At 37.1% G+C, this 72,089-nt stretch overlaps 1 protein-coding gene across 1 annotated transcript; it reads right to left on the reverse strand.

Moving 5' to 3' along the window:
* Positions 1–1,433: 1,433 nt before the first annotated feature.
* Positions 1,434–57,517, reverse strand: MTPN (myotrophin). Its single transcript, XM_072777350.1, has 4 exons — positions 57,153–57,517; positions 23,518–23,631; positions 22,654–22,737; positions 1,434–4,673 (listed from the first exon to the last, which is right to left on the reverse strand). Exons 1-4 carry the CDS (start codon positions 57,222–57,224, stop codon positions 4,587–4,589), a joined length of 357 nt encoding a protein of 118 aa, XP_072633451.1. The 5' UTR covers positions 57,225–57,517; the 3' UTR covers positions 1,434–4,586.
* Between the last annotated feature and the right edge of the window lie 14,572 nt (positions 57,518–72,089).

A 72,089-nucleotide genomic window follows, 5' to 3' on the forward strand; every position in this document is an offset into this window, starting at 1 on the left:
TCTCACGTTAAAGGCTTTCATTTACTTCATCTCCAGGAAGCCGCCCTGGGTGACCTCCCATTTACAGGGTTTTAGACTCCCTATGGTCGTTCACAGAGGGCCTCAAACTCCAGTGTGCGTCAGAATCACCTAGGAGGGTTGTTGCAACATGGACAGATGGGCTCGGCACCACGTTGGGATTGTCAGCCTGGACTGGGCACTTCGAGTCCTCAGGCAGCGGTGATGTAGTTAGGCCAGGGACATTTTGATAATCACTGGTTTTGTAGAAGGAAAAAAATCTTAACCTGATCTCCTGTGTTGCATTAGGGTGCTAGGATAGTTGGTATCTAATCGCAAAAGATTTTCACAGTAACTCTAAGCTCTTTTTGTCCAAAAGTGCCTTCTGTTGACTAATATTGGTCTGTTCTTCAAGGATTATAGAAGTTGCTTGGATCCCTTTAACATATATTTAACTAGATTTAAACACGTTGATGGACTTCACATCTTTAAGATTTACTTTAGAGAGAGTGTGTGTGAGCTGTGGCAAAGGGCAAAGGGAGAGACTCTCAAGCCGACTCCCCATGGGAGTATGGAGCTGGATGTGGGCTCCATCCCAGGACCCTGAGACGCTGACCTGAGCGGAAGTCAAGAGTCAAATGCTTACTGACTGAGCCACTGCCCCGGATAGACCCCAATTCTTAAAATGAAAGTTTCATCGATCAAAAAATCTCCTGTCAACACTCACACCTACACCCACATGCTACCCCACACTTAAACCTCAGTAAGCAACACAAAGGTTCCGAATGATAGCTTTTGCTATATTCTATTGAGCATCTGCATGTAGTTTTTTATTCATAGACCATTTCAAAAGAAAAATACACAAAAGTCCTAGGTTGTTGACAAGACTACAATAGAATCAAACTGCATATAATCTTGTTCAGATTTTGAGGTTCAAAGTGATTTAATTTTAAATCAGAATATTCGTTCTGAAAAGTACACTCTAAAAAAGCACACATGATCAAGTTAAGTTTAGCAAATGTGAACCTCACGGATGTGCAGCAACTTCAGTGAGCACATGCGAGGTCTGAGCGGCTGACCGTGACCCTGTTTTCCTTAACACCTACTCCAATCCGAATGCTCCAGCATATGCTGGTTAGCTAGCCCTTGTGTTTAGAAGACCAGGATCACTAAACATTTCTAAGTGAAAACAATCTGTAATGGGGGACTAATACAAAAACAAACCTTCCAGACGAATAGAGGTACAGTTTATTTCAATTAAATCTTTCCTATGTCTTATTTTCTTTTCATTTATTTTTTTCTAGAAGTAGGGTGGGAGGGGAAATTTGGCTGAATCCAAAGTTGGAGTCAATCACAGGATGGGTACAGCTGTAGAGAAGAGGGTTTGGAAAGGAAGGCCGCAAGAGCCGAGGGAGGAAAAGCTGCTGACACATTCCTTGTAGCACAATTCAAGTTTATTCCATTTGTTCTTGCAACACAAAACTTAAACACAGTATTATTTAGCATTCGGATGTACATGAACTAGGATAATATGAGAAACTCAATTGTGTCAAAAGTATTACATTATGGAAAAAATGAAACTCAAATATATCAAAATGCACAAAGCACTAGTCTTCCTCCATTACTGCTTAGAAAGATATGATTGTTTTTCTCCATTTACAAAATAGAATCAGGACGATTTAAATTCTTAAAATTTTGCATGCAAAACACTGCAATTGCTTATGTAGGAGGGCACTCTCACCAGCTTCTTCTATACACAATCGAGTATACAATATTGCATGGAAGTAAAGAGCAGCTCAGTTGAAGTTTTCAGAGAAAAAAAGTCGGTACATACAGATTAAAGATCCATTAATTGGGGGAAAGAAATCAATGAATAAAGGGCCTTACTTGCAGCTTGTACACCCTGTACCCACCTACTCTCCTCTGTGCCCCACTGGGTGGAGAAGGTGAACTATGCATAGAAGAGCTACTTGGGTATCCTCAGGTGCTGTGTTTGAACTCTAAGTCTAGAGATACCAGTCTGAAGCTGCAAGGGGGAGGGGGGGAGACTTTGTTAGTATACTAACGTAAACAGGTAAACCACCTGTTTTTACTTGATATAGTGCATACAAAATGACTGACTTAATACAAAACTACAGAACATGCAAGATTTTTTCTGAGATGTTAAATATTCAGTGGAGAACAAAACTTATTTACCTTTCACTAAACGCATGTAGTACCAAAAGCAGACATGTTTTTAGCTTCTTTTACTCAAAAAATGAACATTAAGTGTTGTGAAATTTCTCTGCCAAGTGGTTCAGAAATACATTATAAATAACCTAGTTTAAAAAAAAAAAGGAACTTGTAAACCATCTTGGCCAGTCTATTCTATGTTTATGTTATTTTCTCAAGCAATCGCTCCATAATTATGGGGCTTACAAAATGGCTGAGAAAGAAGAGGGAAGGCGAAGTAGCCTCTACTGCATTACAAGAACAGCAGGATGAACTGTACAAAGAATCACGAGGTTTTTACACCAGGTGACTGTAGAAAGCAGACCAGGTTTAGGAATGATAAGACCGTGCACTTTCTGCAATAGCCAAATACAACACAACAGTTTGAAAGTAAAGGTAAAAACCATAGAGGGTAAAATCCAAGCCTTTTCAAAAGCATTATGCCAAGAGGTGAAAACAAACGTATCAAAACACCTTGTTGCTACCAACGTACAGACTGATAAAGTGCCCTCCGTCTTCAATGAGGATAGCTCTGTTTCTGTTCAGTGATGTAATAAAGTACTGTTTACTGACTTCTAATCCAACTCTAATAAGCTGCATTAAGACAGCAGAATTAGCCATATATATCAAAGTATTTAAATCATTTTGTTTGTGATTGTTTTCTTGGATGCAGGAAAATTACAGGGTTAGGCTAGTTGTAAGCAAAAAGCCACATGATTAAAAAAAAAAAAGGTTCATGGGGGGAACCACACACACACACACACACACACACACACACCCTGGCACGCACGCATAAACCCACACCCTAATAAACCAATCGGCAACTGATTAAGATTTGTTATTAGCTGGCTATTATTTTTGATACTAGTTTAACCCTGCTTTAATGCTACATTGCCTTAAAAAATCATCAATTCTTTGTTATCCATGATCTGAATACAAGCCCCTAACCCAACCCCCCTCCCCTTTAAAAATTTGAGGTACATTCAATTATTGCGTGATTTGGCTAAGGAAAAACCCTATTTTTAGCAAGCTTTTATGGATGGCAAATCAAAGGAATCGATATTTTAAATGCAAAATAGCAAATTTAAGGGTATCTGTTTTCTCGTACTGCTCATGAAATAAACATTTGAACGTGTATCTAAATATTTCCTGCAGGTCATAACACCCATTTTAGGGCACTATATTTTAAGAACACAGAATACATTTTGAAAGTGTCACACTCAATGTGATGCATGGTTTAGAAAAGAAACAAAAATATATTATGCAGGTGGGCTGGCGTATGTTCAGCAGAAGCCTATCCAATAACATGGGGAAACCTGGTAATGAGCATATTTTTGAAGGGCCAGGGCTCAATTTGTCCAGATTGTAAATCTCACCCCAGTGATAGCTTTGGTGCAGTAAATAATTAGCATCCTAGGTGGGTCTGAGGGAGGATTTCCAAAGAATGTTCCTTGATTCTCCAAACATAACCGAGATCAATCCATTCAAAGAGCAAATGAAGAAAATCCATAGGTACTAAGACAACTGTTCTCTATGGGATACTAACAGGCTATGGCTATGAGTCTATGTTTAAATCCCCTTTTACTACCAGCAGAAGTTTGAAAGTGTTTCAATGTTATATAAACATCTGAATCCGGAGGAGAAAAAAATATGCACACTGGAATGATTTCTCCTTTAGGCTTCCAAAATTTCAGATTTTATAAATAAAACTCGTCAGTTTTATCTAAAGATACATGAAATCCATGTGAAAGGGGAGAGGAAATCCAAAGTTGAGTCATCCAGCAATTTAGGAGTGTGCCCCCCTCACCTTAACTGAGCTCTTCCGTAAAGCTGAAAGTTGCTGAGGGAAGATTTGGTCGCCGACCACGGGCAGCGCTCTTAACTACGCCAGGAGGCCCCCAGTAGAGTGCATCTTAAGGCAGAAGGCTAGAGCTGATTGCTTATCTCAGCACCCGGAGTTAGGTCCCAGCAGCCAATGCTGCTTGCACAGTTAGGGCTACCCCACACGGAGAGTTGGTCTTGGTAGAATCAGACCCTCGACACGATCTAATGAATAAACTAGCTAGGGAGCTGAAAGGGTCAAATGGTACTGGTAGGTTTTGTCTTTGCTCTCCCTTGGGCATAAGCTGTAGATTTTGTTGGAAATGGAAAAGAGGCTGACTTGATCAGGAATCCGAGTAAAAGCCTGATCACCCTGTTTTCCTCTCTTCCCAAACATTGTTTTTTCTGGTAGTCTGATTTGTTATGAATTTCTCTCTCCCCTCACCCCTCTTAAAGTATTTAGCTGAAGAAGCTGGCAGATAGAGTGACAGACAGACAGGCAGCAGTGTGAGGCCACAGGAGAGCCCTTCTTCCAGAGCTGTCAGCCCATCCGTCCATCACTGAAGAAGAGCTTTGATTGCCTGGTTGTCAGTGGCTTCAAAGGCAGTTAGTCCATCTGGACCTTTCACGGTCTTATCAGCACCCTGGGAAGAGAGGAAACAGCCGTTAATACTGAATGAGTCCACCATGAACGTGGAGACTCCATCACCTGCCCAGGCCAATGTGTATGTCAAGAATCAATCATCCCTATACTAATGGAATCCCTTCTAATGAAAACAAAAACAGAACCCCAAGCATTTGGCAAGGTTGTAGACTAAGTTGTAAAAATGTCAGATTATTTTTCAGGTACTAGAAACTGTAAGCTACAAATACAACTTGCCAATAATGTGGGCAATGATTGCCTTTCATTTATACTATCACGCATTCATTAAGCTTTAGAAAAGATTATCCCAATGTGTAAATATAAAACGGAGAAAATTACTTTTGCCAAAGAAGAAAGCATTACTGTGACAATTATTCCTTTGCAATACCCTGTGGAGAGTGCATAAATACTATCTATACACATATTTCTAAAATTCAGAGCTTACAAACCATTTAAGACAAATTCCTTAAGAATACTGTATAATACTGGTCATTCTATGTACAAAAACTGAGCAGTAAATGTTTGCTATGTGGGCTATAACAGGAGGTTCCCTTCTGTATTCTTTGGAAGTCCTCTCCAGCCTATATTCCAAAGCTTTACCTGGACAGTGCGATTCTGGAATATTTTACCTGCAACATGGTGTTTCAGTTTTGAGAAAGTGTATATACACCTTTGCGTCCGTTGGTTTTATTTGTGTTTACTAGAACAAAGCTCCAGGGGAGCATCTCCTCTGTATTACTTTGCTACTGTGTTCCCAGCACCTAAAAAGTGCCTAGAACCTGGGAGGTGAATTTGCTCCCAAACCAGGTCTGGACCTTTTTAAAACTCCCAGAGACTCCAATATTCCAACACCTGAGGGTTCTCCTGGCTAGTTCCAGTCCCAACTGATGTTTAGCCACCAAACAGCCTCTAGTGTCCCGCCCTCCTCCCCTTGCCAAACTCCACGGTTCTTCTAAGGCCTACAGAACTCTCTAAACTTAATGGAGATGGTCCTTTAAAGACCAGCTGTAGTCAAACTTAGCAGTCTCTTCTTTCATTAACCTCTCTCTGCTCTGATCCTGTGGAACTTCTCACCATTCTCAAATACCATGTGTCATGCCTTTACACATGCTGGACTTACACCTGTGCTCTGGCAGATTCATTCATTCAACAAGTCTTTAGTGAATGTGTAGACACTGTGTAAGGAGTTGGAGAATCTAAGAACAAGACAGCCTGCCAGTCTGGCTAGTGTGGGAGACAGACAAAGGAACCATTATGACAGCGGTGGATGAGAATAATGTGTTCTGCATGTGGATGAGACGTCTGTTAGGATGTGATAGGAGGATTGTAAGGGAGAAAGGCTTCTCAAATTAGACGGTGCTTGTGCTGAGTCTTGATGAATAAATACAAGTTGATTAAGTAAACCAAGAGGATGACATCCTAGGAAGTGTTAAATGATTACAAAGTCCTCTTCAATAGGATTATAAAAAAATCTCTATTTCCTCATTTTCTAATTGAATTTGACTGCTTCATGGAACCCATGGAACTCACAGTCAAGTGGGAGAGAAGTCTATGAGGGAGAACTTCAGTGTGGGAAGTCCTCTACAGGTTGTGGGACAATAACTGGGATCACTGTATTTAAAACCATTTCTTACCTGATAGCTGCTTTTATGACTAGCATTAAAACAATAATTCTGCACTAACAAGAAGTTAAATATTTTAGTGAACATCTACCTCTTGCTTGTTAGCTGCCAGAATTTGTTTTCTTTCTTTTGGTAACAGCATTCTTCCTAATTTGATTTTGGGTGAATGTTTTGTCCCTACTGTCTGGAGTCCTGGGCCTATATATAACCTATATAACTTGGTGGATTTTCTTCACCAAGTGTCAAACATTTATTTGACCCAGACTCAACTTTCACTTCTGGATTCTGAATCTTGATGGGAGAGATCGAGAGAGGGAGAATAAAAAATTCAGAGTTCATGTATTTCTGTGGCATGACCCAGATAAGACAGTTGAGGAGTTTCTGCTACCTGGAGTCCTGAAGGTGCCACAGCTCCTGTTCCTTCTGAGCCTGATTCTCTAGCTGTCCTGTTGGTTCTATGACTAGTCCAATACCTTCAAAAATTCCCTTTTCTACCTGTTAGAGTCAATTTCTGCCATTTGCAAGAACAACAAAAATCTGGCTGATTTATAGAAGTCACTTTTTAATCTAATTTTAATCACAGAACTCAAAATACACACAAAAAAATCCATAAAACTCATAATTCTATAGAGCAAGTACTTTTGTTAACATTTTAGTGTTTGTCTACTCTTTTGTTTTAAATCTTTTAAAAATAAATGACTAACCCTAGAACTAGAGAGACTATATATCGACAGAAACTTAAAAAAAAAAACCAGTATTACTACAAAGAGGTGCATTTCATAAGATCCAAAAGGTTCAATATTCATGGTTCAAAAATGAAATGGAGAAAACAATTCCATTTAAAATAGCACCAAAAAGAATAAAATACTTAAGAATAAATCCAAACAAAGTCAAACCATTTCTGAAAAAGAGGAACCAGTTTTGTCAATGTGGATAAGAATATTAAAATGATTTTTTGGTATTTGATGCAGTTCCTAACAAACTTACAGTAAGTATATTTCACTTCACCCTTTCCTTGAGGAAACCATTTTTAATCACTTGTTTTTAATTCTGGTGATTATTTTCATAGCTTATAATATATTCACGTTAGTATTTGCAATATTAATTTTAGATGTTATCTTCTTACTTCCTGCTACAAGGATGAGGCTTTAACTCACCACCAGACTATCTCATTTCTTCATATATTTAAAATACCAGTTTGTTTCTTTATACATTTAAAGTACAGTTAATTAAGCCTATTATTTCTTGTTCCATCAGTTCGGACAGTATTTCATGTCTCTACTGTATACTTTCTCTTAAAACTTGCCAGCTTTTCTATTTTGTCAAGATGAGCTTTTATTGTGTTCTGTGAGAACTGTTTTGATTCTTTTTTATGCCTTTTAAGTCACCACAGTGTATATTACATCCCCAGGACTTTTTTTTTTTATCTTTCAACTGTTAAGTCTGTACCTTCACTTATTTTGCCCATTCCCCAACACCCCCCACTTTTGGCAACCAGCAACCTGTTCACTTTACATATGTGTGTGTATAAAGATTCCACATATAAGTGACATTATATAGTATTGGTCTCTGACTTATTTCATTTAATATAATGCCCTGAAGGTCCATCTATGTTGTTGCAAATGTCAGCAAATTTGCAAATGCGAATTTCTTTTTTTTTAATGGCTGAATAATATTCCTGTGCGCACACACACATGAATGTGTATTATACACATTTTCTTTATCCATTTAATTGTCGATAGACACTCAGGTTTGTTAGCATGTCCTGGCTATTGTCAATAATGCGGTAAGGAACATGGGGATTGCAGATATCTTTTCAAGATGGTGATCTCATTTCATTCACTTTTTTAAAATTTATTTTTTATTGGTGTTCAATTTGCCAACATATAGAATAACACCCAGTGCTCATCCCATCAAGTGACCGCCGCAGTGCCCGTCACCCAGTCACCCCCACCCCCCGCCCACCTCCCCTTTCACTTTCCCTTGTTCCTTTCCCAGAGTTAGGAGTCTCTCATGTTCTATCTCCCTTTCTGATATTTCCCACTCATTTTTCTCCTTTCCCCTTTATTCTCTTTCACTATTTTTTATATTCCCCAAATGAATGAGACCATATGTTTATCCTTCTCTGATTGACTTATTTGAGTCAGCATAATACCCTCCAGTTCCATCCACGTTGAAGCAAATGGTGGGTATTTGTCGTTTCTAATGGCTGAGTAATATTCCATTGTATACATAAACCACATCTTCTTTATCCATCATCTTTCAATGGACACCGAGGCTCCTTCCACAGTTTGGCTATTGTGGACATTGCCGCTATAATCATCGGGGTGCAGATGTCCCAGCGTTTCACAGCATCTGTAACTTTGGGGTAAATCCCCAGCAGTGCAACTGCTGGGTCGTAGGGCAGGTCTATTTTTAACTCTTTGAGGAACCTCCACACTCATTTCCTTCAGATAAATATCCAGAAGTAGAACTGCTGGATCAAATGGAAGGTCTGTTTTTTAATTTTTTTGAGGAGACTCTATAGTGTTTTCCATAGTGGTTACACCAATTTAAATCCTAATAGTATGCGAAGATTTCCTTTTCTTTATATCCTCACCAACATTAGTTATGTCTTGTCTTTTTGATGATAGCCATTGTAACAAGTGAGAAGTGATCTTTCATTGTGGTTTTGATTTGCATTTCCCTGGCAATCAGTGAAGCACCTTTACATGTACCTGTTGGCCATCTGTATGTCGTCTTTGGAAAAATGTTCGGGTCCTCTACCTATATTTTAATCAGATGGGTTTTTTCTTCTATTGAGTTGCAGTTCTTTATATATTTTGGATATTAACCTCTTATATACATTAATTTGCATATATTTTCTTATTCCATTGACTGTCTTTTCATTTTGTTAATCTTCTTTGCTGTACTGTTTGATATAGTCCCACCTATTTATTTTTTGCTTTTCTGTCTTTGCTTCTGATGTCAAATCCAAAAAAACCCACTGCTGACATAGATGTTAAGGAGCTTAACCTCTATGTTCTTTTTCTAGGAACGTTATGATTTTCAGGTCTTATGTTCAGGTCCTTAATCCATTTTTAGATTTTTGTGTAGGGTTAAGATAGTTGTCCAGTTTCATTCTTTTACATGTGGTTGTCCAATTTCCCCAACAGCATTTATTGAAGAGACTATATTCTTGGCTCCTGTGTTGTAAATTAGTTGTCCATATATGGTGGGTTTATTTTTGGGCACTCTATTCTGTTCTATTGATCTGTGTGTCTGTTTTTATGCTAACACATTACTGTCTTAATTACTGTAAGTTTTGTAATAGGTTTTGAAATTATGAAGCACAATGCCTCCAGCTTTGTTTTTCTTTCTCAAGACCGCTTTGGCTATTTGGAGTCTTTTGTGGTTCTACATACGAAGTTGGAAATTGTTTCTTTTGTATCTGTGAAAATGCCACTGGAATTTTGATAGAGATTACACTGACTTAGTAGATTATTTTGGGTATTATGTACATTTTAATTATTCTCTCAAATAGTCTAGTGCTAAGTAAGAGTATTAAGGTTAAATTACCTTGTAAGGTCATTTAAGGATGTAGATCCCTTTTCCCATGTTACTGACCTCATTGTCTGCCTCAGGCTGGCTCACCTTTACATTTGTTTCCACCATAATCTTTCCTACAAACTTGCTCCTTTTTCAGCATTTTCTATCATGGTAAAGAATACTAACATCTTCCAAGAAATGTGCAGACACCATGCAGTTTTTCTTGTTTACTTCCCGCATAATCAGTTACCAGGTTTTTAGACCAGACTATTCTTAACATTTTTTCAGCTGTCCTTACTACCACTACTCTCTTAGCTCGGGATTTTTACATAGAGATCCTAATTCAATAATCTCTTATCTTTTTTCACTTCTTACACCATTTCAATTCAGATTCCATACATCAATTTGGGTGATGTTTGTTAAAATCCAAGTCTGATCATACTAGCCAACTACCAAAAAACCTTACTGGCATCCTCACAGAAGAGAACAAAGATAAATAGTATCACAAACAAGGCATAATCTCACTATTTACCTATTTAGTCCTATTTCTTCCTAGTGTATTTTGTAGCTCTATTGTTTTTTTTTTTTTTAAACCTTACCTTAATGCATCATGGTCTCTCTTTGTCCCTGTGACTTTTCTAACATTATTGCTTCTGTTTAGAATGATACCTTAATTCTCTATTAGATTCCTGGACACAAGTTTCAAAGATTCAGCTCAAGTGTCAATTGCTTTATGAATTATATTACAACTGCTTTATGAATTGTGCCTGAGGTTGTAATGGCATCCTTACTTATAACATTATCTCCTTGACCCACCAGGGCCATACCTGACCTTTTCCTTCAAATTCCTACTGTGTGCCACAGCCATCATAACACTTTAATGTGCTTGTTTTATGTATTTGTCTCCCTCCGTTAGACTAGAGTTTGCTTTCCTCTACTACAGAGGTTGAAAAGAAATTGAATCTGCAGACTGCCATAGAGCTACAGCTGGCCATCTGACACAAATTTAGCGTTTCCCATGGAGGGCTTTCCTTTTTCAGTAAAGTCCCAGGAGGACACAGTCCTTAGCTCTTTGCTCTTGTTCCTACCCCAAAACACAGACACAATGCCTGGTGGTTCAGCAGTCATTGTAACAATGAGCCCTGGGGAAGATAGAGAAGGGAGTGTGGGATGTTGATGACACAGCACATCCAGCTGCCCAGCCTTGGGTTGCACACCTCAGACCTCTGCTGAATCACTTTTTTGTTTAAATCACTATAGTAGGAATTTATGTTATAGCTGAACTCCAGTTCTCTTAATGCACTTACCATAGTCTGAATTGATGTTAAAAGACCTCTCCTCCAAATTAGGCTGGGTTCCCTGAGGGCAGGGGTCTTACTATATTCATCTCTGTACTTTTAACACCTAGGATGATGCCTGGTATATAGCAGATGCTCAACAAAAATTTACATGTGGGTCACAATGCAAATGAGTATTAGTAACATCAATCCTACCCTTAGTTTTTCCTTTTAATGTAGGGCCTATCTTTTCTACCATTTTGTGTATACACATACCAAAGCACTATGTTTTTTTTTTTTTTTAAAGATTTTATTTATTCATGAGAGGTATATATATATATATATAGAGAGAGAGAGAGAGAGGCAGAGACACAGGCAGAGGGAGAAGCAGGCTCCATGCAGGGAGCCCGATGTGGGACTCGATCCCGGGTCTCCAGGATCACTCCTGGGGCAGAAGGCAAACGCTCAATCACTGAGCCACCCAGGCGTACCCCAAATCACTGTTTTAAAGAATACTGCAGGGGCGCCTGGGTGGCTCAGTAGATTAAGTATCTGCCTTCGGCTCAGGTCATGATCCTAGGGTCCTGGGATGGAGTCCCATGTCGGGCTCCCTGTTCAGTGGGGAGTCTGCTTCTCCCTCTCTCTCTGCCTCTCCCCTGGCTTGTGCTCTCTCTCACTCCCAAATAAGTAAAATCTTAAAAAAAATACCATAAAATATTTATTTTGAATCAATTCATACATATTCTAGAACAATCCTGAGAAACTGCTCATTAAGTACTCTATTATCTCATGATTTGGGGTCATTTGTTTATAGTTCTATGGCAGTAGGATAAAATGCTCAGAACCTGGGAATTTTCAATTGTTTGAATATACATTTGAATATTGCTATTAGCATAGAACTTACACAATTCCATTTTGGAGTCTACTAAAAACAGTAACACTAGAAAAGTAATTCAAATACCTACATTTACACATGTTGTATAATGTTATTTACTATTACAGGATTTAACAGCGCATTTAACTTACATACTGATACAGAAGACACAATAAAGAATATTTCTGGGTACCCAATAGAATCTAATGCAATACTCAACACAGTAAATGTTAGGTTTCTTAAATTTTATAGCAGTTTTGAGTGTTTAACCCAATACTACAGATATGTCCTCTCGTTTTATCATCATAGCAGCCCTGTAAAGTAGGCACTGTTATCTCTTTTTAACAGAGATTTAACTTAAGCTCAGAGAGGGTAAGAAACTTGCCCAAAATCAGTCAGCAGGTTAAAGAAACTAGAGCCTTCTCACTCTACATCTTGTGTTCCATGATTTTTGTTAAAAATGACCTATGGACTTCCCCCTAAAAACATTAGGATGAGACTCAGATTCTAGAATTTATTAACCTTAGGTATTTTCAACATTTTTGTGTCTCCTCCAGGAAAATGAAGAACCTTATACGATTTTGTATATAACGTGTCATCTGTTGGAATACATTCAAGCTAAAAACATTTTCAAAGATAACCACTTCCCTAAGTCTCTTCAATGTTTGTAAAGTTTCTATTAAGTGTCAGACGTAGTTTTGATAAAGTTTTACTAGAACACAGTCCTCTCTCTCTCTCTTTTTTTTTTTTGGGGGGGACCATATTGTTTATGGCTGCTTTTGTGCTATAAATCAAGTATAGGCATACCTCATTTTGATGTGGTTCGCTTTACCGGTGCTTCATGGATACTGGTTTGTTTGTTGTTGTTGTTATTGTAAACATATTGAAGGTTTGTGGGAACCCTGGATCAAACAAGTCTATCAGTGCCATTTTTCCAATAGCATTTGCTTATTTCATGTCTCTGTGTCACATTTGGGTAATTCTTACAGTATTTCATACTTCTATATTTTGGTGATTTGTGATCATTTATCTTTGTTCTTACTGTAATTGTTCTGGGCGCCCATGAGTTGTGCCCACATAAGATGGTGAACTTAATCGATACATGATCTATGTATTCTGGTTGTTCCACTGGCTATTTCCCTCTCTCTCTCCCTCTTATCCAAGTCTCCCTATTCCGAGACACAATAGGAAATTAGGCCAATTAATAACCCTACAGTGGCCTCTAAGTGTTCAGGTGAAAGGAAGAGTTAGCTGTAAAATGTGGTGATGTGAGATGATAAAATGCCTATGCGATGAGATGCAGTGAGGTGAATGACGTAGGCATGGCCATGCAGCATCAGGCTACTGCTGACCTTCTGAGGATAGTCAGGAGGAGGATCATCTGAATCTAGACTGTGGATGACCGACAGTAACTGCAACTGTGAAAAGCAAACTCTGGATGAGAGGGAACTATTATACTGGCTCTGTGCTGCAGAAAAGAAAGCTTATTAGGCTTACATGTTAAGGAACTTGCTCAAAACCACAAAGCTATTAAGCAGAACTAAGAACTAAACTGGGGAGTGGGGGAATGTGGCACCAAAGCTGCCAGTATATGTCTCTGACAAAAACTATTTAATTATGACTCCAGACTCAAAGATCTAAATGGGTAAAAACAACAAGCTTACAATGGGCATATCTATGTATGAGATTTGGGAAACATTTAAACAGTGTAAGAACTGGTTTCTTCATTATTTAGGTGATAAGATTGGTGGCTGTATGAATTCTGGCAATGCAGTTCCTTCTGAAAGTAGGTGAGAAAGGCACTGCTGAGTTCTTGGAGGGTCACCTGTCCTAAAAAGTTTTAAAACCAGACTTGCCTATGTATTGGGGTTCCGAGCTATGATAAAATCTGCACTTGAGAGGATGTAAAACTGTCTAGGTTTTACTGGGGGGGGGGCAGGGAGGAATTAGGAGTGTGAAAAATCATTCTACTTGCAAGCACATACTTGTTGATGCTGACAAGGTAACTTACAATCTTTGGATCTTATACATTGGAATCTCAGTTCAATCGGCAAAATCTACCACAGACGCTGAGAATTTGACGATGCTGGTATTTGAGAGGGGTATTCAGTTTTTATCATTAATTGGCTGCTTGATTTTTTAAAACAACACAAACATGTTTAGCAAAAACATCAATGTTATATAAAAGATGGTCTTCTAAAGTTTCTTAAACTGATTTTTTAAAGTATTTTTTACTCTTTAGAGCAATTATATATAAAACATTAATAGTTTGACTTTCTTTTTATAAGAAGAGATAGCTGAATAAGCCTTTTTTGCTGTTGCTCATTCATTTATTCTACTCAAAGAGGAGCAGACGTCTTACAGTTGTGTGAAAGAGCTATGAATCACTACAATTAGTGTTGCACAATCAGTGGTCACCTACTACTTTGTCGTACGGTTATAACACTTGCTAAGGAGACAGCTTCTTTGACACAGAGTGAAGCAGAGAAATAATGGAAAACAAAGCCCAAGTTTCTTTGGATTTGTTCCTCTCATGTATAGCTGACTGTGTTAAACATCACTAATAACAAATGACAGTGTATAATAACAATTTAAGCATGCTATAGGTTTGTAATCTAGGAAAACAGTAATTGCCATGTTTTAGAAGTTGGATTAAATTTTCAAATTCACAAGATTTTCATTCTCACATGCTAGGGTACAACTTTTTCTATTTACTTAAAAGAATTCTTGTTCTCACAGGAAGTCGAGTGGTCATTTTTAATAGCAGTATATACCTATATGGGGACAGAATATGAACACATACCAGAGTAGATGGCACAGGTTATCTACCTATGTTCCTTAACATCCTTTAAAAGAGGAACAGAAGTAAACATTTAAATATTTCCCTTTTCCCCACACTGGTTTATTTAGGAGTGCTTTTCCTTAGGATTAGGAAGAAAGGATACTTCTTAAAATCCAGTTACCAATTACATAAATTATAAGGCATTACATAAATTATAAGGAATTCTAATAAGTATCAATATAGAAATGATATGTCAGAACTATGTATCATAACAATATTATAGGAAATGTCTAACATGATAGTGTATTAATGCTATAGACAAACTTCTTTCAGAGAATTGTATCTTCAATCAGGCAAACTAGATTTAAGGTATCAAATTATGTGTATACCAAAAAATACATAGCTGTGAAAAAGAAATGAATTCTGGACTTAAAAGTCCACTGGCTAATAATAATATAATTCAAGAGAGTATCACTTCATGATTAACTCTTCTAAATAATGTATTTATGAAATGATGCTATTATTCAGGCATATAAGATTAGTTCAGTAATAATGAAAATTCCAGATCACTGTTCTATAAGCTCTTGTTCAGCTGCATTAATTGATAATAAAACTTTTCAACAAATAAGCAATAGCACAGATGAATAAAAGCATCCACAATGACAGATACATTCTCAACCATCATTTAGGAAGGATATCTTCCCACTAGGGCTAGAGGTTTAAAATGATGCGCTATAAATTCTAAACTATTCATGAGCTAAAACAGGAGTCTGCAAACTGTGACCAAGATGCTTGTTTTTTAAGTAAAGTTTTACAGGAACTCAGCAATGCTTATTTATTTCTGTCCTATGTCAGCTTTTTAAATTATAGTTGATACACAATGTGACATTAGTTTCAGGTATACAACATAGCAATTAGACAACCCTATATGTTATGGTTCGCTCACTGCAAGTATAGCTACCACCTGTCATCATAAAACCCTATTACAATGCCACAGACTCTATTTCTATGCTGTACCTTTTATCACTGTGACTTGTGCATTCCATACTTGAAGCCTATACTCCCATTCACCCATTTTGCCCATCCTCCTATCCCCTCTCCTCTGACAACCATCAGTTTGTTCTCTGTAATTATGGGTTTATCCTTTTTAGATTCCACATATAAGTGAAATCATATGGTATTTGTCTTTCTCTGATTTCACTTAATATTTCACAATAAATGTTGCTAAGGTCAATGTCAGATTACTATGGTTTTTTTTTTCTGGGAATTTTATTTCAGGTGAGTTTATATAAGAAAGTGGTCCAATTTTACTCTTTTGTTTGTAATTGTGCACTTTACTCAGCAACATTTATTTTTCACTCAGGCAACATTCAACATTTATTGAAGACACTTTCTTTTCCTCCTCGTATATTCTTGTCTCCTCTCTCACAGATTTATTGACCATATTAAACACAGGTTTGTTTCCAGGCTCTATTCTGTTCCGCCAAACAGAATGTGTGTATTTTTGGCTAGTTACCATACTGTTTCATTCATTATAGCTTTATAGTATGTATCTTGAAATCAGGGGTTGTGATGCCTCCAGCTTTGGTCTTTCTCAAAACTGCCTTGGCTATTCAGGTTTTTTTTTTTGTGTGTGTGTGTATGATTCCATACAAATTTCGGTATTTGTTCTAGTTTGTCTATGGAAGCTTTAGAGCTACAGTGGCAAAGTTATGCCAGCAACCACACGGCCTACAGTTATACACGACCCTTTAAGAAAAAGTGTGCCAACCTCTGGACTATAGCATATTTTTGTATCACCTTTTAAACATTCCTTTTATTATTGAAATTTCTTGGTTGAGATTTCTTTTAGGGCAAAAAACAAACAAAAACCCTTATTCAACTGAGAAAACTACAATTCAAATGATACATACTTAGTCTCTTTTGCTTTGATAAAAACAGGCTGAAGTCAATTAGGCTTGGTCTTTTTATTGACTGCTGTTTGGTCACCACTTCTCTACATAGATGTCTGTTTCACAGTTTTGCTTAGGCCTTTTCTTCCTCTGCTACATTTCCCAGGATGCTTCTTGAGCCTGTATTCTAACCTGTTTTATCTGTGTCCTTTCCCTTGTTTCTTCTCCCCAGTTTTATGCAATGTTTTACATGTACTCCTTTGATCACTTGCCTTCCATCTTATAAGATGGATCTAATTATTATTTAATAATTCTATAGTAGCTTGTTTTTTAAATGTTATTATTTTGTATTTTATTTTAAAACATTTATTCATGAGACACACACGCGCACGCGCGCACACACACACACACACACACACACACAGGCAGAGGGAGAAGCAGGCTCCATGCAGGGAGCCCGATGTGGGACTCGATCCCAGGCCTCCAGGATCATGCCCGCTGAGCCACCCAGGCTGCGCTGTTTCGTATTTTAATATTTCTTTAGATTCATATACTAATTTTTCTTTTTTTTTTAAAAAAATGATTTTATTTATTCATGAGATAGAGAGAGGCAGAGACATAGGCAGAGGGAGAAGCAGGCTCCATGCAGGGAGCCTGATGTGGGACTCGATCCCGGGACCCTGGGGTCACGCCCTGGGCTGAAGGTGGCACTAAACCGCTGAGCCACCCGGGCTGCCCGTCACATACTAATTTCTTGACTATGATCACTCTTTTTCTCTTTGAGTTTAATTTGTTTCTTCCTGAAGTGCATCCAAATCTTCACTTGTTTGTTGCTCAGGGTACTGACCACTTTCAGGCTTGGAGCAGCCCTGGATCACCTATCTTTTTTTTAACAATACTCTCTTGCTCATTTCAGGGAATGTTTTCTTCTTCAACCTCATCCCCTCTGCTTTCTGTGTCTCAAGGATTCAATAGATTTCTTCTCTAATGAACCCCTTCTTATATTTCAAAGAAAATACTGATTCATTTTAAAAACCTCTTTCCTGTCATAGGAAGGCAAAAAAGGGTAGGATACCATAGCATGTGCTCAGACCCCAATCTCGAAGTGGAAGTTCCACATTACTGATCTCTTATTATTAGTGCTAACTCAAAAAATTAGGCCAAATAACTTTTACCTACAGAAATATACACAACCTATTTCTCATAACTGTCCCTGACTCTATGATAGGCAATCTTAAGTAGTAGAACGAACATGTACTTCTGAGTCATAATCATGGAACAAATCTCAATTCCATTATATTTTGTTTGACTATAGGTAGATACTTAGCCTCCCTAAGCCAAATTGTTTCTTTATCCATAATATGGAGATGACTATACCTATGTATTTGGGTTGACGGAAATTAAAGACGATTATATAAGCAAAGTGCTTAGTACATATTATGTTCTCTACAGATGTTAGTTTCTTCTTTTCTATGTGGACAATCAAAAATTAAATGTTTTAAATTCCCACTTGTATCATAAACTTCATCTTGTATTGCATTAAAATCAAAACAAAAACATGTCCAGTAAGCGCAGTTTGATTTTGAATAGTCTAGTAATCCTCTTTCTTTTGTTTTTGTGGCTCCCCACCATTAGTGGTGATCATATTGAGTTTTTAACTTTGTTTATTTTGGCTTTTTTTCCTATACTTACGGATATGCCAGCTGGATAATATATTAAAAATGTCAATTTGGTAAACTTCTCAAACTAAGTATTTTTAAAATGAATTCATAATAATCCATAAGGATTCTAACTTTTGATAAAAGGTAGAACCAGATTTCATAATACAAACATTGATTGCAACAACAACAAAAATACTCTGGAATAGCCTTGTTTTAACAACTAAGGATTTCTGAAAGAGTACAATCAATTTCCAAAAAAAAATTTGGCTAACAAAACCATAGGGTATCCATTAAATAAGCTTATGCAATAATAAAAAATCAAAGTAATTTTGAGAAAGCAGAACTAAATTTTACTATGCTGCTTTCATAAAGGTAAAACCCTTTCATCTAAAATAACAGCTCTGCATGGGTACAATTGATCTGCCATTAGCAGAGCCATCTCTGAATGTCACTTAACTTCAAAAAATCAAGGCTCAGACACAAATAAAAGGGCAGTATTACAGTCACAAGTAAAACAAAAAAAAAATAAGCTAGTTAAGAGTCAACTTACAACCAATAATGTAGCAACAGAGTACATAATTACAGGGACCCTTCTAAGAAAACATAGTAGGGCCTAATGCACATGCAAATTAAGGCAGAAGATTCTTTAAATAATGGAATCTAACAGTCACGTTTCAATGACCTGGAGCATCATGCTTTGGGACTTCTCCAGCATAATAATAACTTTTTTGTTTGTCCTGTGAGGAAAGAGAGGCTTATTGGAAGGAAATACAGAGTCTGATATATGACTAAAAAAAGCATGCTTGGGAGCATCTCATTTAATAAATGATCAGAGCCTAAGCTAAAAAGAATCCCATGGAGGTTTTTATTTTCAGAGAACAAAACCTTAGCTGGGTGGAAAAATATCAGGGAAAGAAAGAAAGGGGAGGAAAAGTTCTTTTATCTTTTATTCTGACTTACGAATTTATTTTTTGGGCTACAATTGACATATAACATTTGTATTAGTTTAAGGTACAGACCACAATGATTTGATACATATATACTCACAATGATTATCACAATAAAGTTAACATCTATCACACCTCAGATAGCTTTTTCTTGGATGAGAACTTTAAAGATTTACTCTCAACTATTTTCAAATATACACGACAGTATTATTACTGTTTCTTTTACTATACACTTATAGCAGATAGGTTGAGGTCAGGGGAACTAAGTCCATGCTGAGAAACAGAGCTGAGAAGCAAATAGAAATCAGATCCTGGTAATGCGGCATAAGCCCAGGGTCAGGCTGTGTGCCTCAGCTGTAGTTATGTGAGTCAACAAGATCTCTTTACTGTTTAAGCTATCGAAGCTGGGTTTAGTTACACACAATATAAAGAGTTCTAACTAATAAATACTGGAATTACACAAATTTCTAACAAACTGTAAATCAATACTTATAACCTGTGATAACCAGTTTTGAAAATGGTAAGCAAAAATATTCTCCCGGATGAAGTGATCCAGTGGTTTTCAAAGGTACTTACCACAGATTCTGGATTCATCACAGTGACCAAGAATAATACTTTCATTTGTTTTGGCTTTGGCAGAACCACATCATTCATATCAGTATAATGTGTAGTACCTAAAATTACTACTGCTATATACCCCCCCTCCCAAAATAAAAACCCACCGCAAACCAATGACCACCACACACTTAAAGAAATTCAGTAATAAGTGCTTAACATGCAGCTATGGGTAAAAAAATTCCTAGTTTTAGATACCCTAAATTAACTGCTTTCAGAATAGTTTCTTTAAGAAATTATCAATAAAGTGTAATAGACAAATGTGCTAGCCTTCTTTCCTAAATGAGTTAGCCTATGAAGCATAAAATTCTCTTCAGACTTAGTTAATATAAAAGCTACCATTTATTGAACATTTATATGTCAGGAACTGTGGCAAAATGCTTTGTATACATTTACTCATTTACTTTCTGTATCGTTCTTTAGCAGGACTTCTATTTTAAAACCCCAAGTAAAGTGCTATAAACAATATTTTCTAGATTATGCCATGAAATGATACGCTTGGGATTAATACTAGTGCCTTATTTTATTAAGATTTCTTGTCTTCCATCATTTGCAGGTTCCAGCTCATACAGCCAGAATGGTTACAACTGACTGGTTTGTTGAGACTGGAATTTGAACTCCATTTAAGAGTTAACACTAGAAAATTAGAACTTACCAGGACCTGAAGCATATCAAGATGACTTATCTACAGAAAACTGCCTCTAATCATCTCACTCAGTATGTGCTACAGAAAATTAAACTTACAAATTCCATAGTAGGGATACTCAAAGTGTGTTGTGAATGTGGTACCAGTCTGCAAATTGTTAGTAGTCCAGGACAACATTTTCTACATCATTAAGTATAATGCTTAGTTCAGCTAACTTGTTTTTTCATAGCAAGACATTTTTGATGAAGGAGACTGGAATGATTTATATTCTAGCCCAAACTACTCTTTACTCATTATGAACTGGTAACAGTTTTTGGACCAGCTATTTAAAATAACACTTGTTCTAAACCTTGGTTTTAAATATTGCCTCCATTTTTTTTTGTCCCTGATGCCACACACAATTTAAATGACATCCAAACACCTAGCTTAAACAGAGTAATGGAAAAAACAATAAAAATTAGCAACTTAGTACCAAAAACAACAGGATACCTAGAAATCTTGAAGCTATAAAACTGATGAAAGAAATTGAAGATGACACAACAAAATGACAAGACATCCCATGCTCATGGATTGGAAGAACAAATATTGTTACAATGTCTATACTACCCAGAGCAATCTGCATATTTAATGCAATTCCTGTCAAAGTACCAACAGCATTATTCACAAAGCTTGAACAAAGAATCCATCCACAATTCTGGACTTCAAGTTATATTACAGAGTTGGAGTAGCCAAAACAGTACCATATTGGCTCCAAAATAGACACACAGATCAATGAAACAAAAGAAAATGCAGAAATGAACCCACAACAATATGGTCAATTAATCTGCGACAAAGCAGAAAAGAATATCCAAAGGGAAAAAGATAGTGTTTTTAACAAATGGTGTTAGAAAAACTGGACAGCAACATGCAAAAGAAAGAAACTGGACTACTTTCTTATACCATTCACAAAAATAAATTCAAAATGGATGAAAGACTTAAATGTGAGACCTCAAACCATAAAAATCCTAAAGGAGAACACAGGCAGTAACTTCTTTGACACCAGCCATAGCAACTTTCTAGAAATGTCTAGAAATGAGGCAAGGGAAACAAAAGCAAAAATAAACTATTGGGACTACATTAAAAAGTTTCTGCACAGCAAAGGACACCAGCAACAAAACTAAAAGGCAATCTATAGGATGGGAGAAGATATTTACAAATGACATTATCTGATAAAGAACTTATAAAACCTAAACCTCAAAAAACAAATAATCTAACTAAAAATGTACAGAAGACATGAGCTGACAATTTTCCAAAGAAAATATCCAGATAGCCAACTAACACATGAGAAGATATTTAACAGTACCCATCATCAGGGAAATGCAAATCAAAACTACAATGAAGTAACACCTCACACCTGTCAGAAAGGCTAAAAGAAACAACAGCTGTTGGCAAGGATGTGGAGAAAGGAGAACTCTGAAGCACTGTTAGTAGGAATGTAGACTGGTGCAGCCCCTCTGGAAAACAGTACAGAGGTTCCTCAAAAAGTTAAAAATATAACTACCCTATTATTCATCAATTGCACTACTAGGTATTTACCTAAAGCATACAAAAACACTAATTCACAGGGATACACACCCCAATGTTTACAGTGGCATTATCTACCATAGCTGAATTATGCAAGCAGTACAAGTGTCCATGATGAGTGGCTAAGGAGGAAGTGGTGTGCATGCGCACACACACGCTGGAATATTACTCAGCCATAAAATAGAATGAAGTCTTGCCATCTGCAACAGCATAGATGGAGTTAGAGAGTATTATGCTAAGCGAAATGAGTCAGAGAAAGACAAATACCATACAATCTCACTCATATGTGGAATTCAAGAAACAAAACAAATGAGCAAAGGGGAGTGAGGGGGAAGAGGCAAACCAAGAAAAAGACGCTTAACTACAGAGAACAAACTGATGGGTACCAGAAGGGAGGGTGGGCAGATGGGTAAAATAAGTGATAGGGATGAGGGAGTGCATTTGTTGTGATAAGCAGCAGGTGTTATAAGCAAGTATTGTATGCACTGTATTGTATGCCTTAAATTAATATTATGCTGTATGTTAACTGGAATTTTAAATAAAAACCTAAAAAAAAATTAACAATTGACCTTACCTTTGACAGAAGCAATTTCACACAGGAGACATGACCTTCATAGACAGCAGACAGAAGAGGGGTAATATGATGTTTATCTGGAGCCTATGAAAGGAGATAAAAAAAAAAAAAACCCACTTTATTTTTCATTTCTTCTTTCTAGATTTATTTAGATAACTATCAATGTATCCCTATTTGCCTTGTTATACAAAATCGCTTCACAGCTACAAGTTTCTAGCCACTTAGCTGCCAAGGCCCAAGCCCATAGCAGTGTCTCCTTGGGTTGTCCGGCACAGTGAAGCAAAGGGCGCAGGACTCTGGCCTTGGCTCAAACCTTGGCTCTGACACTTACTGTGTTGCCTAGTATTTAACTTTGAACCCCAAGTCCTCAATACTGTAGGGATGCCAGTGAGGTCCAGGAAGGGAAGAGTAGATGGAAATTAGCCGCTGAAGAGGTAAAAAGACTGCCACAATGGGGCCAGGTGACACGGTGTCCCCCTGAAATGTGTAGAGTGGATCTTACTTGCTGTCATGGTTGCTTAAACATTTTTCCAAAACTCTGAAAAGCTATAAAAGGCGAGAGCCAGGAGAGAATTACTCCTGTTTGACCATCTGCCTATTGACCTTTGTCCAAAACTCCAGTTTGGATTTATCCTATGACTGCAGAGTCCTATCCTCCACTGCATGATAACCATTTACTACCCATACATAGTTTTAAAACGTTTGTTCTGCTTATTTAAAAAAAGAAAATCCCAACTATATATTTCTAAGTTACAGGAAATTTGGTATAATTTCAGACTGTTTTCTATAGACTTGTAAAATAATATAATGACCCAATGCATACAACAGGAATTTTTTTCTAAAATGACAATGTTCTTTACATACATTAATATCTGCTCCTTTCAGCAGCAGAAATTCCAGGATTTCAAGCTGCCCACAGTCTGCTGCATAATGAAGAGGCTTTCTTCCACCTTCTAGTGTCCGGTTGACATCTTCTCCCTTATAAGAGAAGCCAAATGAAATGATATTCAGATGGATGGTAGACTGAAGATGGGACATGAGATACCTGGTAGTTTTACTTTCTTAAAAGTCTAGGAGGGTCATGAAACAATATTTCTTGCAAACTGAAGTGACCAAGAAGTTGAAATTAAATTCTGCACAATAGCAGATATGCAGTATGAAGGTAATTTGATCATGATCAAACTGAAAACAATAGACAATAATGCTGCCATGAAATATGTTACTGTGCTCTGTTTCTACGGAGTTCAGTCAGCATAATGTCAAGATGTGGCCACAAAAGACTGGTAAATTACCGATTTTATGCCAATCATAGGACATGTACTGTAATTCAAGGAAAGCATCACTACTTTAATGGACACAGACATCATTGTCTCGAGGTAGTTAGTAATGCTACTAAGAATCATTTCATTCAACATTTACTAAAGCCTTGCTATATGACAGGCACTGTGCACAGAAGACAAAGGTGAACCAAATCAGACAGAGCTTCTGATTGCATGGACCTTACCATCTAGTCTGGGAAGGCAGATACTAAATCAACCACATAATTAAACAATGTCAAACAACGGCTATAAAGGAAAGGAACTCAGTACTATACAAATACTTATCAGAAGAACAGGGCTTAATCTTGGCGATGGATGGGGAGTGGGTCATGTTAGAAAATGAACTTAAGGCCTCAAAAAAAGTTTGCATTCATGGAGAATTAACAGATTCTAACAATAACGAATACAACAAGCCTCTTTACTGACCAGCTACTATGGGTTCGGCACTGCTATACACAAAATCTCTAATCTTTAAGCCAACCTAGAAGGAGAAAATCTCCATTTAATAAATGAAAAGTCTGAAGCTAAAAGAGATTAAATAACTTTTTTAATGTGGCTTAGTCACAAGGGAGATCTAAACTTATTCTCTTTCTATACCACCATGTTGCCTTCAATTCAGTATTTGCCCTTTCTCAAGGAAAGTTCTGATTTTAGAGTAGCAACATGTTTGAAGAAACTTATTTTCATAACTACTATACTATCCACTTACCTTGGTTTGGTCAACTCATCAAGCCATATTCTGAATCAAGATGTTCAGAACCATATCATTCCATGTCCATGCCAAGCTGATCTTTCAAACATATTTTTTTTTTAGATTTATTTATTCATGAGAGAGAGAGAGAGAGAGAGGCAGAGGGAGAAGCAGGCTCCATGTATGGAGCCTGATGCAGGACTCCATCCCAGGTCACCAGGATCAGGCCCTGGGCTGAAGGCGGCGCTAAACCGCTGAGCCCCCACCCCGGGCTGTCCTTTCAAAGGTATTCTATATGGATATAGAAGAAAGGTGTAGGGGATCCTAGGGGATCCCTGGGTGGCTCAGTGGTTTGGCGCCTGCCTTCGGACCGGGGTGTGATCCTGGAGTCCCATGATCGGGTCGGGTCCCATGTCGGGCTCCCTGCATGGAGCCTGCTTCTCCCTCTGCCTGTGTCTCTGCCTCTCTCTCTTATCTCATAAATAAATAAAATCTTAAAAAAAAAAAAAAGAAGAAAGGTGTACAACATGCTTAAAGCCACTGGAGACTGGGTTGGAGCTCCTCCCTCTCTATTACTTACTTGTGAGACTTTAGACTGGTTACTTTCCAAATCTGTTTCCTTATCTGTATAATGGGAATAAAAATGCTTAGACCTCACAAGGTTTTACCTTACCATTAAAAGATACTCCATGCAAAGTCCTTAACATAGTTCTGACACAAGGTAACATGTTTAATAAAGGTTAACTATTATTTCTGTGGATCCCTGATGTTGGTTTATACTAACACTATAAGACTATCCAAAACTGAGTCAAAGCAGATTTCTATGTAATGGTTGAAATTTAAAGGTATGACTTAATGTAATATACTTGCTATTCAGAAACAAATTTAAATAGTAGGGGCAATTTGGTGTGCCAAAATTTTTTTTTTAATTTTTTTTTTTTTTTTTTTTTGGTGTGCCACTTTAGCCTTTATTCACGACTGCACAAATGAGAGGCTCTGAGGCAAAGAGAGATACTGCTTCAGCAAATCTCAAATAAAACTAGTTTTCCTTCTACTATTATTATTTCCTTTCCATTAATATTAACTGGAGAGCACTAACTGGATAGGTCTTTTCAGTGAGAAAAGCAAAGTATTGTTTGTAGTAAGTAATCAGTAAGATGGCTTTGTCAAAAAGACATTTTCCTGAATCAAAACAAGTGGCACCTTCCTTCCCCACTTTGTGTAAGTATGGAAAATGCATATGAAATGGAGTTGTGAGTATAAACTTTCTCCTTTATCCCTGCAGACACTGCCTTTACAGTTTATTTTAGCAGATTAAAAAAATGACAATGACAATACGACAAAGGCCTTGTATGATGGACAGGAAAGATAGGATCCTCTTCTGTGGAACCTTAGCAAAAGTTGTACTTAACAGAGAAACTTATAGTACTAAAAGACCTGTACTGGAAAAGCAGAAAGGCCTCAAAATAATGATTTTTGAACTTTCACCTTAAGAAACTAGAAAGTATTAAAACACACCCACACACCAACCTAGAGTATTTTGCTTTGCAAAATAAATTAGCTGGAGAAAGACATATACCATATGATTTCACTCATACGTGGAATTTAAGAAACAACAAAAAACAGAGTATAAGGTTAACAGAGAGAGAGACAGAGACAGAGACAGAGACACGTGAACCAAGAAACAGACCCTTAACTAGAGAACTGATGGTTACCAGAGGGGAGATGGGTGGGGGATGAGTAAAACAGGTGATGTGGAGTAAGGACCCACACTTAGGATGAGCACCTGGTGATGTATGGAAGTGCTGACTCTATATATACTGTACACTGAAACTAATATTACACTGTATGCTTACTGGAATTTAAATAAAAACTTGGAAAAATAAACTAAGGAGAAAAAAAAAGGTATATGGATATCTCTGTACCTTCTCCTCAGTTTTGCTGTGAACCTAAATACGTACCAAAAAAACCCTTTATTTTTATTGATTTTTAAGATTTATTTATTCATGAGAGAGTTAGAGACACAGGTAGAGGGAGAAACAGGTTCCCTGTGGGAAGCTGATGGGGAACCTGATCCCAGGATCACACCTGAGCCAAAGGCAGATGCTCAACCACTGAACCACCCGGGTGTCCCTAAAGTTTATTTTTAAAAAGCCAACTTAAATTCTGTCTTAATTAACTTAATTAAGTTAACTTAAAGTAAGTCAGATAGAAGAATAAAGAGCAGGAACCCATGAAATGGGAAAAAGAAAAGTACTAGAAATCAAAAGCTGATTTTCCAGAATCAATACAATTGATAAATCCCTAACCAGAGTGATCAGAAAAAGAGTGAGAACACAAGGTGTTAACATCAGACTTTCCGGATTACCTTCCCACAAAGAAACTCCCAGGCCCTGGAGAGCAACACTGGTAAATTTTAACAAACATTTATGAAAAAAGAGTAATACCAATTCTTTCCAGAAGACAGGAAGTATTTAAATTCATTTTATGAGGTCAAGATTACTCTGTCCCAAAATGTGACAAAGATGATAAAAATACGTACAATACAACAAAACAAAAGAATGCTACAGGCTAATATCCCTCATGAACACAAATCCTAAACAAAATTTTAGCAAAATTTTTGAACCCAAAAATATATATAAAAAGAATATCACCATGACCAAAAGGAGTTTATCCCAAAAATACAAAGTTGGTTAAATATTTGAAAAAAGTCAACATAATATATCATGTCAACAAACTAAAAAAGAAAAACCGTATCATCTCAGTAGATGAAAAACAATCTGACAAAACCCTATGTCCTTCCTGATAAAAGCTCAGCAAATTACACCTAATAAGGGGCTTACACCGAAAAGCCCAACCACAACTATCATAGTACATTGGTGACATATCGAACGTTTTGCCCCTAAAAATCAGGAACAACACATCTCTGTTCCTACCAATTCTACTCAACACTGTACTAGAAGCTCTAACCAGTGCAATTGGGGGGGGGGGGGGGAGTACTTACTTTTTTAATAGAAAGAAGTAAAATTGTTTTTATTTGCAGGTGACATTCTCATCTATGCAGAAAATCCTATGGACTCTACCAAAAGCTGCTACAACTAATAAGTAACCTCAGCAGTGTTTCAGGAGAAAACAATACATAAAATCAAATGCATGTATATATATATATGTTTTTCTTTCATATAGATGCTCAGTATTATTTACAAGAGCATCCAAAGATATGAAATATTTAGTGATAAATTAATAAAAACATGAAACACCTATACACTGAAAACTACTAAAAATTGTTGAAATTAGAGAGGACCTAAAGAAACAGATATACCCGTTTGTGGGTTTGAAGATTCAAGACTGTAAAGATGTCAATTCTCCCTAAACTGATGTGTAGATTCATTGCAATACCAATCAAAACCACAGCAGGTTTTTAAGGAACTCACAAACTGACCCTAAATTCAATCTCGAAATGCAAAGAATCTAGACTAAGTAAAACCACTTTGAAAAAAAACAAGTTGGAAGGCCAGGACTACAAGTTGGAAGGCCAGGACTACTGGATTTCAATTACTAGAAACTGAAAAAAAAAAAAATCAAGAAAGTATAGTTTTGGCATAAAATGCTAAAATATGCAAACTTTTATCAGTAATGCATAGTGAAAGAAAGATCAGTGGATGCCTGGGAGGAAGGGAGGGGCTATAGGAGAGAGAGGCTACAAAGGAACAGGGAAGGTAACAGATGTGTTCATTATCTTGATTATGGTGGTGATTTCACAGGTGTTTTTCACATGCCAAAACTTACCAAATTGTACACTTTAAATATCTGCGGTTTGTATTTCAATTATATCTCAGGAACAGATTTTCCTGAAATCAAATCTCTGTGGCTCTATTCTTACAAAATGGGTTGCTAACAAAGTCATATTTGAGATAAGATGAGGGCAGGGGTGACTAACAATCTTCATGGGAGACTTAAGGAGCAAAAGCTAGTTGAGGTCAGGTTCCTTCACTGCTAGTGCTGAAGGAAAAGCTTTTGCCTTCTATATCCTATACCTCAACTAACTACGTGGAACCAGAGTTTTAAAGTGGGATGAGAAAGGATCAGTGTGACCTCAACCAGTTGGGTGAGCGTTAGAGATCAAAACAATTGTATGAATTGCTGGAAAAAAACCTCCTTATTAATATCCCAACTTCTAGCACTATTTTGCCCAACTCTATTCTTTACTCTGCCAACTACATGGAACTTGCTAAACACAAAATGTGATCACATCATTCCCTTTTAAAAAGTCTCCTAATGACTATTCATTGGAGTGGTCTATCATCTGATGACTACCCTTACAATTTCATTTCTCACAGCATTCCTACCCCAGCACTACCCCCACCCCATCCTTTGTTTAGTTAACTCCTACTAATCCTTTAGAAGCAGGCTTTAATACAATTTCCCATGGAAAGTCATCTTTAACCACCTCAGCTGAGTAATGTGAGCCTCGCAGGTGTGCCCAAAGCACCATGCATTTCCTGGAGTCCTGACATTTAGCACTCTGTACTCAAATTGCATGTATCTGTATTCTCTATGAAAGGCCAGGCACCATGTATCTATTATTTACTTTTGCATCTCCAATGCCAAGTATAGTTTGTGACATATAGTAAATGTTAATACGATAAAGCTGTTGGCTGAAGAAATGGAGAGGTTGCTCAAGTAATAGATTTGGAAGTAAGCCATACAGGACACCTTCCATTTCAAGTAAACATGGGTAATATACTTTAGTTATCTGGTAATAGCAGTAACTTGAGGTCAATGGTGTGTTTACTGATGTAGGGAATTTGAATGACAATTTCAACAGGTTTTCAGTGGTTCTGATAGGTGGTAACTGCAGTAATGGTGATGAAATAGGGAAGGAAGATAGTGCTCTATCTAGTTCCTTTCTTCCTACGCTCTGCCCATATTCTAAGCATTAGTGACATCATCATAGTGGACATTAGACACCTATTCTGTAATCTTGATTCTAACTTAATGAAACATTACCAGTACAGAGAAAAATCTAACCCTAATTTTGTCTCCCAGATTCTGGGATTAAAGAAAGATGTACAATCTCCAGGGGTCCCTTAGCATTACGTGCCATGTTTTCCCTTTTCTCTTGCTTTTCCACATGCCACAGAGACTATTTTAAAGTTACTTCCACTTTTTATAGACTTAAGACTTCTCTATCTCTTCCTTCCCTTTCGATCTCAGCAGATAATCTCATCATACCCTCTCTACACAGAAGACTGCTTCAGACAGCCACTCCCTCTGGAACTTCCCTCCACCACGCTTTCCTACAACCAACAAATCCTCTCCTCCTATCTGAAGCCAAACTCTCACCTGTTTTAGATATCATTTTTTCTTGCTTTCTTAGAAAGCTTACTCCTTTGTTTATCCCTTTTCTTTGTTTTCAACCTCTACTGCTCTACTGGTTCCTTTTCATCAGTACATGCCATGCACAACTTTTCCACTAAATAAGCCAACTGCAACACAACAACCTCTCTTTAGACCCATCCTCAGACCTTTTAGTTACTGTTCTCCCTCCTCCCTTTAATGGCTAACTTTTCCAAAAGCACTGTCCATATTTGCTATCTCCAATTTCTCACCTTTTGTTCTGACTTCTACCCTCAACACTAAACCATACCCATTTTTGCTGAGGTCAATGACTTCATGTTGCAAAATGCGAAGGTTGTCTCAGTCCTCACCTTAATTGGCTTAGAAAGTGACAAAGTCCATCACTTCTTATTTTTTTAAACATATGCTCTTCTCTTGGCTTCAGTGACATTACATTATTGACTATCGCTTCTGTTTCCTCTCCTGACTTATTCATGTCCACCAGGTGTTTAAAACAAATTTTGGAAATCTTGGTTATGATTCCAGATTTTCATTATATATAAACAGCTGATAAGTTTAGTCATCCTCATACAGTCCTCTAGTAATATCTACATTGAAATACCTTGACTATAAATTTTTTTTGGAATAACAAATGCTTCCTTAGGGATAAAGTACACATATGTTTTTTAAAGATATCACTATACAGTAACATTGTATGTTTTTGAGAATGTTTCTCTTCATGATGTGTGTAAATAATCATGCAGGTCATAAATGACTGCACACAGCTTCTCTTTGCTATGTACAGCTGAAGTAACACAGACTGACAAATCTAATTTGTCATCACATCAAGGCTTGCCTAGTTTCATCTTTCTCTTTTAACAGAGTAATTTATCCAGTTTCATTTTACTTTCCTTTATTGCAACATGAAGCCTGTTGGTTGTTAAATACACAACACAGATTTTTAAGGTGTTTTTAAGCTATCCTTATTTTTTTCAAATATGGCATATTCCAGATACGTAATATAGTAGGTATTATAAACTCGACAATATTTTCTGGTGAGCAGTTTAAATTAAACACACTCTATCCAGGACTACTGCAGTGACTATGAAATACTTCAGGACGGGTTGACTCTTGTGCCTATCCAATAAGGGGGTTAGATTATGATGGGAGAAGAAAGTCTATGTGAAATTCTAAATCAAATGGAACCGAAGAAGAGTTGTAAAATTACTCTATTTTAACAACTGCAGACTACCTTCTCTGGCTCTTCTCTGGTCCTAATCAGAATTATTCTTAGAATTAAAAAAAAGAAAGTGATAATGCACAACGAGTTTACAATAATAAGTCAGTGAGTTCTATGTTAAGGGGAGAACTGAATAAACAATATCATTTATTCCAATGTTGAAGCATGATGACATTTTAGGGTTGGACACTGGACAGTTTTCCAACTTTTTGAAAATTAAATGACATTACTGGCATTTATGAGAGCTAGTTATGCTTCAATTCTCAAGTACCATTGTTCTCAATAACAAAGAGCCTCAGCTATACTGGTAAATTCTTGTCTGACTAGAAAATTATTGGTGTAATGGTCTAGTTCTATCTTTAATATCAATAAATCAGCTAGTATTTACTAAGAAGCCATGTTCCTCGCATTGTACTGGGCATGCTAATGGTACACAAAAGTGAAATTGCGGGTCTGTGTCTACCTTAGGAGTCAGAGACTACATCTTCTACTTCTTTTATTGCTGCCACAATGCCAAATATGGTACTTCTAAACCTCAATAATAATTTGTGATTGCTAACTGATTATGTTATTTTATGTTATAAAATATTATATTAAGACAACAATATTCATTAAGGTGGTCCGGAGAGTATGGGTGAATATAGCACATGTGTACCTAAGAGAGTATGCCTGGAGAAATTAATTATTATGGTATATGGATTTCTCAAGGAGTTTCCTCCCGAAAATCCAAGAAATGTTATTTGGAAACCTCCTACCACATGACATGGTTGTGGGGCTTCGCTGAAATAATGTAAGGTGCCTGGCACATAGTGAGCACTCAATAATGCCAAATGCTCCTCTTAATATTAACAGAGGCTTCAATGGTTGTCATCTGAATTAACCTTCTACTCAACTTCTCCACATTCAACAATTCAACAAATGTGAATCAAGTCAATCAATGTTCCTAAGAAGTAAGACCGATCACACTTCTCCTTCACTCAAAAAATTTCAACTGCTCCCTTTTGTTGAAGAGAAAATCCTCATCATGATGCTCAAGTTATCTTCACTTTAACACCAACTTACCATTCTGGCCATTTTACCTCATATGCATTACCTCATATGCACACTGTTTCCAACACATCAGTGCTTTCCCACTTCTGAGAAACTTCACATCATTGCCTGTCTTTGTCATGGTTCCCCCACTTCCATTCATGTCTTGATCTACTGAAATTCCACTTATTCCCTGAGATCTATTTTCTCTGTTAAACTTTTACTTGACACTCTTTTTATCCCCCTGATACTCTGGATATATAATTCCCTGCTTTGAATCCTCATAGTTCTTGTTTATGTCTCTTACTCTATTTCACCTTTTATCAATTAGGCATTTGTTATTTATGTACTTCAATAAAAACTCCATTAAAAAAAGAACAGTGCCTTACTTATATATACCGCCTATGATATCTATGGGTGACTTGTTCCAACAGTCCAATTTAATGAATTAGTGCAGTCATTTATACTATCTTTGTCACACTATGGAACAAAGTGTGCTGCTTTGTTGCTTACCATAACTATCACTCCATAAACAGATATTTCAAAAATGTTATTGATGTGTCTGAACATCATAAAGTCTTAGTGTTGGAAAGGACTCTGAGTGTCATCCAACCCAACCACTCCCTCTGTGTTTGAATCCTTGCTTGTATACGATATCCAACCTAGAATTGAACCTCTAATGAAAGGCAACAAGATCTTACTATCACCTCATTCTTACTTTAAATGCTAGAAAATCCACTGTTTACCAGTTCTGTGTTCTACCCCTTGGGAACACATGGAATAAGCAGTCCCTATTTTCATGTTAGGTTACCAATTATGTTTAGCAGCCACATCACATTATAAGATGAAATCTTTTTTGTATGATTTGCTATTCTCCTGAACTTCAATTACTGATTTTCTGAGTAAACATGTAGAGCCATTACATTAATGGCTATTAAATTTCAACTTATAATGGTCATCTTATTTTTCCAGGCTGCCAATTTCTTTCTAGATTAAAAGGAATGTGTTAGTTCTGATCCCCAACCTCCCTGTAGTTGTACCTCATGTATCTTCATTATGGTGATCTAAGACATTTATTAGAAAGTAAGAAAAGATGAGAATGAGCCCCACCAGAATTTAGGAAACTTCCTTCAGTTCACTACATAAAGAAATAGGTAGTATATCTGGGTACTACCATTCAAACAGTCTTGAATCTAGTTCATTACATTCTTATCCAACCATCCTTTACCATCATTCCCCCAAGCATAACATTAAAACATAAAAATTTCAATGAAATGATTAAGATTTCCTTTATCTGATGGTCTAGGAACTGCAAAAAAAAAAGAAAAAAAACAAAAACAACCAAACAAACAAACCAAACAAACAAACAAAAAAACGGGGGGGGGGGGGGGGGGGGATTAGCACAGCAGGATTTATTTCTAATTGATCTCTTCCTATGTGTTACAAACAACCCCATGGCCACCATGAATAAATACATTTACATTTAAAAAGTAATATGTTCATTAAATAAGATTTGGAAAATAAGAGATTTTTCTTCTATACAGTCCTGCCATCTAAAATACAACCATTAAAAAAAAATACAACCATTATTACTACCTTGCTGTATTTCTGCTTAATTTTCTCAATGAAAGTAGTTACTTAAAAAATTATCATCACACTAATTATTTAACATTGAGATATCTTGTGCCATTCTTGAAAGCTTCATAATATTCGGTCAAGGTGTGCCATAGTTTACCTAAATACTCTCCTAATTCTGGACACATAGATTAATACCAAATACCCTGTACCATTAAAGTTCTTATTTTATAGAACATACAATATCATATATCTCATCAATTCCAAAGCATAGCCTTTTCCTATATTTTAACATCTCTGAAATGGGGTCACAAAATGGGGTGGGGGGCTTACCACTTGCCTTGATGAAAGGGGGAAGGTCACCCTATGGGTTGATTATGTGCTTTGGAAAAACACTACCAGTCATTGACTATGCCTGGCTTTGCTATGGAAACTAAAATATGACTGGGTCAAAATGCTAAAATGTGCAGTACAGAATTAGATTATCCTGAAGCTGGAGAACACAAAATTGTGAAATACACTGAAAGTAACATCTGCTCACATTACTCTCATGGAAAATGGGTGAGTGTGCCATCAATTCTAGTTCAGAAACTAAATAGAATATTTCATATTTTAATAATGTAATAAAGATATTAGATAAGTTAAAGCCAGTAGGAACTCATTAAATCTTAATGCTAACACTAAATGTCTGGAAGTTCTCACTTCATCTGAATTGTGTCCACAAACTAAAAGGAAAGCAAACTGACCTCCAGTATAAGCAATATATTCTCAGGGACACATTCCTAATATGCCTGTCTCAACTTCCATGAAAACAAACTGAAAAAAACAACTCAAAAAGCTCAGAATGGGGCGCTCAGGTGGCTCATTCAGTTAAGCATCCGACTCTTGATTTTGGTGCAGGTCATGATCTCAAGGTTGTGAGACTGAGCTAGCTCTGTGTTGGGTTCTGCATTGGGTGTGGAGTCAGCTTAAGATTCTCTCTCCTTTGACTTCCCGTGCCCTGCCCCCTTCCTACGGTGATTGCATGTGCATGCGGTGTGCTCACTCTGTCTAAAAAGAAAACAACCAAAAAAAAAAGAAAACAAGCTCAGAAAACCAAGCATATTGGCCAACTACTTGTACATTCATTATCTATGGTGTTATGGAAGCATGCCCTTGTGATCTATTTGCACATTACCATATACAGTGCCACTGTAGCAAAGATACTACCTACTGCATCACCATTCTATTCTCCTTTATCAACAAATTTTGACTTTATTAAGTTGGCAATGTGCCCCACTCCCACACATTTCCCAGCAACTCAGTACCTAGAAGTAGCCAAGAGGTGAGAACACAAGCTGAATGGTGCCTCGAGGACTTACTGGAATATAGGCTTCTCCTCTTATTCCTGTTTGAATGCGAGAATGGTGGCTGAAACTCCAGCAGCCATTTTGGACCATGAGGTGACCCTGAACATAGAAGTGATTCACAAAGGATGGAGGAGGAGTTTAAGTACCTTATGACCATGGAGCCACTGTACCAGGCATGGACTGCCTACTTCATGGTTTCTCTTACAAGAGAGAAAAATAAACCACTCTCTTGTTCAGTCATTTATCACCTTTGGGAAAAGGTTATAAGGTAAAAAGTTTCTTTTCTCCCACTGTCTCTTCTTAGATGCAGAATCTGCTCCTGTCAGAATAAAACAAAAGTGCTCCACTATTTCTCCCTCCATGAAAGATCAACCACTTTCTGTGGCAACAGACTTACAGAGAGACCTAGGGCACATTCCTGCCTGAAGTTAGAATTTTTTTAAGCAGTCTTTTAGAACTAGGCAATAGAGAATACTAAACTTATCACATCAGGCCAACAAAGTAACCAGAAACTAGAATTCTTCTAGTACAAGGCAGATGGTACGTGTGGTCAGGAGCAATCCTCACGTCCTATCTGTTTGCATACCCTCAATCTTGACAGCTTTCCCCTTTAAAGGGTAAGTAACAGAAGAAAAATAATGGGGTGTAAGAAAACAATAACAAAGGAAAAGAAAAATACTGAAAACTCAAGAACTTAATTTTAGAAAGCATTCACAGAGTGAGCAACATGGAATCCAAAAGACATGGTTTCTATGAAAAAAGTATCTTAAGAGAAAAATAAGCAACCATGTAGAGTGAACAAACTGAGATCCAGGTTGATGGGACTAGGAAGCTGGCTCAGAAATACAGCCGGAGAATTAAAACGGCAATTGCAAGATTAAAATCTGCACCAAAGTCAGTAGAGCTGGGTAACACTACCAACTCTAGATTGAGAAAACTGAATTAAATAAAGAATTGACAATAAGCTTAAGAAATTCTCCCAGAATACTGAAATGATAAATAAAAATGATTAAAATGTTATAATGACAGTAAAGTTAAAATCTATAAATAATACCTGGTCAGAACAAGGGGAACTAAAAAAGTTATAAAAGTAAACTTTTTTGAGTTTAAAAAAGACCTGAACCTACAGATCTCTTAGGTAAAAGCTGACAAAATTCAATAGAACTGCCCCCCCAACCCCTTCTGCTGCTGCCTATTAGTAAAGTTTTGCAATTTCTGTTTTACAAGGATAAAACGAAAGTAAAAAAAAAAAAAAAAATTAACTCTAAAGAAAATTAAATTAGCCTGGTCTCTTTCTACAACACTGAATTCCAGGGGACAAGAGAAAGAAACTCTCTAAAATAATGCTCTCTGGAGAGGACTTGGGGATGAGGTATATGCCTCTGAGGAGAGCTGCTGACACCGACACCAATGGGAGATGTATGAGGTGTCCTTTAAATATGCTGGAGGTAGGCAGAAGGTTGAGAATCTCTGATCTGCACCTGAGAGAGAATAAAGTATGACTCACGCATTCCACACCAAGCAAATCAACGTTCATGTGTAAGGCAAAGGCAGTTTTGGGTACCAGCAAATCAGAATATACACCACTGATGCTCCCAAGATGGGAGGAGGAGAAGGTGAGCAGTACCTTAAGATTTCTAGCCCAGTAAATTCTCGAACACTTAGTCTCAGCATCCCAAAGTGTTTTTTTGTTTATAATGGTTCTATCTATGGGTATTTATCAAAGTAGAAAGCCTTTTAAATATTTATTAATTCATTTAGAAGTAACAAAAAGAAACACACTGCATGTTAACATAAATGAGATTTTTAAAAATAAAAAATAACTCTATTCCTCTTCCTGTCTCCCCCAAAAGGTAAAGGGTGACACTGCATTATATATATACATATCTTGCAATCTTTTAAACATCTGCTTTAATAGAGGACAGCTGACTTCTCATATCTGCTGCCATACTCAATTTGTTTTGATATGTCGTTTTGGCCGAAATGTATGAAGAAAATTTGGCCTTCCACAGATATATAGCTGAACAGGTAAAAAATTTAACATGCTCTTAATAGCCTTTTCAGCTAATTATGGATTTTCTTTGACATTACACTAAAACTCAACAAGTGGCGGTTTGTTAAAGATTATTTACAATGTGGAATCTGTCACTGTAGCAATGAACTTCATACTCTGTTAACATTACAACAACTCTTGACCTAATGGATGTTTTGAAGAGGTCCCTGGGGCCCCCATGGATCTAATACATCTACAGCACTTTGAGAACTGTTGCCTTAATGAAACAAGAATTCAAAATTAGAACACAAGAACGGGGAGCTTTGGCATGAAAGAACTAATGATGAAAAGCCAATTAAACTTTTATTTAAGCAAATATGCTTAAAAATTAAATAATACAGATATTAAAAATAAGTCTTGAGAGAGAAGACATAGAATTTAATAAGCACATACAATCACACATTTATATGAAACAGAAAGTAGGTGAGGAAATAAAACTTCACTAGATTCTACCCGAAATAGGGTCTTAAGTGACACGAAATAGGGTCTTAAGTGACACAATCACAATTAAATGCTGTACACAGTGACTTTTAAATAAATGATGGCATATCCTCCATGAAACACTACACAGAATCATTTAAGATGAAAATAACATACTTCTTGAATGCTTACCATGTGGCTAGACTGTTACAAGTAATTCCCAAGTGTTAATTCACTTAATTATCACAAAGCTTTAGGAAATTAGTACTACTATTCATGTACAAGGAAACCGAGGCCCCAAGAAGGTAGCTTGCCCAAATTCCATACTGTCGACATGGGGAGAGGACCATGCTGTTGAGTGAATAAAGCAGAGATGATCCCACTTACTTCAAAACTTAGAAGACTATGCTTATCTATAATCATATAAAATATGCAATAAATTTATTAGGAGTCATCTTTAGAGGCCAGGACTATGAAAATACTCTCACTTTCTGAATTTCAACATTATATTTGTTAAAAATGAGCATCTATTACTTTTTTTTAAAAAAAAGATTTTATTTATTCATGAGGGACACACAGAGAGAGGCAGAGAGACAGAGGCAGAGGCTCCCTGTGGGGAGCCTGATGTGGGACTCGATCCCTGGACCCCAGGATCACGCCCTGGGCTGAAGGCAGACAACCATTAACTGCTGAGCCACCCAGGTTTCCCGCATCCATTACTTTTATAATCAATTAAAATAACATACTTGTTTTGAAAAAATACAACTAGAGGCTACTGCTTAGTAAAATTTAGATTCAAACACTTGTTTACTGATGAAATTTAAGTTCTGATAGAACTAAAAAAATGAATACCTTACAACTCAGAGAAAAGGCAACTGAGAAAATAAATCCCTATGGCTAAAAAAAAAAAAATACAATATGAAAGTAAGTTTAAGCAAAATAAATTCAAAGTCTAATGAAAATTTAAACTCATCAGTTATGTCAACAAATGTGAATAGGTTTAACTATCAAATTTAAAGATAAAGAATGAATCTTAGATTTTGTTAAATAACACTGACAAAAAGAAAAGCAAACAAAAATCCAATGAGACACAGACCCCAAAACAAAATAATATAAGAAAATGTGAAAAATGTAACGAATGGGCAAAAATATATCAGGCACATATATCTAAAAAATTAATGAGTAGTTTTAATATGATAAACTTGAATTCAAGGCAAAGAAAAATACACGTGAAAAAGATGTTCATTTTACAAAAAAAAAAAAAATGTGTATGTTAGTCATGTATCTACCTGAAAATAACTGACAAAAATAGCACTGTAGTGGGAGACTGTCTTAATAATCTCAGTCTTTGGCAGGTTGACTGAATTAATATATATTGAACTTTGTACTTTATAGAAACTACACCTTTAACTTTCAGTGATTAACGAAAGTTGACTGTAATAGACCCAAGAAAACCTCAACACATTCTAAAGTTCGAAACCTTATAGAAACTATTCTCTAATTCCAATACAGTAAAACTAAAAATCAATACCAAAACTTTATATAAACACAAAGTAGGCCAAACCCCCCCAAAGGAACAACAAAAAAAACCCATACAAATACACACACACACAACAAAACCAATAGTAAATGTCCTATATTACCGATGAAGCAAGGAAGACCTCAATACTGGAAAATCATTATTTTGAAAATAAAGTATTAAACTATTATATTAAAGGTAAGAATATTACTTATGAATAGACCAAAAACTGGAAAACCACAGCTTCTGTGAGATGGTTAAATTAATTTAAAGTTACATGGCTTTTTAAAACCTATTATTTTATTTCACATTAGACTTTGAAAACATTTATTAGTTTGCCTAGATCTTGCAACAACAAAAATTTTTAGTATACTAATTCTGGTAACTTTCCATACTAGCTAAAAGGTAATGGGAATTTTTATGAATTTAAAAATCCATTAAAGAAAAACTGTACAGAAACATCATCCAATCCATCTTGCTTCCAAAGTAAATTAACCTCAGAACATCTGAATTCAAATTCTAAGATCTATTTTTCTAGTTTTATAAATCAATAATAAGATTTTATTTAACAGGGGCGCCTTGGTGGTTCAGTAGTTGAGCATCTGCCTTTGGCTCAGGTCATGACCTTGGGGTCCTGGGATCCAGTCCCACACTGCTATGTCTCTGCCTCTCTCGAATAAATAAAAATCTTAAAAAAAAAAAAAAAAAGTTCATTTAACAGAGTTTTCAATGCTTGAGAAACACCCCCCCCAGTATTTATAATATATGTACACACACACACACACACACACGCAGAGTCCGCTATTTCTTTTAGAATAATTATTCACAAACCTATTCAAAATACATCCTTATAAAAACGAGCATTCAGAATGAAAACAAGAATTTTCAGTGTACAGCACTTTTAGAACTGCAGTAAATCTCCAAGCCTTAGTTTAAAAAATAAGTCTTAATATTTTGAATCAAAGTCTAGGAGCCAAAGTAGGTGTTCATCTTTCATTTTAAGCAAAAACCAGCAAACTAATACCTGGCTTTGGTGATACTGTGTAATAATTTGTTTGTTTCCTCTTGAGTAACAAATTATAAAAGAAATAATAAGCAATGTTCTGTATCAAATGTAAAGTCTTACAATGATTTAAATAACTTATTTTAAAATTATGAAGCCTGGAATGATTTTTTACATGACTAACTCAAAGTGGCTTGTCATCTATTTTTTTTAATCTCCTTATCTTTTGTATTACACCGTAGAAGCAATTAAAAGCATTTTAAGAACACGGAACATCCCTAATGTACACCGGGTGACTAGTCAAATCCCAAGACAATGTTACAGTCCCTCCCCACCTTCCCAGATTCAGATCGCTTTTCTGTCAGTTTGCTAAGGCCAAGATGAAGGTGAACTGGTTCTTGCTCTCGGTCTCTGTCTCTGTTAACACTTCATTTCCTGTTCAGATTTTGGATACTCTTTTTCCTGTCATTTAGTCTCCAAACGTTGCCTTTCAGCTCAAGCTGACACTCCTTAATTTGATTTTGATTTCATCTTCTGGAGAGAGAATATAACTCCAAGCTCTTTCTATGTAAACACTTACTATCATATGCACAGCTCTAGATCTTTATAAGTAAGACCTTTAAAAGCTTTAAAGATTTTTTTTCACTCACTAGCAATTTATTTGGTCATTTATTCAAATATTCTTGAGCTCCCGCTAAGAGCAAGACATTATTCTACATGGTAGAAATGTACAGAAGTGGACAAAAAGACACAAGTTCATCAGGAAAATTAACAGCTGTAATTCACACAGCATGATCTGGACTATGGTCACTGTGGTTCTAAAAGTTTCACTTTTGACACCAGGTATGTGCCAAGTCATACAAACAAAAATGGAAACTCCATCTCTCTACTCCCTCAGTCTTTCAAAACCAAAAACCAAAAACCTCACATTCATGTAATGGAAATGAGAGTGTTTTATGGAACCAAACAGATCTACAGACAAATCTTGGCTCTACCATTTACTAACTTGGTTAACCTGGGCATATTACTTAAATTTCTTCAATTCTCATTTATCTTACCTGTGAAAACAATCTTCCATAGTATTTTTAAACCAAATGTTTATGAGAATTAAATGAGAAAATGTAGACAAAGCACCCAGCAAGTCATAAAATTAGATGGTGGCTATTAGAATATTGTTACGTTTATTTGTAATACAGGACAAGTAGTAGGTCTTTGGTTTGCTTTATCTATATTCTAGGAATCTGTCATTTTAATCTTTTATATGTTCCAGAGAGTTAATTTTTCTTCTGCTGGGCTGCTAGTACTACATCACTGTAAGAACAGCTTCTGAAAGTTTAAGGCAAATAAGGCACAAAAAATTAGGTACAATGATAACTTAAACAAATCCTCTGAAGGGGCTTCGTGATATGAAGTGTTTTATTTCTAACAACCACAGTCCAAAGAGAGAGGAGTATTCAGTTTACTTAGTCTAGTTTACTTTATATTTCTACTTTTCTACCTCCTCCTTTCATCAGATTTCCCAGCTTTTTTCAATATATGCCTTATCCACTCTCCTAAATGGTTTTAATATGGAATAAAAATATATGTGCAAATATGTATATACTTTCAACAGTTTCAGATTTCCTGTCCTTAATGGCAAAAATCTTTCATATGCATCTCCAGAGTGTGGTTTGGTGGGAATATTTACTAGATCTAGTATTTCTTACAGGTCTCTACTACATATTAGGTTCATTTGAATAATAAACATTCAGATTGAGATAACATTCTTTATAATATTTCCAAATGAAATGGTCATCTGACTCTTGCAGAGAACTCTGTCTTAGGACTTTTTTTAGGTGAAAATACACACGTAATTTGCTTCCTCTGATCTCCAAGATACCTACAGGCTGCTGCAACTGAGTTCTAATGCATAAGTACATACTGTACTGTCACAAGAAACCAGTGTCCTCAAGAGCCACTTAACAAAGAATAGACTAAATTAGCATACGTGTGACTATTTTGTAGCACAGCATGTAAATTAATCCTGGACACTTAACTGATAGTAGCATGCAGTAAAACTATTGTATTTAACAAATTCTATATAGTTAGTTGAGTCAATGTTCCCAGGAATTAAATTACAGCTAAGTACTACCTTTCCCTACTGTGAGTTCAGAATTTCCCTAAGACTGTGGTATTTAATATTTTTATAATGACGGAGCCTTTTGAGGATTGGATGAAAGCTAGGGGCCCTCCTTTCCTACAAGTGCCCCTCTGTCCTCTATCCCCTACCCCTCAAGGTTACAAGTCCTTGCCTTAGGGTACAACTTTGCCAAAAAAAATTACATAATATTGTACCGGTGACATTAGCAGATAAAAAGTATCAGAGTTATAAATGACAACACAGCAGTGGATTCAAATGTATAATTTACCAATGAGGAAGAAAGGAAACCAAAAAGATGATAATAAGGTAGATGGCACAACAGAAAGGTAGAATGTCTGAGAAATATATAATCAACTTGTTCTTAATTCTATATATTTTCTACAAAGTTAACAGGAAAGGTATGACACACTAAATGCATCAAACTTTAAATATTATAAATATGAATGCATTTCAAAATAATGAACAATAATAATATGCATCATAAACATTCACTTAATGAGCACCTATTTAGTAAATAAATAATAATGCATCCACAGAAAACATTTTAAATTGTTTTGAAGAATAGTTTCTTACTACTATTTAAAATCCTTACTAGGCTGATCCTGACCAAAGTAATCACCTTCTAAAATCTACCAGGATCAGTCACCCCACACATGTTCCCAACCGGGTTATTTTCACTGACAAAATTACGACAAATGGTAATAATTTCAACATACTTCAATGGTAATGATGCCTGAGAATCTGGCAAAAAGTTTTCTTTGGAAGAAGAAATTGTTCACAGTAAAAAACAAAACACATATACTTTGCTTAAGGATGAAAAAATAAAACAAAGTGCTGTATTTTTAACATAGTTATCTGAATAACTATGTTTTTCTGTCTCTGGGATTCTTAGGACTATTCAAGGTTTTGGAAGGATATATTCAAATTACAAGTTCATTTTCATTAATTTACTTACCAGTATCACACAGAACTAATGAAAATCAAAACTTGAACGAAAAAATTTTAAGTGCAAACATAATGTATAACTGTATTTTTAACAGAAGTGTTATACATCTATGTTTTTTACTAATAAAGTATTTAAATGAAAGCCCATGACAGTTAAGAACTGAAATTTTTAAAACTTGTAGTTAAATCCAATTAATTAACATATAATGTATTACTGGTTTCAGAGTTGGAGCTCAGTGATTCATCCGTCTTATATAACACTTGGTGTTCATTACATCACCTACCCTCCTTAATGTCCATCACCCAGTTACCCTATCCCCCCAACCTCTTCCCCTCCAAGAGCAGAATTCTTATAGTATACTTCCTCATGGATATACCACACAGAACTTTTAACTAAGTTTTTTTTTTTTTTTCAAAATGGCTACTTCAGTCATTTAAATTAGTTTTATATAGCTGATTTACTTATTAAAAGCTCACCTTATTTTTCTGTCTTGGAAGGTTTTAAAGCAATCAGTTACACTTGGAAATTTTCAGACGGAAATTAGCTAAGTATTAACATTTTTACTGGTGGTATAAAATTAAATTTTTAATTTAACAGAATGCATGCATTTATATGAAGATAGACTACCAAAACTTAAAAACTCCATTCAAAACATTATGGTAGTATCTCAATTTGAAAAAATTAATATGATCAAAAATTAGCTTCATTTTCAAAAAACTAATTCAGGGTTCAACAGGTAGAATTTATTCCTAAAATCTTATGTAGCCTGAGAAATATCTTGTGTCTGGATCCAATGGTTTACATTTCTAAAGTATGTATCTATAAATAAACCCATGATAGGAAGGGAGAGGGAAAAGGGAAGAAAAAGAGGGGGCAGGAGAGAAGAAAGAGGGGAAAGAGTAACTCAGTTCCTACAATTTTAGTGTGACCTTTGAAGAAATCTATCGAGTGGGAAGAGGGGTGGTGTATACATTTTCTTAAGATTGTTTTTCTGTCACCATCATACATGAGTGACAACTTGAATATATGTTTTATTCCTAACAGAATTGCTTGTTTCACTGTTTTCCAGTACTATCACAGAAAATAATCTAAAGGTAAGATGATTTAACCTCTTAAAATTAATGTTACTATTTTGCCCATAAGCATACAGACTAAAAGAAAATCTTCATAGTTAATCACTTTAGTCAGGATGTGTCACGCTCCTCATTTATGTTTACTGGCTTTGAATAAAATGTGAGGACCCTCCATTTCCAATTTTGGGTGTTCTTTTAAGTTGTGAAAATTTGTATTTCTATTTATCAGTTCAAACTTGTATGCTCTTCCCTATCTTTTGCTGGTTCAATCTCAATGCTTTATGTATTGTAATAATCTTCAATTTTTTCCATCTATGTACTTCATTTGTAGTTCTAAAAACTTTCAGTGCAAATGATGGCAAAGAATACTCTTTTGGAATCAGTCTGATCAAATCTTGCCCTTCTACTTACTAGGTGTAGGATTTCAGTCAAGTTGCTTCATTTTCATTTCTCTACATATAAAATGGAGATAAAGCCTACCTGGGTAGACATGAAATTAAATAACATGCATCTCTACATGCATAGTATCTCATTTTGTAGGACCATACCTGACACAGAGTAAGCACTCAGAGAAGGCATTATGTTCCCATTATCTTCCACTTTGAATTTGATGTTCTATAGCACTGATTCTCTGCTCTACTGTAACCAAATATGACTTTTTCTTGATTCTTATCGCAGTCTATTACTTTTACATGGTTGTATGATTCCTTAACATATTTGTATATTGCTTTTTAAGTTTTATTCCTATGTCATGTTTTAAGTAGGAAAACAATTTATTCAGAACCCATACAACTATCTTAATTATTGTTTGTTCTGTATACCCTTTTAACTGAACCTACTAAAGAACATGGATCTTCAGAAAATATTAATTATTGTATTCCTATGCTTACTGGACACAGTGGCTGCTACTAAAGGTACTCAAATGATATGTGCTGAATGAATTATGAATGAACCTGAGAAAACCGTACTATGCAGTCTTCTCTTTCACTTCCACAGTTTGGAAATCAAGCAGGGTCTTGGGACTGGCATTAGGGCTAGAGAGAATAATCCTGGAACATTTTTGGTGAAGGATGACCTCTGATGGCTGAAAGATTTTGTAGAATCCCCTTTCAGTTTAATAATCTAAATTAGTTGTTTGCATGTATACAAGTAATGATTCCTAATTTTCATAATAATTCTAAGCCTTTTGCCCATGGTACAAATTTACTATAGAGACTCTGCTTTTTCTTTTAGAGAATTTCATTCAACCTCTTTCTTTCTCATTCCCTTATCTACACATAGCTTTTCTAAGTCTTGTTATTCCTTCAATATCTTTAAATGAGAAAAATTTCTGAATCATATTTTTGGAAATGTTGAGCCCCAAAGTAAGTATTATATTTGATTACACATATCATTATTTTAGATCTTAAAATCTCAAGGAGAAAGAAATAGAATTGAGTTTATTAGACGAGCCAATACTGCAACTTCAGTGTTACAGAGAAATGAGCAAACTCTGATCTAAGGGCCAAATCCAGATTGCTGCCTGTTTTTGTAAATAAAGTTTCACTCGAACACAGACATACTTATTTGCTTATATATCATCTATGGCTGCCTTTGCCTAACTGCATAGATGAATAGCTATGATAGAGACTATAGGTCACAAAGCCTAAGAAAGCCCTGGGCTCTCTAAGACTCCTCTTAGGAATGGATCTACATAAGAACAACAACACAAATAGCAAATATTCACTATGTAGTTACAATCTGTACAATACTGCTTTATTGAATTTTACACTATTTCTTAAAGATTAGATAAAACATCTGAATTGGTTATTATTATAATCCCTCTTTGCAGATGAGAAAGCTAAGGTTGGTGAAATTAAATAACTTGGTCAAGGCTAGTAAGTGGTAGGATTGGGATCAAACCCAGGTCTGTTGGAATCTAAAGTGAAAGTATAATTACTCTTATAAAGAGGGCTTTAAAGTAATAAATACTAAGGGTGTTTTCGAAGGGCTTAGTTTGCAGTGAGATAGCTTTCAATTTTATTGGTTTGAGATGGTCCATGTGCTTTTTTTTTTCCCCATGTGCTTTTTATATTGTTTTATGTGGCATTAAGTATGGATTTTAATATCCGTTCATTGATACCAATAAAAAGGCAATGATGATTCTTTACAAGATGCAAGCATAAAAACTACCTTTACTTTTATTGAGATCTATGGTTTTAAAAGTTCTCTACTGAACTTCTAAAGTGATGGCCATGAGAGGTGACAAGTGAAAGCTGGTGTTCTATCTATATAACTATTGTCACTATTGTATTCCACACCTATGATAATAGTGTGAAAAAGCTGGACAAAGTTTACCAGTTTAAAACAAAGCCTTTGAAAACTTAGCTATTTTCAAGAGAGGAAATATGAAGGAACATCATTCATACATATTAAGAGAACATCTGTTACAAAGAGAAATATACAACAAAGGGAGGATGGTTAGTTCCTAGAATACCAATTCAACCCAAACTTAACTATATAGCAGATAAAAGACATGATAAATGCTGGAAATACAAAGAAAATTCCTATCTTCAAAAAGCTCACAGCACAAGAAGGGAGGATAGGGAAGCAAAAATTAATATGGGCTTCTGAATTACAAGCAGCAAAAACCAATTCATAATGAGGAACAGGAATGGAATGTGTTCAACAGGTATTAAAAATCTCTCTCAGAATTACTGGGAAGGTTGAAAAATCAAGCTCCATAAACATGCAGGCATGAAGGAGGTTTCAAAACAGGAAATAAAACCAAAATATGACCCAAGAAGCACCTAGGCGCAGAAGAGATGCCACAATGGGCATACCATTACTTCTTTTTTTCTGCAAACTGCATATTTTATTGCTGCTGCTATATCCTTTATGTTGCCTGAGTCTTTATATCACCTCCAGATAAAAGTATCCAATTATGGTTATGAGTTTTGGAGCCATTTCCTAAGTGTAGGCAGGAAAAAGCAATGTATTTGTCCTTTTTGGCTTTTATTGTGGTAGGACTTGCATTTCATCAAGATTCATACTATGTAAGAGAGAACTCCTCAAACACTAGGAAGGGCCTTCAAATTCTGGGAAGCCCCACCTCCCAAAAGATTAAAGCCCCACTACAAACACTGTATCTTAAATCAAGATCTGAAATATTTGGGGGGAGGTAGGCTGTGAGTTCTCAAGTTTGAGAGCACTATTCAAATATCTAAATGGTAACAGGTAACACTTCTACACAGGCACTTTTTTTTTTTAACCAGTCATTAGACAAAACTCTTTTTGAACATTTGAAACTTAAAGGCAAGAGAAGAACTCCATAGAACAAGATCTAAGTTTCTTAAGCTATTTTTTTTTTCTAATTCAAGTCCAGGGACTTTTCAGTCAAAACAGGAGCTCATACCTCTTCAGTTAAAGAAACTCTGCCACTATAGCATCAACACAGGTAAAAAGATCCATGTTAGATACCACATTGGCATAAATAAGCAATTAACTGCACAAACAGGCAATGCTAGGCAGAACAAGAACTTTAAAAATAGATAGAAATTTACTGAGCAGATAGGGTGGGGCAAAAAAGAATATTGCAACAGAGGTAGTAACTAGTATAAAGTACAAAGTACTTTATCATAAAATACCATAGTTTAGTTAAAAAAAAAAAAAAAAAAGCACCTGTTCTGGTTCCAGGAAATTGCTTTAAAGTCTTAATCCTAATTAGCAGTATAATCTGGGTCAAGCCCTTTAATAACTATTTTTTCCAAAAAAAAACCTAATTTTTCCTCATCTACAAAATAAGGGAGATGGACTAGATGATTTAAGTAGTTCTGCTTATAAACAAACATATAGTTATTATTATGAATAACAATGGCTAACATTTCTTGGCTAACACTGCATGCCAGGGAAAATGGTACACAGTTGACATATATCAAGTAGATATTAATAGCCTCATTTTTCTCTAGTTGAGGAAACCCAGGTTCTGAGCAGGGAACTAACTTGCTCAACATGTCCCAGTTAGTTAACAGAACCAGAGCAAGAGGGTTTAATTCCAAAGCCATGAACACTTTGGCTGAAGTCAACAATGAAATTCTAAATTCCCTAAAAACACTATCTATTATAGCTTCTATTATACTATGGGCAAAGTGTTTATTATCTGCAACCCCCTTTCTTAGATATCTAAAATTTTCAGAAGGTCAAGAATTTAGACCTAAGTATCAAAATGTTCATTATTTTATATAGTCAGAAGTCTTTTTCTTTTTTTTTTTTTTAAGATTTTTATTTATTCATGAGAGAGACAGAGAAAGAGAGAGGCAAACACAGGCAAAGGGAGAAGCAGGCTCCATATAGGGAGCCCGATGTGGGACTTGATCCTGGGACTCCAGGATCAGGCCCTGGACTGAAGGTGGCTCTAAACCACTGGGCCCCTGGGGCCGCCCCAAATAGAAATCTTTTCAAAACATATCCTACACATCTCTGACTTTTTACATAGGAGAAAAGTGGACTTAATTTAAACTTTACTTGAAGCTCAAGTTTACATTCATACATATTAATCACTGTATTGGCCTCTAGAACTTTAAGGTAACATGACTCTTTGCCCCTTCATTTTCTAGGGTCAGCTTATGTTCTGTTTCTTCCTTCATTGCTTTCAATAATCACAGCTCTACCCTGCGTAGTGTTTTGTGGACAAAAAGAAAAAAAAAATCAAGCTTTGAAGCTGTCAGAACTATTAATAAAGATACAGTTGCAAAAAAAAAAGTTAATTTTAGTCATACTTCTCATTACAAGGTAGCATCTGCTATAGTACCTAAAGTAATTCTTAAATATCAATTCAGCTGTGATTTGATTATCTAAACACATGGTTTCAAATACTTTGATACAGAATATTCTCATATTGAACCATATACTCTGATCCTAAAATACTTCATAAAGAATTAGAACCTAAAGCATTATGTTCTTCAGATTACATGGTGCCAACATGCTAGGAAAAAATATATAATGAAAAAAAAATATATAATGCTTATGGAGACATAAAGGATAAAAGTGAGGTAGTTTAAAAAATGCTCGTATTTTCCCCAAGATAAGAAAAAAGGAAAAAATCTTAAAGGAATGCTCCTGCAAAAATTCTAAAGAAAATGCAAGAGAAAAATGGCTCTATTCCATACTAAAATATAGCATGAAATAATAATTTAGAGTAGTAGGGAAAGAGGAATTACACAATAAATGATATGGAAACAAACTGTCAAAAAACAAACACTTCAAAGTAAATAACAGAAGGATCAAATACCTAAAATACAAAAAAAAGGGGGGGGGGAATATCTGGAAGACCAAATTTATCTATAATCTTATAGAGAAGAGATCTCTGTAAATAAAAGATAATATCCAAGTCACAAATGGGGGAAAAGTGATCTATTTACCATATAAAAAAGTAAAGACTGTTACAGAAAAAAATAGATGAAGTCAAGAGACAAACTGCAAAAAAATCTACAAGAAAAATGATTAAAAAAAAAGAACTTCCTTAATTTATAAAGGGCTCATGCAAATCAATAAAAAGCCAACTACCTAATAGAAAAATGAACAAAAATATAAATAAGAAATTGGGCGGGGGGAAGAACACATGTGCTATAAAAGTTCTGATGTTTTATTTTCTTGTTAAAGAAACGCAATTTGAAGCAAGAGATCATTTTTCATCTATTCAAATGGCAAAAACTAAAAAGTGTGATGATGCCCAGTGCTGCTGATGTTGTGAGGGAATAATCAGTCTTGTGTGCTTACTGATATATGCCTAAGTCAGTAGAACTTTATCAGGAGGGTAATACAGACACAAAAGCTATCAAGGTATATATACAAAGGTAATCATGAGAGCACTGTTTAACTGAAAGAATAAGCTGGAGAGGCAGCCTGGATGGCTCAGCGGTTTAGAACCGCCTTCGGCCCAGGGTGTGATCCTGAGACCCGGGATAGAGTCCTGCATCAGGCTCCCAGCATGGAACCTGCTTCTCCCTGCGTCTCTGCCTGTCTCTCTGTGTCTCTCATGAATAAATAAATAAATTCTTGAAAAAAAAAAGAAAAAATAAGCTTGAAAAACTATTTACCATAGAATACTAGTTAAATAAATTATGGTACATCCATAAAATAGAATACTATGCCCTCCCTACTGGAAAAAAAGGGGGAGAGGGATGAATAAATTTTGTTGTGGAATCCAAGATAAATTATTAAGGAATTAAAAAAAAAAAACAAAGTGTGGAAGTACATACAAAACTGCTCTTAAGTGGGGAAATAGATGAGTGAGTTTCTGGTGTTTCTCTGAAATTATGTAGAATTGTTAAAAATGGCTCACGGTTCACAGAGACCAGGAAGGAAGCCATAGCTGTTGCATTTTTTTAATCTGTTCCTGAATTAATTTCATTTTAAAGTTAACAGGAATTATCTAGATAGTAGAATTTATGGGGCAATTTTTGTCTTTTTTATGCTTTTCTGTCTTAAAAATACCTAATACAACCTGTACTTTAAAGAAACTACCTGGCCAGGGGAAAATGAGCAATGGGAGACACTTAGTTTCAATTTATTTTATTCAATACAGTGTTATCTTTTAAATATTAAAAGCTTATACGATTTTTATAATCAAATCAGCTTTAATATAGTACACTTTTAACGGTCTGCACTAGTGCAAGGATAACATTTAAAATTTCAAATCAAAACACTATATATAGCCTATAGACATCTGAGTGAGCACTAGACTTCCAATATAAAAAAGATCTTCTTGTACATTAAAAAAAAAAAAAGACTAAAAGAAAAGTGTATCTATACTAAACTTTCTATGTCTTCTGAGGGCATCTATACGTATACAAACTGATCTATCTGCTTTCTGACAGAGTCACCAGCCCTGGTACAGAAAGGGCAGATATAGTGACAAATCTTTATAAGAAACAAACTGGTAATTTAAAAAAAGGAATGGAGAGAAAAGGAAAACTGCTTAAAATGAATAAATAGCAAGATATTAAATTAGGATTGCTTTTAAATTGCCTATTTTATTAGGAAAGTGAAAAGCAAACCTAATAAGTCTTGCAGTTTCTAAAGATTAGAGTTGATACTTTTCTCAAGTTCAAGAGATCCTATCCTTTCAAAGGGTGCACAATTGTTGCTTTTCAAGGCTATCAGAGTGTCAAAAGCAGATAGATGTAATTAGAATGGGGGCTAGAGAGGGAAAGGGAACCACAGAGAAAGGGAAGTTAAGAGACCTGATGTATAGTATTTCACAGTAAGTGAAACAGAAGCACAACAAAAGAGTACATATATCAACCTGCTGGAAATTATAAGGGACTATTTATTAATACAATTCATGAGCATTCACTTCTGGGAGAGCTGGATCCTCAAAATCTATCACAAAGCTCACCTCTAAGTAGTCTCAATGGATACTTACCATCCTGCTGTGATTATTTTTAACATTTGCATACTCAATAAAACAGTACCCCCTGAATCACACAGCATTTTTGAGAAATGAAGGCCAATGGTATGAAGTATAATAGCAAAGAGCTATGAAGTTAGAGTTCAAATCTCAGCTTCACTAAGAGCTTTATGACTGTAGACAAGCTATTTAATCTTTGCTTCAGTCTCTTAATCTTTAAAATGGGGGCTTTACATTAACTATGCTCATGGGTTGATGTGATAAGTAAATGAAATTATATTTATACATGGCATCCCAATGCTCAAAATTTTAAGAACATACTTTTTGAGAAAAAAAAGAAGTTCTTATTCAGGAAACCACTCTGAATAGAAATTTCAATACTTTAGTTTACATTTGTTTCTTAAGGTAAAGAGAAACAATTTAACTTTTTCTGCACTGTATAGGATCATAATTAGGAATATAAATTCTAAGACTATGTGACTACAGAGGCACCTGGTTGGCTCAGTCAGTAGAGCCTGCAACTCTCTGTATGGGGGTTGTGGGTTCAAGCCCCATGTTGGGTGTAGAGATTACTTAAAAAAAAAACAAAAAACAAAAAACAAAAAACAAAAAAACCAAAACTGTGTGTGACTATAAATACAAAAGTTTCCGCAAGCTATCAACCAACCAGTCTCCTTATAGAGTACCTTGAGCAAAGAGGGCCTCTACTGAGGAGATAATAAAGTTTATAAGAGATGTTGTCTCTATGCTATTTCCGTATTATTACAGTTAAAAGTGTTTTAAATTGTAGGCATTTTCTATGTCTTTATTCATAATCAGAGATAACTTGTTGTGTCTACTTCTTGCAAGCCCCTTTCTTTTTCTTAATGTGCTGATGCTAAGCTACTCTGAGCTAAGAAACCAGATAACCATTTCAGGGTAGACTGATATGGTGTAAAAAAAAAAAGGGGGGGGGGCCCGCAGATTCGGAGAGCCCTAGGTTTAAATCCCAGTTGTGCTACTTACTTTGCGACCTTGTTGAATTGCTTAACTTCTCTAAGTTTCAATTTCTTTACCCTTAAAATGGGTATACTATTAGCCATACTGAAATGATAGGGTAAAAAGCAAACGAAAACTTAGGTAAAGATCTTGCAGAGTGTATTCTAATACCTGGCAATATAAATCACTCTGTCAATGGTAATCATTATTATATATGCTAATGAAGTATGTTAAAACTGTAGCTAAGTCAAGAATAAAAAGAATTTCTCAGAACATATGCTTTTCATGTGTGAAATTCCTTGGCACTGTACTGGGGATACAAAGATGAAAAAGAATATAATATCTAAGCTCCAGAGGCTCAGAGCCTAATTAAAGACAGACATGTAAACAAAGTCACAGAAACTTGATAAGTTAAACAGTAAAAGAAGCAGTGCACCAGTTGAAGGCAAATGTTTTTCTGGCAGAAGTGTATTTAAGCTCAGAGGATAAAGAGAAGCTCACCAAGTTGGAGGTGAGGGATTGAGGTGAGCAGACTTGCTCAGGGAGGATGAAAAGGGCACATGTAAAGGTATACAAGTAAGAAACAGCCCGGCGTGGGTCTGGAGCAGGGGGTTTACAGAGGGGTGGTTTAGAAAGGCAGGCATGGGCCAGATCCCAATGGCCTACTCTCCCAAATGGAGTAGCTGGCCCTTTTGAAAATTAGTAACAGGGAAAAATTAATAATGGGAATCACAAAATATTTTAAGGGCAGTGAAGGAGGTTGGCTGAAAAAGATAAGAGTCTCAGAATTCACATTACAGAGAGATCTCCCTGACCAAGATGTGCAAGTTGACCAGGAAAGAGAGGAATACTAATAGTCACGGAAAATATAGTATAGGCAGGAAACAGGCAGCAACTAGTGGAAAGTAGCAGTGGTAAGAAGAGTGAAGAATGGCTGAAAGGGACGAAGTGGGTTGTCTTGACAACACTCAGGAGTTGGGGAAAATCCCCCAATTTCTCATCTGGGCAAGCGGTTGGGTCATGAGGTCATTAGTCAAAATGGCAACAACAAAAATGAAAAATCTCTGAGAAGACAGTGTGGGCTCAACTGGACTTCATGCAAACAGAGCCATCCTTTAGGCTGACTGAAGCCCAGGTGGAAGCAGAACTAACTCCAGTGGAAGAAGTGAATGTGAAGGCAGAAATGGAAGACGAGGCACAGGTAATGTGATCCAGAGGAAGTACACAGATTGGAAACGGGGCCACAAGTATCTACTATTGCTGCTCGTGAAGATCTCACTCACTGGCTTTCACTTGTTTTCCAATTGGACAAACTGAATTTCATGTAAGTGAGATGTTACTTATGGTTTTCATACTTCTTCAAAAGTATGCAAATTTTCCCACCCAAGTCTGCTGAAGGTGGATGCTTAAGTTTCCTGAGCACTGTGTCCAACCTCTTCGCTATCAGGCCAGGCCTAAGAGGGTGCTTGGGACCTGACACATGCCCAATACAAATGAATGAACTAACGAAGTGTGGTCGGTCCAGAAGCCAAGCTGTCTCAGATATTGTTTTAATGTTACTGATGAACATTTAATATGGATTAACCTAACATTTTCTTTATATGCTGCTTTTTCCATTTAGAAACATACAATTTTCAATGATTTGGGGCTCTGAACTTATATTTCAGAGTTAGAACTCATCGCAAAACAGCAAATTGTGCCTACCCTTATTTCAGATTTCTGTACAGAAGTCAACAACAGGTAAAAAAAAAAAGTGAAATCACTGACTTTTTAAAATATTAGTTTTAAAAAGGGAAAATCACCTACAGGTCCATTCTTATATACTAACAATGTGAGCAATCTTCATAGGAGTACTGAGGAGAGTATTTTAAAGACTGCTTAGAAGGAAAATTAGATGAGTCCAAACATTCCTTTATGTATGTTGTTTACATACACTTACCTAAATAAATGTACATTACATAAACTCAAGAGTATCATCATGAGGGTTGGAGGATGAAAAAAATGAGTCAAGAGTAAGCAAGGAAGATGGCTGCTGAGCAGAAGAAACTATGTCACAAGCACCTGAGAATGTGAATAGCACCATAAGGGAACTCAGGAAAAACTGGAGTGCTGGGTTTTGGTGGTTTGGTTTTTGTTGTTGTTGTTGTTGTTATTTTTCATTAACAAAACAAAAGATACAGTAAGAGACTCAAGTTATTCAACAAACTAAGGAAAAAGCTCGTTTTTCATAGGATTACATTTCAGTCAAACTTTTCAGATAAGCCAGTTAATACTTCCTTTTGCTTTTCTTTGAATGTCTAGCCTCCCTCTCATGCACACCTTTTTTTTTTTTTTATTAAAGATTTTATTTATTTATTCATGAGAGACACACAGAGAGAGAGAGAGAGAGAGAAGGGGGCTTCATGCAGGGAGCCTGATGCAGGACTTGATCCCTGTATCGGGATCAGGCCCTGAGCCTAAGGCAGGCACCCAACTGCTGAGCCAACCGGGCGTCCCAAGCACACTTCTTTTGGTAAGAATAGGCAGTATGGCGGTAATAGGAAAAGAACAAAACCAAACTGCACATAATGACCTGATTTTAAAACTTAAAAAAAAAGGGGGTGGGGGGGATGTCGTACTGGAAGCAAGATATCCTATGCTTTCACAATTACACTTTATATTGGGAGAGACTGCATGCATGGAGCAGTTAAAGAGCCTAAGTCTTGGAGTCAGCAGTCCAGTTCTGGCTTAATCATCTGTCATCTCTTTAACTGGATTTTTGTCTTAAGCACTCTGCATCTCAGGACTCCTATCTGTAAAACGAGACGAATAAAAGGACTTCACAAGACTCGCAAGGATGATATAAAATAAGGTACCAGGAAGACACCACATTAATGGTGGTGTTTCTGTAGTTGTAAGCTCCATTAGTACCTACCAACTTTCCATACTTCAAGTGTATCGCATAACCTAGCTTTTACCGAAACAGAAAAACAAAAAGCCTACTCCCTTCCAGAGCACTGCAGGGTTCCACCACTGGACAGTGCATCAGGGATTGGAGCGTCCCCGTAATTTCTGCCTTTCAACCTCATGTGGAAACATCCAAGGGTTTCAGACTACTAGCTGAGAATGCAGTGAATGGTGCTGTGCAGACCCACTGTGAATAACTAAACACACATCCCGCGTACTGGGAGGGGGGTGGGTGGGGGTGGGGTGGAGGCTAAGTTGTAATGGTTCATTATAGACTAAAAACTAGCAGCGGCTTGCCCTTTGCACAATCCTGCAAGTTTTGAGAAACTCTGCTTCTGCTTAGTTGCTTCCTGACACAGGTCTGGAAAGAAACACAGCACGCCGGGGGGGGGGGGGGGGGGTCGAAATACCCTTTGAAGAACTAGAACCTAGATCTCACGCTTTTAGGAGGTGAGCAAGATGCTATCCACGGTTATGTCATAAAGTCACAACTTTTTTTTTTTTTTTAAGAAGCAAGATGCTTCTTCCTCCACGGTTATGTCACGAGTTCATACTTGTTGTTTTGGAAGGTCCATTTTTACACTTAACATATTATAATCGCAGGTGGGTTCTCTCGTGACTGCAAAAGGCACGGTTTCGGGGGAGGGGGGGTTGCCCCCGAGGGCAGGCCAGCTCGGAATTTTAAGCCTACCATTCCGCCACGATGCAGAGTCGACTATTATTATTATTATTATTATTTGGCGGGGGAGTGTTTCGGTTTGAGATGAGCACCCCTGAAACGGCACACTCCTCAGTGCACGTTCCAGTAGTTCAGCGGCGGGGGTGGGGGGGTGGGGGGTGGGGTGCAAACCAAGGGACGGACACGGAGGAACTGAAAAAGTCACAGCATGCTTCTTGGAAAAAAAAAAAAAACAAAACACAAAAAACAAAACTATTCTGATCCAGGTCAGACGCTCCACCCCTGCAACCAAACACCTAATCCCTGGGAGTGGGAAGGGGGGAAAAAGGCCACACCCAGAGTGAAGACTTCAGAGGGAGGCCCGTACCAAGTTTCAAGATTGTAGCCATCGCGATTTTCGGTACTTTTTTCTTTTTTTTCTTTTTTTCTTTTTTTGCCCCTCATCCCCCTCCCCTCTGCCCCGGTCACAGTCATTGACTCCTTTAGATTCTCAGCAGGCTTAAAAGTTCAAGAAAACGTTCCTCCGATTCTGATCACTGGGGGTTCCTTCATTGGGCCACCGGCAGGTCCAAAAGATGGGAGAATTGACCCCCCTCCCTTCTCCCCTCCCAACCCCCCCCCCCAACCTTGCCCCCCATTCAAAGCAGGATCGAAGGAAGTCCGGCATGGAAGAAAGAGGGCCAGACGCCAATGACCAGCGCCCCGGGTGGAGGGTGGGGGTCTGACCCGGGGTCGCCAGCCCTTCCCCCTCCCCTCCCCCAGCTCCCCCGCCTCCACCCGCATCCCACCTCCGCTCGTCGCCGCTTTACCTTGGCCACGTAGTCTTTCACCTCGTCCAAGTCTCCGTTTTTCAGGGCCCACATGAACTCCTTGTCGCACATCGCTGCAGCGGGGCGGGCCGCTCGGCCGGGCAGAGACGACGAGGCGGCGGCGGCGGCGGCAAGCGGACACCGCGGGGCGACAGGGAGACAGGGCCGCGCGGGGAAGGGAAAGCGGGGGAGAGCCTGCCAGGCGGGCGAGGCAGCGCGCCGCGGCGACCGCTGGGGCGGGAGACAGAAAGTTCTCTGGCGGCCACTGGGCCCAGCAGAGCGGGAGCCGCCTGGCCGGAGAGGAGCAGGAGCGCTTGCACTTCCGGTTCACTCCCTGCGAGGATCCTCCCCCCACTTCCTCTTCCTCTTCCTCTGGGCGGAAGGCCCCGCCCCGACGGCCCGCGGCGGAGCGGCCCCCAAGTGCGCAGGCGCGGTGGGCGGGCCGGCCGGCGAGCGGCGTCCGGGGGCAGGGGACGGGGCCGAGGGGCGGGGCCGAGGGCCGAGGGCCGAGGGGCGGGGCCGAGGGGCTCGGATAGGCTCGCTCAGGTGGGACTGGGATGGTTTCTTGCACACCCTGCGTGGGAAAAAGTTTTCTTTTAAAACGCGACTTTGGAGGACATCTTGCTCGCCTTCTAAAAGTGTCCAGTAGGAATGTTTGATTTGACTTCCTTCCTTTCTCTTTTTCTCTTTCTTCCTACTTTTCAGCCCCCTTTTTTTGGGGGGTCCCTTCCCTCTCTCCTTCCAGAATCAATACCATCCTTTGGGCTCCTACTCTATGCCAGACTCCGCTAGGCCCTGAGGATGTAGTAAGAGAGGTGGAAGGAGACAATGCCTGCCTCCAAAGACCTCTTCAATACTTAGGGTAACCGTGTAGGGCAGCCCGGGTGGCGCAGCGGTTTAGCGCCGCCTTCAGCCCAGGGCGTGGTCCCGGGGTCCCGGGGTCCTGGGGTCGAGTCCCACGGGCTCCCAGCCTGGAGCCTGCTTCTGCCTCTGCCTGTGTCTCTACCTCTTTCTGTCTCTGTGTTTCTATCTGTCGTGAATAAATAAAACTTAAAAAAAAAAAAAAGGGATAACCGTGTAAAAATTCAGTGTAATACTAAGTATAGTGTTTGGAGGGGAAGACTTTGGGGGGGGGTTACTCATCTCCCCAACTAGCAAATTATGTTCAGGACTCGGAATTCAGTGTGATGCCATAGGGCAGAGCAAACCCACCCTCTTCTGGTACAATCTGTGTGTGTGTGTTTTAAAATTTCCTCTTTGTTCGTGTGTTTCTTAATGGGTTGAAGCTTCGGGGCCATTCCAGTGAAGCTGATTCTATCCTTCCTGGAGTTTTGATGTAATACACCTTGGGGGATGGCCTCCAGGTGAATTGTATCCCAACCCCAGTGACCCAGACATGCATGCGCACATGAACATTAGATCCAATAAAAACTTACTGGAACTACTGTATGTATATACAAGTCTATTATTTATGACCCACTAAATAAACCAGGCTACTAAATATGCTTGTGATATAGCATAGGGGTTCAGATCATAGCCTCTGGAAGCAGATTGCTTAGTTTTGAATACAGGGCCCAACCTTTAGCTAATTTTGTATGGCAAAAGTTATTTGATCCTCCTCTGTTCAGTTTTCCACATATGTTGAGCGTGAACAATAGTGTTCAAGAAATGCAATTTTTTTTTACCGATTTAGAAATAGTAAATGGAGATAGATTTGAAATCGAAAGAAAAATCAAATGTTTAACAGCCACGTTGATTGATGTTCTGTTCATTTGACTTTCTGATAATTAAAAACACAGATCCATCTACCTAATTGTGATATATTTCTAGAAACAAATCTCAAGGAGTAATTTGTGAGGCAAATCCTTAGAGTCCCTCTGTCTTCTCAACCTCCCACTCCCACCTATGTAATCTTTGAGTTGTATCATGATGACAATTCTTGATTTATATTTATATCTCTAGCTCTGACTTCTACTGTGGTCCATTCTTATATTTAACTTCTTAGTCATTCAAATGTCTCATACTTAGCATGAGATTTGGTTTCCTCTAGATTCTAAACCTAGTCGTCCCCATAGACTTCCTCTTCTCTGTGAACCACACCACCAACCACATGTCACTAGAATCAGGTACGTGGTGACAAAGATTCTCTCCTGGACCAAACCGTAGCCACGTTCCCCTGAGCCCTGTTCTCAACTAGGCCTCCACCTTGACATATATAGACTTGAACAAACACTAATATAATTCTTAACAGATTGAGGCCACATCCTAAGATGGCCACCTTAAGTGCCTGAATGAGAAAGCTCAAGGCCGCCAATTTTTTTTTTTTTTCACTGTTTGTTTCAGCCAACGCCCAAAGTTAGGGCCTCTGTCTCCCAGTCTCTGTTGGAAGGGAAAATCCTAACTTCAGTGATTGCCAGCTAGCATACACAGCTGGCCTACTTGCATTTACTCTGTTGAGCTGCCACTAGCCTCCCCCTTATTCCCTCATTCTTCCTTTGAAACACCCGTTTATCTCCGTACAAATCAAGGTTGAGTTCATTTCACACTGGATTTTTATCTCTAGAGTAATAGATTGTCAAAAGTTCAGACATAACAGAAGTAAAACCAATGAATCACCAGAAGTGGTAATTAGTCAAAGTTTATTGTTCACATACCAAAAAGACAGTTTGCAAACCAGGAGCAGTCAAACCAAACCATGAAATGAGGCTTGGGGGTAGCTGCTATGAAACAGTTTATATAATAGGAAAACAGAGTTTTTATTCTTCATAGTGACTGGTTATAACATTAGAATTCTCTTAAATAATAGGGCACTGGCTCATATCAACCTTGGAAAACAGTTTGATCTTTGCTTGTGATTTTCAGAGGCATCTATAAGAAATGACCCAGGTCAAGTTAGTGTTGCAAAATAAGTTAAGTCACTGTTTGTATGACTCAACTGGTATTGTCTGTTCAGGGAATTTTCAAGACTGGCTCTGGTTTTGATTGTTAAGAAGTTACTTTTGATAAAAATCTGTCCTTACCACTTAACCACTCTAACTAGTGTCCAGTTTTGTTTATCTTTGACAATGGAAGTTATAAATAACTCATCATTCTCAATATTTCTCTCTTATTCAATCCATCAGTAAGGCCTTCAAAATATATCTTAAATTGTTCACCATTTACCATCTTCACTACTGATTACCCTCCACAACCCTTTCCAGCCCCACCGTCTCTGTCTGCACTGTTATAGTACCCTCCCAGCTAGTCTCCCCATTTTCACTTTTACTGTTTTTCCAGTAATTCCTCATATAGCCAGAGTTACCTCTTTCAAACCTAAATCCAACAAGCACTTTTCACCATAAGACCTTTCAATGGCTTTCCCTTGCATTTCAAATAAAATCCTAATTATTTGCTATGGCCTTCATCGTCTTCTGTGACCTGACTCTGATGTCTCTCCCATCTTATGACTCTTCCCTCCCACCGCCATTTCTTCTTGAGTTCCCCCCAAATCTTGTCTTCTGTCAGTTCTAGGAAAAACCAAGCTCATTCCATCCAAGGGCTGTTGCATTTGCTTCCTGTACAGAATGTTCTTTTCATTCTTACTCACTCCTGAACATCAAGATCTCATTGCAAATGTGACATCATCAGGGAAACCTCCCAGACTACCCACTTTAAATAGATCCTTCATTTACTACTACCATATAGCCCGAGTTTTTTTTTTTCTCCTTCACTTCACTTATCACAGATTTTTCATTATTTTTGTTTGTTTGTTTACCTACTTTGCTGGGTATTCATGGTGCTCAACAAATATTTCCTTTTTGTCTACCATCCTGAGCACAAGAGAGAATTGCTCTTCCTGGCTTCCTTGTAGTTGAGTAATGTCATGTAACTAATTTTGGCCTATTAGTTATGAGCAGAGGTAATATGAGTCATTTCCAGGTTTGCCAATGCAAGACCCTCCAGAGCTCTTTATTCCCTCTGCTACAGCAACCAACAACATTCAAGACAGTGGATATCATCAGCCTGAGTTCCTGAGTGACTATATTTAGCAGAGCTCCCCTACTCTCCCACAAATGGCTATGTAGTAAAATAATAATCTTTTCAGCCACTGAGATTTTGGTGTTTATTATTGCAGCAACACTGAACCAATCTTGACTGATACAGAAATTATTGTCAGAAGAGAGTTGTTACTAGAACAAAAAATCTTAGATAGATGGCATTTGCTTAATGGCTAAATAGTACACAACAAAGGAAGTGATATTAGAAGCCATAAGGATGATGATTCATATTAACAGGAGGGAAACATTTGGCAAAACAATCTCCCATAGTAGCATAGTGAAGCCTGGAAGGCAGATAATGCACCCTGTACATTTGTAGCTCCAGTGGAAGAGGCTAGAAAATGGGAAGTTGGTGACATGTGTTGGTAACTATTTTTGGGTGGAGTAGGAGGAGCATATCTTTATTTTTTCCTATTTTTCTGAGATATAATTGACATATAGCATTGTATAAGCTTAAGGTATACAATGTGGTGGTTTGATATATGCCTGTATTGGAAAATGATTACCTTAATGAGGATGGTAAACACATCCATCACATGGTGTGTGTGTGTGTGTGATGAGAACTTCTTTTTTTTTTTTTCTTTTTTTTTTTTCAGAACTTATAAGATCTACTGTCTTGGCACCTTTCAGGTTTATAATGCAATATTAACTATAGTCACCATGCTGTACATTAGATCCTCAGAGCTTGTTCACCTTAAAACTGGAATTTTGTACCTTTTGGGCATGTTTACCCATTTCTCTCACTCCCTAGCCTCTGCCCACCACCAATCTACTCTCTTTTTCTGTTTGGTAATTTAGATTCCACATATAAGTAAGATCAAGATCACAGAGTATTTGTCTTCCTCTGTGTGACCTATTTCAGTTGGCATAGCATCTTCAAAATTCATCCATGTTGTCTCAAATGGCTGGACTTCCTTCCTTTTTATGGCTGAATAATATTCCATTTTGTGTATATACTACATTTTCTTAACCATTCATCTGTCAGTGGACACTTACTGGTTCCATGTCTTGGTTATTGTAAATAACGTTGTCCACCCCAGTGAACACAGGGGCATAGGTGTCAGTTTGGGATAGTGATTTTTTTTCCTTTGTATATATATACCCAGAATTGGAATTGCTGGATCATAGGGTTGTTCTATTTTTAATTTTTTAGGACCCTCCATACTGTTTTCCAAGTGACTGCACCAATTTGCATTCCACCAACAGTGCGCAAGTGCTTTCCCTCTTCTTTACATCCTCGCCAACACTTATTATTTCATATCTTTTTCATAGAGCCATTCTAACAGGTGTAAGGAGATACTCCATTTTGGTTTTGACTAGCATTTCTCTGGTTATTACTAATGTTGAGCACCTTTTCATGTAACTGTTGATCATTTGCATATTTTCTTTTGAATAATGCTTATACAAGTCTTTTCCCCATTTTTAAATTGGATAATTTGCTATTTTGCTATGGAGGTGTATGAATCCCATGTATATTTTGGATATTAACCCCTAATCAGATATATAATTTGCAAATATTTTTTCTGATTTGTAGATTATCCTATCATTTCTTTTGATTGTTTCTTTTTCTGTGCTGAAGCTTTTTAGTTTGATGTAGTCCCACTTGTTTATTTTTACTTTTGTTCCCTGTGTTTTGGGTATCATATCCAAAAACTCATCACTAAGATAAATGTCAAGAAGCATTTTCCCCATGTTTTATTCTAGGAGTTTTATAGTTTCAAGTCTTACATTTAAGTCTTTAATCTACTCCAAGTCAAATTTTAAGTGGTGTAAGTTATTGCTCTAATTTCATTCTTTTGCATGCGGCTGTCCAGTTTTCCCAACACCAGTTATTGAAGAGACTATCTTTTCCCCACTGAATCTTCTTGGCTCCCTTTTCAAATGTTAATTGACTGTACATTCTTGGGTTGATTTCTGGGCTCTCTGTTGTGTTCCATCAACCTGTGTGTCTGTTTTTATGCCCAGATGATACGGTTTTGATGACTATAGTTTTGTAATATGTTTTGAAATCATGAAGCATGATGCCTTCAGCTTTGTTCTTTCTCAGGATTGTTTTGACTATTTGTGGTCCCATACTAATTTTAGAATTGTTTCTATTTCTGTAAAAAATGCCATTGGAATTTTTTCTTCCATTGGAATTTTTATAGGGGTTGCATTAAATCTACAGATTGCTTTGAGTAGTATAAACATTTTGACAATATTACTTTTTCCAATCCATGAATATGGGACATCATTGTATTTATTTTTATCTTCTTCAATTTCTTTCACCAGTGTCATATAGTTTTCAGTGTACAGATCTTTCACCTCCTTGGTTAAATTTATTCCTAAGTATTATATTATTTTTGATGTTATTGTGAATGGGATTGTTTTATTTTCCTTTCACATAGTTCATTGTTAAGTGTGTAGAAATGCAACTGGTTTTTATATATTGATTTTGTATCCTGCAACTTTACTGAATTCATTGATTGGTTTTAACAGTTTTTTGGTAGAGTCTTTACAATTTTCTATATGTAAGATCATGTCATCTGCAAGCAGAGGCAATTTTACTTCTTCCTTTCCAATTTGGAGCCTTTTATTTATTTATTTTTCTTGTTTGATTGTTATGGCTAGGACTTCCAGTACTAAGTTGAACGAGTGGTGAGAGTAGACATCCTTGTTTTCTTCCTGAACTTAAAGGAAAAGTTTTCAATCTTTCAACTTTGACTATGATGTTAGCTGTGTTTTATTATGTTGAGGTACATTCTTTCAATACCCAGTTGTTGAGAGTTTTATTGTGAAAGGATGTTGAATTTCGTGAAATACTTCACCTTCACCTGCATCTATTAATATAATCATGATCTTTGTCTTTCATTCTCTTAATGTGATGTTTTCCATTTATTGATTTGTGTGTGTTGAACCATCCTTGTATCCCAGGGATAAATATATTTGATCATTGTCTATGGACCTTTTAATGTTCTGTTGTATCAATTTGCTAATACTTTGTTGAGAATTTTTGCATCTATACTTATCAATATAGAAAATTTATTAGTTTTATTTCCTAATAGTGTCCTTATTTATAGCTTTGGCATCCAGGTAATTCTGGCCTTGTAAAATGAGTTTGGGAGTATGTTTTAGAAAAATTTGAGAAGGATTGTTTTGAATCTTTTGAGTGTTTTGGTAGAATTTACCCCTGAAACCAAAGTCTTGGATTTTGTTGGAGGTTTTTGATTACTGATTCAATCTCTTCCTTTCTTACTCATTATTGGTCTGTTTAGATTTTCTTTTTTTTCTTTAAAGATTTTATTTATTTATTCATGAGAAAGAGAGAGAGAGAGAGAGGCAGAGACATAGGCAGAGGGAGAAGCAGGCTCCATGCACCGGGAGCCCGACGTGGGATTCGATTCTGGGTCTCCAGGATTGCGCCCTGGGCCAAAGGCAGGCGCCAAACTGCTGCGCCACCCAGGGATCCCCCAACTTTCCTTTTGTTTCTAGTTTCATACCACTATGGTTGGGAAAGATATTTCATATCATTTATGTCTTCTTAATTTTGTTGAGACATATGTTCTATCCTAAAAAGTGTTTAATGTACACTTGATAAGAATGCGTATTCTACTGCTGTCAAATGGGATGTCCTGTATGTGTCTGTTATGTCATTTGGGTGTTGGTAACTACTGATTACATAAGATACTACAGGGAGAGATGAAACAGAAATAATTGTCCAGCTTGTAATTAGAGATGAAAGAGATCATAGAGAGTCCAGAGATTTGGATATTTGCATCAGTGGAAGATACGAATGATTCTCATCCATAACTGAGATGAGCAAAAAGGCTTATTAGAACTCAGGCTTGTGTCAAGGATCAAATCAAGGATATGACATTCACACTCATAACTAAAATCTCTCAGTAGATTAAAGTGGTACCCAGTAAATCCTTTCAGTTGAATAAAAATGATATAGAGCTTCCCACTGACAAAGCCTGATGGGCTCAAGCTATCCACAAGAGAAATAAAACAAAAATTTGCATTTCAGAAAGCAGTGGCTGAAATGGCACATGGAATGAGCTTGAATCAAATGCAGGAGAAGTTGACTACATTTTTTAGGGTGGTGCCAAAATATCTAGCAGTGAGTGCTAAAGGAAACGGTAAATGAGACAGAAAATGGCCTTTGGGCCTCAACTTTCTGTGAACAGGAAGTATCTGGGAAGACTTTTAAAAAACTGAGAAGGACATATTCTCCAAAGCTCACTTCATCCAGGGACATGGAGGGTAATAGGAAAGAACTTCTAGAAGGTGGAGGGTAGGGCTAAGGACCACAGAAAACAATGGGAGGGGAGAGCCTACCATGGATCAGAATTGGTGTTTAATGAAGGAACATTCCCCACCCTAATGTCTAAGACCCTTAATGTCCACCTAGTGGGATTCCACGATTGCCATGGACTAACGAGGGCTACCATAATCTTATTCCTCTCCCCTTCAAATGGGAGTATTTGCTATAGTTATCCTGCTCCTATTCTACCATTATATATTGGGAGTTGGGTGGGGAGTAGGGAGGATGGTGCAGATATTTTGTTTATTTAGTTCATATGTCTCCAAATCAAAGAAGGTACATGTAGGCCCAAGTACTGTGAGATCTTGGACTTTGAGCATGACACTGTGATAGAACTTTTTGGGTTATTTCTCTGGAGAGGGTATGCATATATTTTGCACATGGGAAGAAATACCTAATATCTAATGATCAGAAGGGTAGATTGTTGTCACTAGTCTCATTTACTCATTCTTCCCACTTTGGAGCACTTTCTGGCCCCCTAGTGGTTAACTGGGTCCATGTGACTAGTTCTGGCAAATGACTTAGGAACATAAATGATGTTAAATCACTTCTAGGTCAGAACATTTAAATATATAGATATATTTTGACCTCCTCCAATGTACTTTTTCCAGTAGGCAACCATCAAATTGGGTTCCTGATTATCTCTTAGAGGCAAATTCCTCTGCCAACCTGTGATAGACATGTGGCAGCAGTGAGAAGTAAACCTTTTATTTAAAGCTAATAAGATTTGGGAGGTTATATATCATTGCAGAATAATCTAGCCTATTCTGAATAAAATATCAATTTATTATCTGCCTACTGCCATAGATGGTAGGCTTAATGAGGACAAGAATCTTGTCTATCTTGCTGTAATTTATATACTGAATATTATCACTATGCTGGCTCATGGAAGGTGCTCAAAAATGTTTATTTAATGGGTTAATTCTTTTAAGATAATTAAAAACCCTAATTAGCCAAGAGGTATGTCTTAATAGGCAGTCACCTCACCTTTGCATGGTGGTGAGCCAAAGCAATGCATATAAATAGGGTCCAAATAGTTTTTTAAAAAATTTTGAGACCTGCTTCAAAATACACACACAAAATCATAATCTTAAATAGGGCCATGGCAATTCTAACTGAGACCATGTCCTTCTATTTTAATATTACAAAAGTAATACATGAATGCATGCTTATATTTTAAAAATTTTAAGAAAACATCATTGTATATAGAATAAAATGTGAAAATATCCTTTATTGAAGTCCCTGATCTCACCCTTATATCACACCATTTACCTTCCCATAAGGTCGGTTAGCACTGACAGTGTTAGCAGAACTGGTGAACTGCAGTTTGCCCTTTTAATTTGAGATAGAAAATTAGATCTGTAAGAGTATTATTGTGATATTGTGTCTTATACATATATATATAAAATATGTGTTTCGTTTTTGTCCTGTGTTTCTGGCACAAAGTTCCTTAAGCCCTTGGAATTTCCTAGGCAGTGAGAGCTATAAAGGTGTCTCTTTTTACATTAACATGGTGACTTTTGGACCCCATCTAGGGATGTGGCTTGTTTCCAAGAGAACCAACGACCTTCTGACCTCTGGGGAGAGAAGAGGGACTGAAGGTTGAATCAATTGCCAATGGCCAATGACTTAGTCATGTTTGTGTGATGAAGCCTCCTTAAAAATCCAAAAGAATGGGGTTCGTAGAGCTTCTGGGTTGGTGAACATGCGGAAGTGCTGGGGGAGTTATGCACCTGGAGAGGGTGTGGAAACTCTACACCCTGGGGCGCCTGGGTGGCTCAGTCAGTTAAGCATCTGCCTTCAGCTCAGGTCATGATCCCAGGGTCCTGGGATTAATCCTTGCATCGGGATCCTCGCTCAGTGGGGAGACTGCTTCTCTCTCTTCTCCCTCTGCTCTGTCCATGCTCTCTCTCATTTCCTCTCAAATAAATAAAATATCAAAAGAAAAAAAAAAAGAAACACCATGTCCTTTCCTGATCTTGTTCCCAGCATCTCTTCCATCTGTTCTTGAGTTTTATTATTTTATAATGAGCTATTAATCTAGTCAATGTTTCTCTGAGTTTTGTGAGCCACTCTAGAAAATTAATTGAAGCAAATGAGGGGGTTGGGGGAATCTCCAATCTATAGTGATTGTGGGTCAGAAGCATGGGTGACAACCTGGGCTTACACTGGAGTCTGAAGTTGTGTGTGTTTGTGTGTGTGTTCGTGTGCGTGTGTGTGTGTGTGTGTGTGTGTGTGTTGAGGGAATAGTCTTGTAGGACTGAACCCTTAAACGGTGGAATCTGGTGCATCTCTATGTAGATGGTGTCAGAATTGAGTTGAATTAAGTCCTACAATTCCAGCTGTAGTCCAGCTGGTACCCAAACATTTCTTATTGGTGTAGAGAGTATCTCTTTACCCCATACTCCACGTGACACACACAGTAGAATTGGGTGCAGAACTCTTAATTATGTGTGTACACATATATGTGTATATGCATATGTATATACACATATCCACACTTAGAAAAATACACTAGAAGGAATCAAATATTAATCATACCATTCTCTGAGTTGTAGGAGTATGGTTAATTTCTTGCTTTCTTCCCTATACTTTTTAATATTTTCTAAGTTTTCTATCAACAAATACAAATTCTAGAATCAGAAAAATGAAATTATTTTAATTATGTATCTATCTAGAGCAGAACTTATGTCCCATTAAACTGAAGGAGTTTGAGTTATTGTAATAAAAAGTTTGTAAAAGTGAGGTGACAAGATAGAGTAATCAGGTAGACATAGTATCAGATATGCAAACATATTATGAATTTACAATACGTAATTAATTCAATAAATATTCAGTGCTGGACACTATTTTAGGAATCCAGAAAGAAGTGACAGATAAGATCCCTGTTCTCTCTTTTTCTTTTTTTGATTTAAAAAAAAATTTTTTTATTGCAGTTCAATTTGCCAACATAAGATCCCTGTTCTCATGAAGATAAATATTCTAGTGGGGAAGAAAGATAAAAAACAAATAAATTAATACAATGATTTGGGTAGCACTTAGGCTATGAAGAAACTAAAGGAGAATGTTATAATAGTGAGTATTGTTGGCAAGAAGCTATGTTAGCTAGAAACCTCCTTGAGAGCAGAGTATTTGAGCTGAGACTGGGATGAGGAGCGAGCCACTCAACCTTCTGTAGGGAGAGCATTCCAAGTGGAAGGAGCAGCAACTGCAAAGGCCAAGACAGGTATGAGCTTGGTAGAATCAGTGATTGGTGGGGTCAGATAGCAGAAATGGGTACGTGAAAAGTCAGAGCTAGTCCTGATAATAATGTGGATTTGCTGAATGTGTTGTAGTGATTTTCTTGTGGGGGAAAGAAAGTACGGCCTATAGAATATCACTGCCGAATTTTCAAATATGAAAATGCAATGCTAAAAAACATGAAGTTCTAAAATGGCATTAACATCACACAGAATGTCTGCTTGAGCATAAAATTCAGTTTCCCTTGCTTCTCTTAAGCTCTCACTTAGGTCACGTGCCTCATGCAAATGCAGTGCCATGGACATGCAAGACCCTTAGAGTTCAACAGTTTCAAGATGAAGATTCAAGGAACCCTACCTCATCATGTCCTGATTAAGCCCTCTAAAATAAATGCATCGTATCAGCACTGATTCCAGGCAGCAGGTGCTGATGAATCAGATAGTCCAAGACTAGAGGTGGGCCAGAGGGCCAGCACAGAGACCATGTTGTATGTGTGGCTATGGATCTGGGAAGCCACCACTTTTGGAATGGCCACACAAGAGTGACTGAGTATGGGGCTAGACAGAGTTGCCTGGGTGCTTCTGCCCCAAAGGATTTAGACTCATTTTTAGAATGAGAGTAAGTTAAGCTTAAACAGCTTCAATGTGGAAGGTGACCAAAATCAGGGACCAGGAAATATACAGCTCTCATTCCTCAGAATGTCCCTTTCAAGGACTGGGTCATGGTGGCAACAGCAGACTCAGACCTTGGCTGGCTAAGCTGAGAGGAGATGAGCCATTTTAGGAAGATGGTGAGTCAACTTGACCAAACAGAGACATTTAGTTCAGATAAGGGAAGATCTGGACTTAACTCTAGATTCTCATTTGTAAAAACTTAAGTCTTCTAAGATGTTTGAATTTCTTCTTTGTTCAGAATTATGTATCACTTATTTTTGTATTTAATTCTAACAGGATAACTTACTGTCATTGCCTTGGTTATGGAAACATGTATTGTTTGGACAAAACATAACCAAGACAAAAGTATGCTGGTTTTCATTTTATTAATCCCTACCTATGTGAATTCCTGTGCTAGGCATCAGTACCCATCTTTGGCAGTACCTGAATTTTTGGCACATCCCTGGGTTGAAATGAATAGTCTCTGAAATGTTAACTTTGCAATCCTGAGTCTACAATAGAAAAGGCAAATATCACAAGGGAACTTTCGAGGCTGGATGGATTAAGAGACAGAGGTTTATTTTTTTATTTAAAAAAATTTTATTGGAGTTCAACTTGCCAACATATAGCATAACACCCAGGGCTCATCCCACCAAGTGCCCCCCTCAGTGCCCGTCACCCAGTCATCCCAACCCCCCTCCCACTTCCCCATCCACTACCCATTATTCATTTCCCAGAGTTACGTGTCTCTCATGTTTTAAGAGACAGAGATTTAGCTTGCAAAGTCGGCCACACTGAGTTGAGGTTGTAACACAACTAAAAACTTCTTGAAGGAAGACTTAAAATCTCACTGGACTATTATACAGCCATCTGCCTACAAGAGCATGCACCAGTAAATTGCCAGTGCTGATTATGATAACATGGAGACTGTATAAAGTCTGATCACGTGCATCCAAAGTAACTTCCAAAAACATGTTCGTAGCTGGAGGGAAACGGATTTTTTATTCAAGAGACACACATCAGAATGTCTGCATTTATAACATTCCTGACTATCATAATTCTGAAGTGTTTTTCTTTGTATATACTTCGTAAAGAATACATATGGGATGAAAGAATCTTATTTTATAAAACTGAAAGGTTACTAGTTACTAGTGTATGGAACTCGGTAATTAACACCTACAATTCACTTTGTTGTGAATAGACTCACCCATTCCGCAGTCTCTGAAGTAGTATTTCATGCTGCTGACTCTGGGAAGTAACCTGAGGAGCAGTATGAGGAAGAGAGATGACTATATCCCCATGGCTTAACCCTCACAAAGCTCTGTGCTTCAAAAGGAAACTCATTAATATCTTCCAATGCTCAAAGCCAATGGACTATATCCTTTTTGTCCCTTTTTTCTTTATAGCTTTCCTTATGTGGTTTGTTTTCCCATCCAATCCTGGGGGATAGAAGCAATTGAACTAAAGTTCTTTGGGAATGATTCAAATGCTGAGACCTTGCAGTGACTCTGAATGATGATCTCAATGCGGCAAGACTCTCCGACGTAGATGGAAAGAGGCTGGTTATTTCTGCTAAGTTTAGGGAAATTTACTAAGAGAAATAGAAGACAATTCAAATTTCCATGAGCTATGTTTTCATAAAACAAACTATCCAAGTCATCAATAAAAAGTCCTATAAATGTTAAGACTAACAAAAATATGTATCAATACATGCAACACATTTATATTTGTTCTTTGTGGCTTGGAGTATATTTCTTTTTCAAAGGTTATAGAAGTTTGTTTATTGTTTGTTCTTTCTTTGCTTTATTTGACGCCATTTTTTTCAACCACGAATCGTTAAAATTGTTCTCGTGAAAAAAAAAATAAGGTATTTTATGATGTTTCATCTTATTTGCGATCCCCAGGCACCATATGGTAAAAATCCTGACCCATCTGTAATTTTTTCTACTAAATTTGGGGAGGGTCTAATTGCAGTGTGATGCTTTCTCTATTCTTCAAAACATGTGGCTATGTAATTCACTGTCTTTATGGGTAGGAGCAAATGTAATACAAATGTATGTTATAGGTATGCTGGTTTTGTTGCTGAAAGTAAATGCTTGACTGGTATGCTATGTGACATCCTTACCAGAGAGCCCTACACATGTTAACTGTAAGGGAGCAGGGTATGGAAAGGAGATGGGGAGAAAAAGAATACTAATAGTAAAAGCAAACTTTCTACTGTCTTATAGATTATTAAAGGCTTTTACATTATTTCACCTGACCAAACTACCCTATGAAGTTAGTTTTATTATGTTGCTTTGCAGATGTGGAAATAAAGTAGCAAGAGGTTATATGACTTCCCAAGGCTGCATAGACTGTAGGTGGAGAACCTGGATGCCCATCAGGGCTTTAGGACTATAATTTTTAGAAAAACTAAGGGTGGGCCTGCACGGTGTGATAAGAACAGGAGTTGCGTTTATTAAAGTCTTGGGTTCAAATACACCTAATTGAGTAGACGTGTTTCAGAAAAGGCTCAAAACCAAGGAGTATTTATCAAGGTAAATTTGTTCACAGAACTTTCAGAATGAAAGATCAGGGCATACCTTCATCCTCCATAGTTCAGGCTTGAGGATTAGATCTAGAATGACCTCTCAGAAAGAAACATTTTTTTTTTTTTTTTTTTTTTTTAAGAGCTGAGAGTCAGAAGAGGTGTCTCTATGCCGGC

The sequence above is a fragment of the Canis lupus genome, chromosome 15 (genome assembly GCF_048164855.1).
Source record: "Canis lupus baileyi chromosome 15, mCanLup2.hap1, whole genome shotgun sequence".
NCBI classification, from domain to species: Eukaryota; Metazoa; Chordata; class Mammalia; order Carnivora; family Canidae; genus Canis; species Canis lupus.

Bases quoted from the DNA above. Each gene is read 5' to 3' on its own strand.
- MTPN (XM_072777350.1), bottom strand. From the start codon at position 57,224: ATGTGCGACAAGGAGTTCATGTGGGCCCTGAAAAACGGAGACTTGGAC. The intron at 22,738-23,517 runs GTATGTAAAGAA...CTCCTTTCATAG, and splicing joins TGAAAGGAGCAGATATTAAT to GCTCCAGATAAACATCATAT. The intron at 4,674-22,653 runs GTAAGGTCAATT...CTCTCTTCCCAG, and splicing joins TGAAATTGCTTCTGTCAAAG to GGTGCTGATAAGACCGTGAA.